Source organism: Bactrocera tryoni, chromosome 5, assembly GCF_016617805.1.
Source record: "Bactrocera tryoni isolate S06 chromosome 5, CSIRO_BtryS06_freeze2, whole genome shotgun sequence".
Classification (NCBI taxonomy): Eukaryota; Metazoa; Arthropoda; class Insecta; order Diptera; family Tephritidae; genus Bactrocera; species Bactrocera tryoni.
In genome coordinates, this window is record NC_052503.1 from 68,712,611 (window position 1) to 68,784,699 (window position 72,089).

The 72,089-nt window shown below is 36.0% G+C and overlaps 5 protein-coding genes across 6 annotated transcripts in view; all 5 read right to left on the reverse strand.

The window, feature by feature from the left end:
* Positions 1–368, reverse strand: part of LOC120778080 (arylsulfatase B) — a 14,758-nt gene extending 14,390 nt beyond the window's left edge. Inside the window, exon 1 of the mRNA XM_040109777.1 lies at positions 257–368. The gene's annotated coding sequence lies outside the window, so the exon portion shown is untranslated. The remainder of the gene's footprint in view (positions 1–256) is intronic.
* A 2,825-nt stretch (positions 369–3,193) lies between these two features.
* On the reverse strand, positions 3,194–10,356 carry LOC120778724 (arylsulfatase B). Its single transcript, XM_040110689.1, has 7 exons — positions 10,020–10,356; positions 6,867–7,026; positions 6,531–6,757; positions 6,201–6,459; positions 4,220–4,377; positions 3,408–4,161; positions 3,194–3,341 (listed from the first exon to the last, which is right to left on the reverse strand). The coding sequence occupies exons 1-7, from the start codon at positions 10,161–10,163 to the stop codon at positions 3,262–3,264; spliced, it is 1,782 nt and encodes a 593-aa protein (XP_039966623.1). The 5' UTR covers positions 10,164–10,356; the 3' UTR covers positions 3,194–3,261.
* A 5,934-nt stretch (positions 10,357–16,290) lies between these two features.
* LOC120778402 (battenin-like) lies at positions 16,291–17,776 on the reverse strand. The gene is made up of 5 exons (XM_040110186.1): positions 17,630–17,776; positions 17,406–17,551; positions 17,181–17,339; positions 16,798–17,122; positions 16,291–16,722 (listed from the first exon to the last, which is right to left on the reverse strand). The coding sequence occupies exons 1-5, from the start codon at positions 17,774–17,776 to the stop codon at positions 16,291–16,293; spliced, it is 1,209 nt and encodes a 402-aa protein (XP_039966120.1).
* A 2,950-nt stretch (positions 17,777–20,726) lies between these two features.
* On the reverse strand, positions 20,727–48,144 carry LOC120778446 (battenin-like). Of its 2 annotated transcripts, none has more exons than XM_040110237.1 (5): positions 48,077–48,144; positions 23,177–23,536; positions 22,953–23,111; positions 21,690–22,029; positions 20,727–21,615 (listed from the first exon to the last, which is right to left on the reverse strand). In XM_040110237.1, the coding sequence occupies exons 2-5, from the start codon at positions 23,494–23,496 to the stop codon at positions 21,181–21,183; spliced, it is 1,254 nt and encodes a 417-aa protein (XP_039966171.1). In that variant the 5' UTR covers positions 23,497–23,536; positions 48,077–48,144; the 3' UTR covers positions 20,727–21,180. The 2 variants fall into 2 exon arrangements, with proteins under 2 accessions (XP_039966171.1, XP_039966170.1); XM_040110236.1 differs by lacking the exon at positions 48,077–48,144 and adding an exon at positions 37,183–37,577.
* Positions 48,145–55,948: 7,804 nt separating this feature from the next.
* Positions 55,949–69,917, reverse strand: LOC120778403. The gene is made up of 14 exons (XM_040110187.1): positions 69,796–69,917; positions 68,313–68,485; positions 67,243–67,608; positions 67,052–67,188; positions 65,810–66,419; positions 65,472–65,749; positions 65,150–65,404; positions 60,565–60,686; positions 60,264–60,439; positions 57,769–58,137; positions 57,573–57,709; positions 56,733–57,339; positions 56,398–56,678; positions 55,949–56,331 (listed from the first exon to the last, which is right to left on the reverse strand). The coding sequence occupies exons 1-14, from the start codon at positions 69,884–69,886 to the stop codon at positions 56,133–56,135; spliced, it is 3,801 nt and encodes a 1,266-aa protein (XP_039966121.1). The 5' UTR covers positions 69,887–69,917; the 3' UTR covers positions 55,949–56,132.
* Positions 69,918–72,089: the final 2,172 nt, after the last annotated feature.

The following is a 72,089-nucleotide window of genomic DNA, read 5'->3' on the forward strand; positions in this document are numbered from 1 at the left end:
AAAATGTGTTGACTAAGCAATTGAAAATGTTTATTTTGCAGCAGCTAACTATTTTAGTAATTAATTTTAAACATGTCAAAGAAGAAAAAGCAAAGTTTTGGCAGTGATATTGAAAGAAATGCATATATAAAATAATATATACATACATATATAAATTCATAGAAAATATTTAATTTTTTAACAGCCAAATCATTAAACAAAACTAAATTTTTGAAAGCACGTTAATTCTAGCGCCCACAATTCAATTGAAAAATACCTCAAACACCCGTCTGAGTTTCTGTTTTCTGCCGCTTACGAACACACTTTAAAGCCTGTTGCGGTATAGCACAATCCAACCCGTTTCGTTACGCTGAGCGCGGTTAACTAACTCAATTGCTTGTCCAGCATTTTTATTTAATCATCAGTGAACACAAACAAAATATAGAGAAATAAACTACATGCCATTATCATATTATATTGTTTATTTTGAATAGAGTTGCTTCGCGGAGATTTAGTTAGGCTCGCTCGCACACTACGATCCCCAAACGTTTTTAGTCGGTAAGAGCAACTTTAACTACCGTAAACAGAGAGCGGGAGTTTCGGATGGAGAGATGATGGGAGATATAATGCTTGTGCGTTGGAGAGAGACAGGTGTAGATAAAGCCTATCGTGCTTATTTACCGTTTGGGGGAGTAATTGTGTATGCGTTTTCTTTATCAATTTATTTATGCAACCGTTCATGTTGGTGGAATTGATTTGATGATTTGTATTACATATATTTAATGATTATTAGATGTAAGTGACTTCGAAGACAAATTGAAATTATTATATGTTTACATACATATCTTATCAATAGTTTACTTAACGAATATTCTCCAAAAATTTGTTAACTGTGTTTGCCATATTGTTTCAAAAATGATTTCCAAAAAATAAGCGCTGCGGGGGGCTCGAATAAATGCCCACTTTTGGACTACTTAAGCCGCATTTGGGGCCGTAAGTCAACAAAAACGCGAGTTATATTCTCTTTTAAGACGTCAATCGTCAATTCAATAAATTTAGGGGTTAGATGGGCTTACGGATTTCAAAAAAAACGATATTTTCAATGTCTTATTATATTCTATAACTCCTCTAGAATATTGTCCTAAATTTTTAAGTTCATCCCAGTTATAGTTTCCGAGATACAGCCTAGAGAACTTGTGCGCTCTTTAAACGCGTTTTTGAAGTCGGTACGAAAGATTTCTCGAGAATTCCTCAACTGATCTTCCAGAAATATTACACAGGTCGTGGCGATAAAATTCTTAAAGACTTGGACGAAGAATTTTTTTTGCGATTACAACTTTTTGAAAAAATAGTCGCGAAATTTTCACTTAAATTTTAATTATTTTGTAAAACTGTCTGCCAAAAATCCATTTTCCTTCGTTCAAGTTCTAAGTTAAGGTTTTAACTAAATCACGTATTTTTTCTCTTTAGATGATCCTGTAAGGAGTTATCTTGCCAACTCGAGCGCATCTTTTTTCGGAAGGCCGACTTCATTTTTGAAGAAATATGGATTGTCTCTGCCCTTAAAGCACACTAGACAGTGACTTTTTGAGGATGTAACGGCGTCTCAACAATGGTTTGTGGATTATCATCTCTCGAAATGCGACAATTTTGTTTATTAGCTTACACCTTGCACCAAAAGTCAGCTTCATCGCTGCACCTAAAGTTTTTTTGAAAATCGGGATCTGTGGTCATCTCGTTTTTGGCTTAACCACTGAATGTATACGCGCTTGATTCTCGTTCAGCTTGTAGAATGAGTTGTATTTATTAAGTCCGCAAACCAAGATCCTTCAGTAAAATTTTCCATAAAGTAGATGAAAAATTGAACACAGCGTCTGAAGCGTCACGCGACCCAACTTTTTTTTTTTGTTAACAAATTTGCACGATTTGCAAACATTGTTCCGGAGTAAGTCTTTTCGTCATAAAATGGCAAACCAAACTGTTGTTGTTGTTGTTTACTGGCGTAGAGACCGCTTACGCGATTATAGCCGAGTTCCAAACCAAACTGAGTGTAAATAAAATAACAGTTTTTAGAGAGACCAACTTCGAATAAGGAGCAAACCTTTTATATGATCAAACCACGATCCACCGTTACTAGATCCGCGATCAATTCCATCAGTTAAGACAGAAACCAGATATTACTTAAAACTTTTCGAAGTGTACTACTATTACTAGATTACACTCTTTTAAATATTACTTTTTGCTGAGAGAGATATTTTAAGGAGCTTCTGGCTGAACATTTCGCTAAAAATTAGTAGAAAGAGCTGACTAAAAATATTCATTGTGATCCTATATGAGTCCTATATAGCGAAAATGGCTTAACAAGTGAAAGCCATACAAATGTGAGGTGTTATAGGCAATAATGAAGTCCAGACACCGCACCGGCTTTCTGACAACTTTGAAAGTTTCAGACAAAACTTATAATCGCACCACTTGATTGCCAAGATCGAGATTCTTAATTGAAAGTGTACAAAATACAGCTTGCGCAAGAAGCCACTTGCCATTCCCACGCTGCATCGGTACGCTCTAAGGGCTTTTGAAAAGTTCCAAGAAGATTCGACGTTTTCGAGTAAAATTTTGTTCAGCATCTGGGACCAAAAGCAACCTGAAGAGATTCAACAGCTACCATTTCATCCAGAACAAACAACGATTTGGTGTGGTTTGTGGGGCGGTGGAATGATCGGTTTGATCTTCCGTTAGGAATGAACCATGGCAAATTGGACTCAACGAATGGACCATCTCAGACGAAGCCGCGGCAAATATTTGAAAGAGATAATCTTCAAAAAATATTAGGTTCCTTCGAATGATAGTAAATATGCCTCAATAAATTTAAAGTTTCTGTGTTTTTTCTTTAAAAAAGAAGGGAATCTCGAAATGGATCACGCTTTAGTTGACGAAAGTTTAGTCGTCGATTTCAAAATGCCGCCTTAAATCTCTGCTTAAACTGTAAGCTTCGTTTTCCTGTGGAAATTTTTGATATTTGTTGAGCAAATAATGCCATATCCAACCCAGTTTCTGCTTTTAATGACGTTGCGTTTTCTAATCTTGACAAAGTATTTAGTAAACTGCTGAGCGAAAAATCCCAAATAAGACGAGATGCACCATTTTCACTGCAGTTATTGCTACGTAATCGGATTGAACCAAAATTTATAACCGGTCAAGGATTTTTCACAGTTGCTGTAGTAGCTTTGACATTAATATTTATTGCATCGAATTTTTTTTTAACATAACCTATTTCTTTTTTTAAGTATGTACCATCTTTATGCCCTCGACTGAAGTAGCCGCTTCGCAGGGCATACCGTAGAGACCGCAAACGAAAAACTCTGCAAGCAAATTAATATTATTTTCACAAATATCCAACACAGTAACTGCAAGTATTCGCAACTTACCTTCACTGGGTGAATCTTCCAAAAAGTTCGACCACAGGCAACGATGACGTGAAGGACTATACTCAAAGCTACCTCTGCGGTTAGCCAACGGCATAGCGGTATCTCTATACTGTTGCACACGTCTACGCATGCGTTTCATTATTTTTTTATACTCGTTTAATGAAGCTAAATTATTACGTTCACATGGATCAACGGCCACATTGTAGAGACATTCTTCCCATAACGGATTGCAACCACGTTGTACGCCATTGCCACAATCTACCGTGGCTTCGTTACGCAGCTGATTGACATGTCCGCGCTGCAATTCGTTGTCATCATATCTTTGCAAAATCTGCGAGGTGTTTGAGTTCTTCACTGTCGCAAAGTAATCGACGCTACGCGGATCCGTATCGTATAGTTCACGATAGGTGAGCACATTACTGAAACGTCCAGCAGCTGTTGTGCCATTCACATACTTCCAATCGCCTTGCTGTAACGCCGCAACATGCCACACATCGTCAAGGTAATGTACTATTTCACGGGTGAAATTTTCAGAGTTGACTTTATTTGCTGCACCGCTTAATGCTGGCCACAAATTCAAACTATCCAATTGCAACGCAGTTTGATCAAGCGGTATATTGGCGGCAGCGGCTAAAGTTGGTAGCCAATCACCTATATACATGGTTGAACGAAAGAGTGCGCGACGCTGCGCAATTAGTGGACTCCAAATGGCGCCAGCAACGCGTACGCCACCCTCCCACGCGGTATTCTTTTGCTGTGAAGAAAGTATGAATGAAGAGACTTTAAGAAGACCAGTATCATCATATCCATACCCCTTTGAAAGGCCAATTCGACGCCGAGTTTGCGAATAGACCAACTGAAGGTCCACCATTGTCCGATTGAAATATTACTATGGAATTCTTAAGCATATTGGCTGCTTCAAGTGCGCTTATTACACGACCAACACTCTGATCCAGTCGTGAGACCATTGCTGTTGAGGAGACAAGGCACATATTAAGTGTTACAATGTAAGAAAGGATGGATGGAACTATGTGTAGAAGTTCACGCAAGTGAGGAAAGTTCTCTAAGCGCCATTCACTTGGGAGTAGCCAGAAATTATTCTTTTAAACATGGTTCGACCGGTTTACGACTTCCAGTCCTAGACCAAGTATGCTCTGGGTAACCAAAAAGCATCCGGTTGAAGGCGAACTAAAGTAAGAAGACGAAACATCCCTCCCCAGGGTTGTATGCTGGGTTTCGGACCCGCCACGGAAAAACAACCCGAATGAAAAGAAGAAAACAGCCTCGGATGAAAGAAATTAAAGCGAGCTTCCAAAAATATTATATCATTGGCGCAAATATACTATTGTTTAGTTAATAAATTTTAATTTTATAAACTTCATTTCAATTTAGAAAAAAATGTGCTTTAGATTTGACATTCTCATACTCAAACTTCAGTTGACGAACAGAAACGATCTCAGTTGTCGAACAAATTTGACATCCAGTAAGTCTAACCTCAATTTTCGTTTAGAAACAATCTCTAGTACATATTAGAACTCAACAGGTTAAAATTCATTGTACTACAAAGTACTTTTGTTGGAGTATCTAGTCTAAGCACCCAGTAAAAACGCCTATGATAAGATTAAAGCCCTAGGATTATTTTAGTTAGGAATCGTCCAAACAGTCATCGCACTCACTGCCATTGTTGACACTCATAACTCATCCTCGATATCCAACGCAGAGGAGCTCTTGCCAAGAGGTGCTACTGAGTAGGCAATTGAAAAGTAAAGTCCTCTCTCGACGAACAAAGGCCAAACTCTGCAAGTCACTCATCATCTCCGTTCTGCTATATAATTCATAGGCATGTACGATAACAACATCTGGTAAGTCGACGTTACGAGTTTTCGAAAGAAAGGTTCTGCGAAAGATTTATGATCCTTTGCTCATTGACAACGGCAAACATCGCATTCCATGGAACGATGAGCTGTACGAGATATACATATACGAAAGCATTGACATAGTTCAGCGAATTTAAAGACAGCGGCTACGCTGGCTAGGTCATGTCATATGAATGGATAAAAACACTCCAGATCTGAGAGTAGCGACGCAGTACCCGCCGGGGGAAGTAGAAGAGGTAGAGGACGACCCCCAGTCCGTTTGAAAGACCTGGTGGAGAAGGTCCTGGCTACACTTGGAATTTCCAAATTGCGTCAAACAGCGCAAGGAAAGAAAGACTGGCGCGCTCTTCTAAACTCGGCTATAACCGCGTAAGCGTTGTCTAAGTGAACTAAGAAGAAGAAGAAGGAATCCTCCATCCAAAATCCTTAGCGAATATTAGCGATGTGAATAAAGTGCTGGAACATGGAGGAAACTTTGAGCTGTTTCGTTCGGATAATCGTTGGAATACAACTTCAGGAACGACTGGAAATTCTGGTCAATTGGAATCTATAGTAATACTGACCATCGCAAGATCAATTTCCCGTAAAGAAAGCAAGGTACATCAGCAGCTCAGATAATATTTTTATATAGCGGAACTCTCTGTACCTTCTCCGGCTTGTGATCTCGTCCCATAGGGTTTCTTCTTTATCTTAAAAGCAACTACATAGTTTACAGTTCGGAGGAGCACGCACATTTCTACAAGTGGCCGCAACTCCTCAACATATTTTTCTTAAATCAAACCTATTTCGTATTTAAAATAAATAATTTTGTGTGATTTTTCTGTTTTTTTTGTACCCTAAAACATAGGTGCAACTATTTTTCCAAAAAAAAAATCATTCGAACGACTGCGAAGTAATTACGATAAACTGCGCTCACCTGCATATTTGCGTCTATTCGGGTCTTTGATGTAGTTGAATTTTTCAATATCTTCCTTTGGCGCCTGTAAGGGCTCATTAACGTTACCAGTATGCACTGCCAAGTGACTCAGCAAGAGTAAAAGCGGCTTCGTGTTATTATTCCCAAGTATTATACGCTCAGCTTCGCTGGTGAGAAGATCTGTCATATAAACACCGCGGTCGGCGCATTCAAGCTCCAAATTGCGGTAGAAGTCATAGCCCATGGAGTAGTGCGGTAGCTTGGAAAATATAATAAGCAGAAAGCGAAAATTAAAAACATTTTTAAGAATCTTATGACAACTAGACCTACCGGCATTTGGCTGCGTCGCTGATAGTAATCAATAAAGCCACCCCAATAGCCATAGTGATTGTCGAAACCTCTGTATGTGGGCGTGAATTCACGTTTTGCAAATCCCAAATGCCATTTACCCACCAGATTGGTGGAGTATCCAGCTTTTTGGAAAATTTCTGGCATAAGCGTTAAATTCGTTGGCAAACCCCATGGTTCCTCGTTGCTTATAACAAAGTGTTGTGTGCCTAAGAGCTCAAAGTAGGCATGACAAATTTAAATGGCAATAAAAAATTACGCCAATAAAGAAGAACAAGAATAAAAAAATTAATTCATTGTTCGAAAGCATTTACCAACCTGTGTGTATCGGATAACGTCCGGTCATAAGTGCACCACGTGATGGCGTACATATTGCCGGCGTATATAAGCGTTCCAGTATCTTACCATGATAGGCAAGCGCATCGATATTTGGCGTCAGAAATTCGTTCGAGCCGTGGAAGCTGACGTCATCGAAACCCTGCGGAAAGTAAAACAAGAGTTTCAGTTAAAAAAGAGGAAGTTTTCTGAGATGTTAATAATGCAGTTCAACTTTCTACAAGGAAATTCTGTATTTCTTCTTTTTCTTTACTGGCGTAGACACCGCTTACGCGTTTATAGCCGAAAAAGTGTCTCATCCGAGGCTGTTTTGATATTTTCTTTCGTCCGGTCCCAAAACCAGCGCACAACGCTTTGGGGGGTGATTTCGCCTTCTCACTTTAGCACGCCTTCAAAGGAATGTTCTTTGGCTATCCAGAGGATACTTGGTCTAACATCACAGTCGTAAAATTATTGTTGTATAGAGATTAAAGGTTAGCTCTGCTACACAAGAGGCGCTGAACTCGTCCAAATTTCCGTCTTACGTAAAAAAGTGCTTTCGAATAGCTGTCGTTATTCAAATGGAAATAAATTTAGACTTATACCGTAAGCTAAGGCCACAACGAATTACAAGTTATAGCACTCTGATAAATTCCAGTATCCTCATGGGTGCTATTGAGTCGATGTGATCCCTATTCAAATACATGGAGTCCGATTCCGATAAAGCACAACTAAAAATGTCAAAAGAGTCTTTTCACAGTATTCATTAGTCGTTTGGAGTCGTCCTGAACTTCTTGGTACCTTCATTAATACTTCATATTTCATCGATATATTTATGGATAAAAGCGAAAACTTCAACTTCAAGTTAACAAAAACTGAGTAGTAAAATAATATAGGTGTTCTACAGCATAGTAGTATTCTTCTCCTTGGTAAAGTTAATAAAAAAATGATGTTATCGCAAAGAGTAGTTTTTGAGCTGACTTGGTCCTGGTGCCATTCGTTCTCAGGAACACTGCAAGTAGTTATAAGAACTCCAGAATCTTCTCAACTTGGTAATATTACATATTGCAAGTGTCACCAATTTGCTGCTTCCAATAGACATACATATATAAGTATGTATGTTAGAATGATTCAAAAACAAATATTTTTTTTTTCGTTTGGTACTCGGAAAATAGCTTCCTAGACAACTCTAAGAAAGCCTCTCTAAACATGAGTTTTTAATTGTAATGGGAAGGTCCTCCTACATACAGTTTTCTATTTTTTCTTATTATCAGATAGAAAAATTTATATCTCGCTTCCAACTACTTGAAAAAATGTCTTGTTCCTTAGATTTTGTAGGAAATTGAATGCTCTACAAAAAAGGTCTCTGTGATTTTTTCGTAAACATCTTTTCGTTTAAAAGATATTAACAGTTAAAGTTTGATTATTTTTGGGAAAATTTTTTATTTCTTATGAATTTTATAACTCAATGAAAAAAAAATTATTATGAATGATGAAACCCATAGTTTTGTAGGAAATTTGCTGCTCTATAAAAATGGTCCGATATGATTTTTCGATTAAGTTAAGCGTTTACGAGATATTCGTCGTCACACATCAATGCGTATTAAGGTGGATCAAAAAAAAATTTTTTTTTTTTTCGTTTGGTACTCTGAAATTAAAAAAAAAAATTATTATGAATGATGAAACTTATAGACTTTCTTAGAGGTGTCTAGGAACCTATTTTTCCAAGTACCAAACGAAAAAAAAATTTTTTTTTGAATCACTCTAATGTATATAACTGCTTATACATATGTATATTATACTACTAAATTTCAGATGCAAATGTATTTAAGCTTCGACCGAATGACTGATAGTTTACTGAGCCATATCTCGTACCAATGGGTAACTAAAGGGTGACGATACAGCTGTACTACTGTGGATAAAAAATATTACTGGCGATGAGTCTTGGATCTATGCTAACGACACGGAAACGGACGATCAACCGAAAGAAGCACGTCAAAGCAAGTCAAAAATCGAGGTTGTTGACAGTTTTCTTCGATTGTCGAGGTGTGGTGCACTCCGAATGCCTTTCGACCGGACAAACTGTCAACAAGGAATACTATTTGAGTGTTATGCGTCGTTTGCGCGAGGCTATACGTAAAAAGTGACCGGAATTATGAGCCGACAACTCTTGGTTTTCGAACTACGATAATGCAACGTCGCTTACTGCATTGCTGCTTCGTGAGTTTTCGCAAAATTTTCAACGAATAACGTGCTGCAACCACCGTATTCGCCTGATTTTGCTCCGTGTGCTTTCTGGCTTTTTAGCAAACTCAAGCGACCACTTCGGGGAAACCGTTTTAAATAAATTGAAGTTACTAAACCAAAAACGATACGCACATTGAAGGTTATTCCGGAAATTGACTTTGACAACTGTTTCGAGGATTGAAAAAAACGTTGATAGAAGTGCATTGTGGCCAAGAGGGTCTACTTTGAGGTGGACGACATAGATTTTGAAGAATAAATTAGGAATTTTAAAATTATGAGCAAAGTCTTACTATTTTTTGCTCACAGTAGTAATACAGCACAGCTCTAACTATCTACCGGAAAGTTTTTTTGTTTTTTGCCGAAAAAACAGCCCTTGGTCGGATAAAATCCGAGTCAATTCCGGTGCGTAGAACCGGCTGTCGTGAGACCTTTCCGTCTACCGGAAAGTCATAGCATTCTATGAACGGTTGATTACTTTTACAACGGTCTTTTTACTTATCTTCACTTTACTTCACATGTATCTTTATATGAAGGATCTTTCAACACGGCTTGATTTCTTAAGAAAGATTTTGTCTTAAATATGGAAAGATACTCGTATATATAGTAATTTATTCTCCGTCATTTGGAGAGTCAATGGATATATTTTTTTCCTCTTTTAGTCATTTTTATTCGCTATGATAAGTTTCTTCGATTTGTGTGTCACTTATTTTTTCAGATGCGAATTTATCACATTACAACTAGTGGATTTCCATGAAAAGGCTATTCTAATGCTACTTTACAAAGACTTTATGGTTATTCCGTTAGTTTATATCCGTTATTGTCTCTTGTTTTATACCCTCACCGCGCACTACTATATTTTCTAAACACAATGTATATGTCGACACAGTTAATCCTAACTCAAATATTTACCAAATCATCGGCCAGTATAAAAATAATATGCGGTTTCTCTGCATTTTGTTCCACATTACTATCAGCGACGACTAGTTGAAAATTGATAACAGCGAAACCGACAAATGCGTAGCTCAGTAAACCACTCAAAGCATAGCACAACATGTCAATTTCACTATCAATCCAGCTTGTATCGATGACGTATGCGTCCAAAGAGTTAATTCAAGTTCAAGTGTTTCAATTTTGATTCACAAATTGGTTAACTTTTGTTTTTGTGTTGCTAGTGCTGTTTAAGTTCATTCACCAGTTTGGCGCGTCGAAGTGACTTGGCGTTGTTGCTTACTCAATTACAACTGAAACGTTGATTTAATCGAATTTTAATGTTAAGTATCTGCGCTGGCTGTGAGCTGTGTTCTGCGGCTTGAAAGCTTAGCACTGAGCGCTATACAAGTATTGTGTCGTGTTTTGATAAGAGCGCAATTTTTAATACGCCTTTATAAGCTTCACTTGTATGTTAGCTTGCTTGTTTTTTTGTAACTTTTTCCAGTGGTACTGAAACTTAGAATATTTGAGCGAAGTAGCTCACCAAAAAGTTGCAGAGCGTTAGAACCTGTTGAGTTCGAATAGCCTTTAAAAAATCTAGGAGAAAAAGACAAATAATTTGAGTGAATTACTTAGTGTTGAGAGAATCTGGTTTAGAGGCTTCAAAAAATCGTTTTTTTAGAATTTTTTGTGGGAGGAAAGGAAATAATTGATTAAAACGAAATTTCTAGGTTAAGCTGAGCTATGTTGTGTGCTGTGTTGAGTTGTGTGCAGTGATGTGTGTTGCTCATTGTACAAGTGATGTGAGTGGCCAGAAACGATTCTTTTACATATGGCTTAAGCAGCTCAACACTTTCGGTCCTAGACCAATTATCCTCTGGGTAGCCGAAGAACATCCGTTTGAAGGCGTGGTAAAGTGAGAATCCCCTACACAGGGTTGTGCGGTGGGTGTGGGGCTCGCCACGTAAACAACGTTCCCAATGGAAGAGAAGAGAAACCCTCCTTTTGATGACTGCCATGGCAAACGAAATAGGGATTATGATTTGAGGGCATGCACCTGGAATGTTCGGTCCCTTAATTGGGAAGGTGCCGCTGCCCAGGTGGTTGATGTCCTTTTTAGAGTGAAATGTGAAGAAATGCAATGGACGGAACAAGTACTGAGGCGAGTCGGTCCTTGTGGCATTTACTACGGTGGCCATATAAAGAAGGAATATTCGGTGTGAGACTCGTGATGGGAGAGAGACTCCGTCGCCGAGTACGGTCGTTCCCCCCGGTGGATGAACGTCTAGCCACAATTCGCATCAAAACGAAGTTTTTCAACATATCGCTGATTTGCGCCCACGCCCCGACCCGTAAATTCAGCATTCACGAAGAAACATCCCCAAATGGTTTGAGGCTGATCGACTTCGCCGGGGCCCGAAATTATCTGTATGTATCTGAAATGGTTATCTGTAGTACTAGATTCCAGCATAGAAAAATTCACCAAGCTATCTGGCTGTCTCCGGTTGGAAAAGCCACCAACCAGTTCGATCATGTTCTGATAGATGAAAGACGCGTCTCCAGTGTTTTAAACGTGCGTACGCTCCAAGGTCCTAAAATTGACTCGGACCACTATCTTTTTGAAGCCAAGATACGCATCCGCCTCTGTGCAGCAAAAAACGCACACACAAGCAATGTATATAGATTTTCGTAAAGGAGAAAAGAAGGTTCCACATGAGAAGTTGTGGAGCGAAATGTAATGACCTATCCTATTGAAGATAATGGATACCTACTGCTGCGAAATATCAACACAGTCAAAAATAATCGGATTTGACAAACGGTTTCAGATCACTTTAGCCGATGAACCAAGCTTTTGCAAGCTTATAGCACGAAAAGTATAACGGAACACACTCGGAGTGACGTACTATGATAACAAATATTACTTCAATAACTCACTGAAACGATTCCTTCTCAACAAGAACTACCTACTCAAATAACTCCACTGAAGACATCATTAATGGAACCAGTTGATGTAATTCAATCCAATGTGGATGATGAACTACAGGTTTCACGAAATCTTAACAAAATTATCCACAAAATGAAAGACAATATCGTTAATATTGGATATGAACTGAAAAAAGATAATTTGCCTGGTACTTCTTGTTTCCTTACGGAAAAACGGGTTTAAAGAGCAAATGCCTGTAAATATTACAGCGGTAGAGTAGTTTCGGTTCAGAGTTTTGGGCGGTGAGACAAGATTTCAACGTAACGACTATCTTTTTTATGCCTTATCCTTCTTTGAATATTATAGAATCAAAAACACTATATCTGCATGCGGCAAAAAAAATTGTTAATCAAGAAGCAGCAATCGAAGTTGTCCATCTTTATGTAAAAAATTTGAGAGGTTCGGCAGCTCAAGGGGATCTGTTTTGATTGAACCATTAGCTCAAATAAGATGTTTAGTCGCTCCAACATACTGTTTAACATTTAGCTCAAATGATCTCAACTCATTGGATCAACGAAAAGCTTTGTTAGTAGCCGATGGTTGGGCTGATGTTGATCATAGTACATTCGATATTTATGAGACCCCAAGACTTATCGAAAAGTATCCAGTAATTTTGAGTCGACATGTCATGGTAAGAGTAAATGCTCTAATAAAGTTTATAAAAAATAATGATGATGTGTTTGGCGGCAAACAGAAGGACCATTGGTGGCGTATTGAATTCCAGAATCGGGGTAGTCCTCATTTTCATATAGTAATTTGGATCGAAAATCATTCAAAATTTATCTCAGAAGATGGAAAACTTATTCTGTATCGTAATTTCTACACCAACAATTTCTCCAGAAGATGAAGATTCAGAGCTTCATTAAGCGTCGAAAGGAAGATGGTAGAGTAAATAATTACCACCCAGAGTTATTAAGACTATGGGCAGGCAACATGGATATTCAGCCATGCGCATCAAACGAAGCGATAGCGTACTCGTACTATAAGCAAAGTACCTATCGAAAGCAGAACGTGAAGAAATAGATTCTGGAATTGCGCAGGCAATACAAGTACAGCAAATTCAAGCGAAGAGACTGATATTTCACGCAAACTGTACAGGTTATGTATGAAGAATCTTCATGAACGAGAAGTATCAGCTGCAGAATATGCATATAGGCTTTGTTGTATCCCATTACGGGACAGTTCTGGAAGCTGCATTTTTCTGAACCCAATAAAGCTACAACAGCGTTACAGAATATTGCAATTCAGAAGCGGGCACGCAACTGGTTATTATAGTAATATATTTGAAAGATATCAAACACGTCCGTTATAATCTCACGGATACGACTTTACCAACATGAGCCTTACAGAGTTTGCAATGTTGTTTGAACCATTCTATACGAAAAAGGTAAGCGAAAGTCAGGAACATGTTGATCATGTTGCCTATGAAGAATATCGAAACACACGTAGTCCGCTCATTACACTATTAAATAAGAGCAAAATGGTTGTGAGAAAGGTTCACGCAGTTGTTAGGGTGCCATACTTCATAGCAACATCAGATCCAGAAAACTTTTTCTACAGTCTACTCCTTCAATATATGTATGCCTTATCGTTCGGAAACTGACGTTATGGAAAATCGGTCGTGAAAATTGGTGTTCTTACTGGAAATGCAACACGGTTCGTTAGTGGGTCTACACTACACAGTCTGCTTCAACCACCAGTGCAAAAAGATGATGTAATAATTAACATTCCACTTCTAACGGGCATCTGTTTGAGAGGGATGCGCCAGTTATGGCCTTATTGGTACCTTATGAGATGCTTTGCATGATCGACTCTCGTTTGCGCCAACTGCAGAGACCGATCCCTTGCTAATGCTGTTACCACCTGTCCGAGGACAACAGCCAGAACATATGAAATCCGCTACAGAGCTGTGGCAACAATTCCGTCTGGTTGAACTCCAACAAAACATGCGTCAACAAGAAGAACACCAGACATTTATAGATGTGCTAAATGCTTTAAGAGTTGGAAAGTTGAGGACTAAGCAACTTGAAGTTCTTCTTGGAAGAGTGTCAACAGGTACCACTGAAGAATTCTCGATTGAGAAAGCTTTAAGAATTTATCCAACTAATGACCAAATTAATACTCATAATGAAAAAGTTCTCCAAAGTTTTCAAGATAAAGGGACTGTTATTTATACGATTAAAGCACAAGACCAACTTATTGATGCCACATGAAATTTAGGTAATAAGGACTTAAATCCTATAATACCTAATGATATCAATGAAACAGGAGCTTTTCCTAATACTCGTGTATTGAAAATATTCGTTGGAATAAAAGTGATGTTAAGGTCGAACCTTGACGTGTCAAAAAGTTTAGTGAATGTTAACAGGGGCTTCGTTACAGAAATTATCTGAAATAATGATTCGATTAAGAAGTAGGAATTCATAAAGTTTTCAATGGAACTTGGTCGGAAATAATATAACAATTAGTCATTAATAATGATTCATTTCTTAACATAGTGAGTTGTCATGTTTGCTTGACAATGGAGTGTTAGTTTTAAAATTAAGTGACAAAGGGAAGAGATCGATTTGTTTGAAGGCAGAAACACTTAATAAAAAAATTGTTTTATATAATTTTTAGTAATTGTTCGTTAACCGTTTTCCATTAATTAGAGCTTGTTAAAGATAGGAACATCAAATATGAAACCAGAAATGTAAAGTGGAATTGTTCACATGCCCATTATAAATTATTTTAATTATTAGAAATTAATTGCTTTAGACCCACATCTGAAGCTGCTTATGATTTGAGGCTCTTAAACTACGTAAGTCACCATGCATGGTCTTAAATTGGGTTCAGATCAGTGGTCGGCATGAGAGGATCTGTCACTGTGTTGGTGAGCACGAAAACAAAGTAGCCCAGTTAGTTTGCAAAATTTTTGCTATGAAATGCCGACCACTGGTTCAGATACTTATTTTTGATGGGGAAAAATAAAACGATCTTATCTCATGTACTCAATTATTCTTCTTCTTTATTGGCGTAGACACTTACTCAGTTATAGCTGAGTTGACAACAACGCGTCGAACTTATTCCTTTTTGCTGTTTGGCGCCAGGTCCTTCTCCACCTGGTCTTTCCAACGGAGTGGAGGTCTTCCTCTTCTTCTGTTTCCCCCGACGGTTATTGCGTTAAATACTCTCAGACCTGGAAAGTTTTCTTTCATTTAAATGACATGACCTAGCCAGCGTAGCCGCTGAGTCTTAATTCGCTGAACTATGATAATGCTTTCGTATATATCGAACATCTCATCTTTCCATCGAATGCGATAAATCTTTCGCAGAACCTTCCTCTCCGAAACTCGTAACGTCGACTCATCAGATGTTCTCATGTTGTTGTTGTTGTTCTAAAGGGTATCTAGTCTCCGTTACGATGGTAAGGGTTAGCCAAGTTGTCGTTGACGTCATTTAACGGAAGGCCCAAGAAACGTGTTGTTTCGACGGGGCGGGAGTGTTGTTTCGAAAGGGAGAGGGGTGTTAGATGAGTGGGGTTGGTGGTGCATGCAAAGAGGTGCCCAGTGTCATGCGGAGACTCGTTGCACGTAGGACATATGTATATTGGTTATGTCGGGGTCTATTCTGAATAAGTAGGAGTTTAACCTGCTATCGTATCCAGAACGAAGCTGCATAAGGGTCACAAGATATTCAAAAGAAGATTTTGTCATTTGCGATGTAACCCACAATATTTGGATGTAATCTTCTTTAAAAGTCTAAAATATGATACAAATTAGACTTCAGTTTATGTTAAAATATTTCTTACTAAACCACATTTCTATGACACTTAATTACAACACTTAGTTGAGATTATTATGTGAGAAACTATTCCTCGGTGATCAGGCTGAATATATAGTGTATTAAAGCATATCAAAAGTATACCCTTACGTATAAAGAAATTGTACCTAAAAAATATCAAAAAGTATACCTGAAAGCATATATAATATACAAGTATATATGAATGTATACCTGAAAGAATATCTAAAAGTATATCAGAAAGTATAAGCTTACTTATCTAAAATATACATACATACATATATTATACTTCTTCAGAGAATAAAATCCTAAAAGTATATTTAAAAGTATATCTAAAAGTATATCTGAAAACATACCCAAAATTATATCAGAAAGTACATATAACGAAAAGTTTGCATATCCAAAAAATATTTATACTTTTTACAGATAATAAAACTATAACACATATTATAGTCAGCATATACTACATATTTGAAGCATCACCTCTTACCAGCTACTTCGCTCACGCACATCAACATCACATATTAGATTATGCACGGGAATAGCGAGCATGCCAGCGGCTATAATGCCATACGAGTCTGCTTGAGCCACCATGCCGATGGCATATTGACGTCGCTCTGGTGGCACCACTTTCGACATGTGATAGAAGGTGTTCACATAAGCGCCACCGCCAAGCAAACCCTCCCACAGCACAAACACCAAGATCAACCAAAAGCTGGGTGTGAAAAAGAAGATCGCTTCCAATGTGAAGATCACCGCATTGACGCATTGTAAAATCGCCATGGGCCAGATAAGCGTGAAGTGTATTATATTGACGGAAGAGCGTGAAATAAATACACCGATTTGATAGTCAGTGCTAATCCAGCGATATTGTGTGGGCGGTGGTATGAAAATATGTTCGAAATACACCAATTCGTACTGAAAGTGAAAGAGTTTGAAATATGGGTTTAGACGGAGTTAGAAGAAATCAAAAAATTATACATTTTTACGCACCAAACCCATATTGATGAAGTACTCCGCAAAATACACCAAAGAGAGTGGCATAAAGAATGGCAGCAGATTCTTGAAGAAGTATATTAGCTTCTCCTTTACTGTGAGCACATCTTGTGGCACCAATTCGGCTGACTCAGTGCGCACAAACGTCTCTTTTGGATTTCGCAGTAATAACCAAAACGCCAAAGCTTGCAAAGTGGGCACATACAGGAACACTAACATTGCCTGCTGTGGTGTCAATTTCAAATCAATGAGCAGCGTATAGCTTAGAGCGCCGATCATGCCTGCGCCACCAGTGCCAGAAGACCAAGTTGAAACCACATCTCTTATCATTACATATGGATATTATACTTAAATATGAGCCGAAAATTCATCTTACTCACTTATTAAAACTGGATGAGTAGGCCAGTAGCGTGCTCTCGCCAACACCGCAACTGGCCGAGGTGAATATTATGCCGAGGAAAGCCAACCACTCGACTTTTGCCAGCGCGACAGTTATGAAACTGAACACCGTTAAGCTGATAGCGAGCCCCATGCGCACACTATTATTTGTTATAATATTAATTAGATTTCAAAATATACTAGTATTTGCCATGCCATGCACTCACTTGACCCAGAAGGGCAGAAATGGTGCCAGAAACTTCACCAGAAATGATGGTATTATATCGGCTAACAATACGGCGCTGGTGGACATCTTATTGCAACGACGTTGTGTGCTGTTCGCTGCCAACTCCAAATATTTACTTGCTTCGGCCTTCAAAACGTGTGTGTGTGTGTGTGTGTGTGAAAAGTTTCAGTTGCAAGTTGACTTTTCAGTCTCAGTAATACACACCTCATTTTCAAAAGCTGATATGATGTCATGTGCCGCGGTCAGCATTACAACATAACCGTAATTGTTGCATAGACCCAATAACCAATAGGCTACGAGATCACGCCAGAGTCCTTTGTCTTTCGTCGGCGTTGCGACTGCGTCGGCCATGCTTGATTGTAGTTACAAGTTGTAGTTCGTTTAATCAATTAATGGGAATTAATCTTAAGAAAATTTAACTTCTTATAGACTTCCTTTGTTATTTATCTCTTTTAAAAGAAATTCGTTGAAAGTTTCGACAAATTTCTTTATTTATTTTTTTTGGAAATTTTTATGTTCGACTTTTTTCATCAAATCTATTTCATTTTATTTTTGCTTTTCTACTGGCAAGGTTGCAAAGTGTACACATCTATTGCATAATCCTTTTCAAGCAATAAAACCTTTAACTTCGGTTACACCGCGGCTAGAATACTATTCACAAATGAAAAGTTGCTGTACATAAACTTGTTCAGCCAATTTGTATGATAATATGTATACTATAAGCTATAGTATCCAACATGAACAATTTATTCGAAAATTGTACCGCTGACTTGGGAAATAATCCTTGCCGTAGTTCATGCAGACATTATGTCAAATAAAAATGTTCGCTTTCTGATATTGGGTTTAATTATTAATTAATTAGTATATTAATTATATAATTGATTGTTGAGGCCAATTATGTCAATATCATCGGCGTGCGCCAGTACCTTCTCTATTTAGTGCTGTAGCTCTAATTAGAGTAGATTGAAGAAGTCGCACGATAGGGAGACGCCTTGTCTGAAACCTTCTTTGATACGGTTGGCGCAGTCTTTGGTCTTGCTCAACGTCAGTTTACACCACCGTATTAAGTTTGCGGGGATATCAAATACAGACATAGCGACATAAAGGCAGCTCATTTTCGTGCTGTCAAAAGCAGCTTTGGAATCGACGAACAGGTGATGTGTGTCAATCCTCTTTTCACGGTTCTATTCCAAGATTTGGTCTATCTGGTCAATTGTTGTGTTCTAGGCCTAAAATGAATCTTTCACACAATCGCTCAATAGAACCTTACATGGCCTATCCTACGGTACTTGGCGCAGAATGTGGGGTCTCCCTTTTTGTATACAGCGCCAGAGCACACTTAAATTCTAATCGCCGGGCATGCGTTCGTCCAACCATATCCTACAAATAAGCTAATGTGTGCTCATCAGCTCTTCGTCGCCGTCGTAAAATTTTCTCGCTTGTCAAGCTCTTCGCACTCACGCATTGCGGACTCTCTCATTTTTTGTCTACACATGTGCCTCGCCTCTCTCTTCAGCTCTCGGTATCTATCACATATCGTACGTGTTGTTACAAAGTTCTCATGAAAGCCAAACATTGAGTTGAAAGTTATACTGATCTAGAGACGCAATGTGGAAGATGTAACTCCTCTAACCAAATTGGTGGCTACAATTAAGGCAGCGGTAGATATACTGCTCCGAAGTGCTGCCTTCGAGTGCCGAACGGCTATACTGGCTTTCAGCTCGCTCAGAGTGCGCTACTTAAGTAGTGCATAACATCCTTAGCAACAACTTGAAGTTTTTTCCTCATTAGCTTGCATTGAGCTTGCTTTGGAGCGCATCCTTACTCCAGTTTCATCCGTGTGGAAGCGGGTCGGTTGTGCCATGTTCTCTTGCTTAGAACTTTGGATCTCCAGAAAGCTGGCAAAGCGCGGGTCAACAACCAGGACTGGTATGACTGTGAGATCATTCTGGCTAAAAGTGAGCCGTAAGATGTGCTCCAAACTTCTTGCACTTTTCAAAGTCAATCTCGCCGCAATTGTAGGGGTTCTCACTGTACACTGTCTAATAGCTACACATGCGGTGTGACTAAATATTTTGGCGCACTGTCTTTGCTGGTAAGAAGAAAGCGAGGTGAAATCACCTTGTTTTTCTCAGTTGTACGACTTTTATCGGACGGAATGTGAAATATCTCGATACACACAGCTTTGGTGAGCATAGCGAACTGCCGGGGATTCATATTGATCGCATTAATAAATTTGTGGCAAGATCAAAACGATTCTTCGATTTATGAAGTTATAAGGAGTCTTTGGGTTACATAAAGGAGATCTAGCCATTTTTAGGCCCAACCTATGACCTAACCTAACCTAATGGTTTTGTTTTGTTAATCTGATCTACACAAGACGTGTTTCCAGCGAACATAAACTTTCAGTTCAAAATTTGCAACTTTATTCTCTATTTAATGAATTAACAGCCGCTGCACATTTGAAAAAAACATACATGAATCAATTATGACAAATATAATGTTGCATATTTTTAGGCTGCTTGTTGGTACTAAAACAGTTACGATGCCCTGTAGGGAATATTTAATTTACTACATATCGTTTCTGAGGTCGGCTTTATTTGTGATTTTTCTCTCTTCCTCTATCTCTGTTACTGTGAATCTTCTACGGCGCGTAGAATAACAAGAAGAACATAGCTGCCAACCGCCACTGTTACACTCTTTATTTCTTGTTGCTATACTTACCAAATAATAATAACTGTTATTTATGAAATTCTGCATACAAAACATATGCCTCTTACCAGTTGACATAGAAGAAAAACTATTATGATGGCCTTACTCATTTGCTGAGATCTCTTCGATATAATAACACATTTAATGCTAAGCGCTTTCGATTTACTTTAGTAGTTGCTGGTCTAGTAGGCGGCAGTTGGCAGTATCACCTATTCGGAATGACATTAGCTACAACTCTTGCTCATACGACCGCCTATTGACTCGACCAAAATCAGGAGACTGAAATATGACACAAAGTATATTACATTTTATGTTAAAATATTTCTTCACTAAACCACATTTCTGTGACCTTAAATATTTACCGCACGAAGTTGAGTACTTTTTTGTAAGACAGCCATTCATGGGTTTTCAGGCTGAATAAATGATGTTCGACGTTATATTCAGCAGGACGGATTTATTATAAAAAGATTGTTTTGAAAATTCTTTGAGCACCACGAAGGCATTAATAACATTGTCTCCTACAGAAATAAATAAAATAAATATTTTCTCGCACATTTTTGTAATTTTTCACTAATTTTAGCTAGTGACTTCTTTATTTTCGTTTCTTTTTCTTTACAAACTATTTTATAAATAATAACTTTTGCAAGCTTTCGCAAAATATAGAGCTTTCACTACAAAGCTCTAGTCTGCAAGCTTTGTAAATCGTTTATATTTTAATTTATTTTAATAACAGTATGTTATGACACATTAAATTCCTGAATTACATTGTCCTTTATTGGCAACTAAAGTCGAATAAAATATCTGCTAAATTATGTACATGAAATGCTGTTGTTTTCTAAGTAAACCTCAGAGCTTTAAGCACAGCATGCTCAATAATTATATGCTTTTGGATTTCATGTGAAACCTTTGACTCTAACAACGAGTTAATGCAATAATACAACAAATGGTGATCAAAAATGATCAATTCTAAGTAATACTAACTTAACACTGACTTAGACTATACTCGAAGCAATCAGCCCACCCTGGTTTGTGACGTTTATAGCTCACCACACCAATTTCCGAGACCCAGCCGGTAACGAGCATATTGCATTATGCAAAGGAATGGCCAAGAAACCGGCCAATGCTATGCCATAAGCATCCGATTGTGTGACCATAGCCATAGCAAAGCGCCTGCGTTCGGGCTTAATCTCTTTAGACATGCGATAGAAGGTGTTCACATAGGCGCCACCGCCCAACAAACCCTCCCACAATACAATGACCAATGTGATCCAAATAGTTGGTGTATAGAAGTATATAACTTCGGTGAGGAAGTAAGCAACATTGACCAACTGAAAGACAGCCATAAGCCAGATTTTGTTGATCTTGTATAGATTGACCGATGAGCGTGAGATGAAGACACCAATTTGATAGTCCACATTGAACCAGCGATATTGTGAGGCCTGCGACAGGGTGCTGTTCTCGAAGTAGACCAATTCAAACTGTTGGAAAAGAAAGTGGGGGAATGATAAGATAAGTGAAAGTAAGTACATTTTATTTCTTTGCAGTCACTTACCAAACCCTGATTGATGAGATACTCAAAGAAGTAGACCAATGCCAGCGGCAACATGTACGGAAATAGAGTTTTAATGTAGATCAACTTCTCTTTGAAACCACGCAATGGTTTTTCGTCATGCACCAATTCCTCTGTTGATTCGAGCGCTGAGTTGGTCAGCGGAATTATTGTTGGTTTGCGCAGTATTATCCAGAAAGAGAATGCTTCTAGCGCAGGGAAAAGCAACATGATCAACATAGTATCACGTGGACTGACATTAAGTGCACGGAGGGAAGCATAAGAGAGTGAACCGATTACACCAGCACCACCAGTACCGGATGACCATGTGGAGACGACATTTCTGCAATGAAAAAATATTTAATTTTGTTAAGAAATTTTGTTAAGATATAAAGTTGGTTCAACATTTTCATGCCACAATAGAGAAGTATAGGCCAATGGTTCTGTGATCGACAGTTCCAACGGTGAAATCGACACACTTACCCAAGAATCAAAGGTTGAAACAGGAAATGAAAATGCAAATGAGCTAGCCCGCTTGGGTGTAGCTGGAGATACAAGCTGCCACAGGTAATTCAAGCCCTTTAAGGCTGGTTTGAAGCAATGTACCTTAGAGGAACACCTCAAGTCTTGATACACAAGCAACACAGTCATACTACAAAGTTACTTTGGGGAGCGTTTATGGTAGATACATAAATCAAAAAGCTCCTGCTTCTAGGTAAAAGTGAGCTTAATAACATTGTAGGGGTCATCACAGGGTACCTAAGATCCAAACTTCAGAAAATGGGAAAAGTGGAGTCGGCGGAATGCAGACCTTGCGCAAAGAACGACGAGACACTCGAACATTATCTATGCGAATGCCTAGACTTCAGACGGGATGCATTCCACTGCTAACTTAAAAGACATTAAGAAGCTGGGGTGAAAAAGAATCAGGCTTTTCACCAAATCTATCGAGTTTTTGGATAAGGCTTGACTTGGTTACTATCTGGAAGCACAGTGGTCCAAATGATGGTCTAACTGCGGCCGACTGCAGTCTTAACGCTTTTTTTAACTAACCAACTTTTAGCTTTGCATATGGTATTTCATCCTTTGGACGAACAGACGATTCAGTCACATTACAACGAATCAAAAATTTTACAGATTACATATTTCTTTCAACTATTCGTATTTCATCCTTTGGACGAACAGACGAATCAAACATATTACACTTTACGTCGAATGGACGAATATACAAATACTACTACAAAATCTATTCTATACAGTACTCACTTATTGAAATGCGACGAATACGACAGGAAAGTCGGTTCACCGATACCACTACTAGCCGATGTAATAACCACACCCAACAAGGCCATCCATTCGGCGTTCGCAAAGCCTACAAGCAGAAAACCCGTCGCTGACAACAACACAGCAACCAATATTTTGAAACTGCAATGAAAAAAGATTAATGTATTCATGTCATTAAAACACCTGCGACAATTCACGGTACTCACTTCACCCAGAGCGGCAGAAATGGTACAATAATTTTCACCATCAACGAGGGTATAATATCAGCCAACAGTATTGCGCCGGTCGATATCAAATGACACTTACGCGTATCGTCGCCTGCATTTTCAACGGTATCATCAGCGGCTGTTTCATCTTGAAATTGTGCAATAATATCGTGTGCCGCACTCAACATCACCACATAACCGTAATTATTGCACAGACCCAGTATCCAATAGGCGGTGAGATCACGCCATAGGCTGCGATCTTTTGGCGGCGGATGCGGCGTAACGGGTGAGGCGACAACAACCTCCTGATCGGCAGACATTTTTGTGAGAGTTTGTTATGTGTAATGTGACGCAGGTGAGCTGTAAAGAGTGAAGTGAAGGAAATTTATTATGATTAAATATCTCACTGATTGTAAATTGAATATTATTACTTAAAAATTATATAAATAGTGTATATTATGAAATACGTTCGTCTTCTACTAAATTGTAATAATATTGTTCTATTTATAAATATTACTGTTTGTTTTCATGTCATTGATTTTTTGCCACTCACGTCCACCTGGTTTAAGGTGATTATAATTCTACGTAGCTCTATTAATGTTAATTGTATTTACTTTATATTTTTCTGTTTAAATATTCGTTTAGTGGTTCACATCACGTTGCTTTGCGGTGAGTTCTCATTTTCGATCTTATTGTATGTCATTGGGGATTTACCACATATGTATAATAATGGTTTTGGGTTAGACGTTTAATTTAACTAATAAATTCAAACAATAATTAAAATTCATATTTATATAGAATTTTCTTCAGATTTTATAATATAAATATAATATTAGACCGCGTTATCAAATCTATCTCAGTTCAACTTGAAATAAAGTTCAACTAGGCTTATATCCTACTGCCTAACCTTATAGCCTTCTATCGTCAGTTTGCTATAGTGACAAATTTATATTCTTCTACTCTTCCTTAATTCTTCCCCTTAATCCGATGCTACCAAATTCCGAAGCTATCACGAACCCACAACCATTTATTAAGTAGCTGTTTTATGGGGTTTTAGGCGTTGCGTTAAATGGAACAGGTACCTGGAGCGCATATTCGTCACCGGTGATCAGAATCGTAGGAGCGCTTTATTCTATTATAGGACCTTATCCTTAATCCCTAAAGTTTTTGTTCTTTATTGTCTATAGAATCTTACTGTAATCCATAATTTATTTTTGTTCTTTACTCTACTCTCTTATCTCTTATGCTTTATCTTTTATCTTTAATTATAAAAAAGTTTTTGCTCTTTATTCTATGGAAACTTACTCTAATTCTTAAATTTTTTTGTTCTTTACTCCACTCTATAGAATCTTATCTCTAATGTTTTGATCTTTTATGCCTAATCCAGAAAAAGTTGTTGTTCTTTATTCTACTCTATATAAACTTATCCTTTAAAACAAATTATCGCACTAATCCGCTTCGATAAGGTTAAGGAAAAGTCCCAATATTTTTAATGTCTCATGCAAATGTGTTCTCAAAACATTTTTTCGTTCAATATTCAGACACTTTCTTGTTACTGTTGTTTTTACGGTGGAACACATTTCTGAAGTACCATATTTTTGAGGAATACTGCCGGGTTCGAGGACCTAAGTCGGATACAAATGTGAGTATATTCTGAGTCTACGTACCAAGTGTATTGGAAACGCACACTTGACCTGAGATTTTTTCGGTTTCTTATGATCGTCGCCGTTTTTTTTCACTTAAGCACAAAGGTGGTACAGTTTGGGTACTTTTGTCTCTAAAACTAGACATCACAAAAAAACAAAACAAGACAGTCAGAAAATGGCGATTAAACAGGGTACTGTTGTCTCTCAAACTAGACATTACAAAAAAAAAAACAACAAGACAGTCAAGAAATTTAAATAAATCTGTAGTGACATTTTAAGAACAAGATAGTCAAGTAATTCACCTAGATAAGTCAGTCAGTTTAATCTGTGGTAATATTTTAAGAACAAGATAAGAAGTCAGAAATTGGCACTAGAGAAGTCTGTCAGATTAATTTGTAATCATATTTTATTGATTGAAAAAACTTAGTTGAACTTCACTACACTCATATAATTACGTCGAATATTCATCGGTTCTTGTGTGTATAGGAATCATACGAGTACATAATGATAGCAGGTAGAAACAAATGCAAAAATCTAAAAAAAAAATACAAAAAATCGGCAAAAAGTTTTATTTGTCAAAATCATTGATTTAGCTTTGCTATTGCATACCTACTTTATCAAAATTTAAATTTTAAGTACTTCATAGTTATATTATGTTTATCTAGGAAAGTATACGAGTATTCAATTACATATCTATATCACATTACTAATCAAATAATTTCAAAATGTAAAGTTTTTGTCTGGAAATAAAGGCAATGAAGTAATCTTAAATTATTGTTATCAAAATGTACTATATAGTGCGGCGTACATAAATAAAAGGTCCATAAATTTAGACGAAAATATTGGTTCGTGATTTATAGGTTTATGTACATATATTGCCAATTAGAAGTTTAATTAAGATTATAATTAGTATAGAAGTGTATTTGTTGATATGGGAACATGATAAGCATGGAATGTCTACATGTAATAAATACTATGATAAAAAGTAATTGAAAAATAGTGTTCTATGTATTCAATATAAAAACTTTGTGTCTAACGTTAGGTCTGGCGAATAGTACGTGGAAACTGCTCAGAAAGAGACTCTACAGTTGAAAGCTGCTGGCAAATGTGGTGAACCTAGCTCGAATAATATTATATACACGCCGAGAAATCAAAGTTGTTTATTATTACAACATCGATTATGTAAGAAAAAAAGTAGCACCTTCGCAACATAAACTCTCGGACCTTAATTTGTATACGCTATTGTTAAAAATATATTTCTGGCACACAAATTTAAATCTGTACTGATACAAGCACTGGCTTTATTCAGTATTCAGACTGGGTGTATTTAAAAAATCCCAAGCAACAAGTCTTATAGGATTTATCATTGTATAGTATTTGAAGTTTACAACTCTGCCAACTTCTACAAGTAATTCCACTTGTGGTTGATGCCTTCTCTTATTCTAGGATTGAAGAGACCTACATCTAACTTTTAAGCCAACTCTAAACAGTACACCCTGTCGATAAGGTGTAGTATTTGGGCCTCATTCTTGATAGAAAGCTATCATTGAAGTCTAATGTTGAGAAGAGGGTGAGGAATGCTTTGGTTGTCGTATATTTTTGTAAAGGAATTATTGTGCGGACCCTCACCAAGCGTAGTGATTTGGCTTTACATAACTGTAATAAAGGCTACACTATGATGCATTTGTGTGGTGGAGGGCGTCCAGTAAAACCACATTTGCTAAACAGCTGAAAGAAAATCCTCCCTCACTTCGATTGCATACTTTATAATCTCTTAGATTTTTAACAGAAGGATCGAAGCTCAAGAGAAAGGTTATAGAAGTCTTCTCTTGGGAGATCTCAATCAACTCTTGTTTATGACTGCCAAACTACTGTAGTGTCTTTCAAGCAGAAGTGGCAGCTATTAAGGTGTTAGCTTATGAACTTCAACGAAGTGCGGCTTCTTTTGCGGAGGTATTCTTTAGAGTGGGTCCAGTTCTTTAAAAACAGTTCATATGCGGAAAATCTTCCGATCATTCTGAGCAACTTAGGCGGCTTTAAAATTCCGAATAATCAGTTGTATGGGAGTTATGTAATATAGTTGTTCCATTTTGCCGATTCCTAAAAAACTTTGCCATAAACATCACTGGCTCATAACCGGTTTTTTAAAGAAAGTTGTTCAGAATGAACCGAAGAATATTTCCAGTTTTTTTTGCTCCCTGTAAATCGGCCTGCTCCAGTATACATCGACTCCCATGGCATGACTGCGTATTGTGCTGAGAAGCTACCCTTTTATAGGTTGTAGTTAAAAAAAAAAATATTTAAAAAATTTATTTCATATTTGTGTATATTATTTTTAAAGGTGTGGACTATCAAAATATGTTAGAAATGAAATAAAATCTAAATTTAACTTGAGCTGCCTTTCAGAGAGAAATTCCACCAGCAAACTAATTTTAATCTTTTTTTAAATGTGACTCAAGTAACCATAAATAATTTAGGGTTTTTTTTACAAAAAAAGTTATTTATAAGATATAATGATTATCTCTTATTTAGTATTACAATATTAATGGTTTGATGAGCTAATTATTGTTATTGAGACATTCCTGCTCTAATTTTTCTACTTTCATTATATAAAAAAAATGGTTTTATATCTTTCAAAATGCACAAATAATACCAAGTGTCAGTTTACTGTCACATATTTTACAAATCCAGACACTCATAGCTTTAAATAAATATTTATATTAATTATTTTATCGACACAATTCACCTGCGGAAGTTTGTTTTATTATTACTATTCGTTTACTTTCGTTTGTTTACCGGCTGAGCTTCACAAATATAATTTAATAACACTAGAAGGTTATTAGATAAGCGCAAATTCATTGCCAAGTACAAGTGTTTACATGTGTAACCGAATAAGCACATAAACGCTTTCTTTGGTCACTGCGACCTCTCTGCTTAAACGATATTTTATAAGCACGAATTTAATATGATAGCAATGGCTGTGGCTAATTGAAGCTTCCGCGCACGTGCCAATGACCATTTGTCAATAATGTCAATCATAAGTTTAATTGATGCATGCTTATTGCTGTTTGCGTAAGCGTGAGAGATGAGTGTTGCACACGGCGTATGATGAACTAGTGAATGGAGTGCAATTTTATGCTTAATTATGTGTATGTTAATATGTGTATATGCTTACAAACAAAAAAAATTATAACTTGGCCAACAACGAAGCTATAACACTTTGCAAAGCTGCATTTTTAATGACATTTAAGAGTATAAAAAGTTATTAATCTTGATTATTATCGTTCAGTTTGTATGACAGCTATAAGCTATAGTGGTCCGATCTGAACAATTTGTTTGTAGATTCAATCACTGTCTTGGATAACAAGTTATGTTGAATTTTATAAAGATATCTTGTCAAATAAAAAAGTTTGCCATACAAGAACTTGCAGCTGATTGACCAGTTTGTATGGCAGCTATATGTAAGGGTGATCCGATCTGAACTATTTCGTCGGATATTGTAGCCCTTCTTCGAATAATAATAAATGTTGAGTTTTGTAAAGATATCTTATCAATTAAAGAAGTTTCCAATACAAGAACTTGATTTTGATCGGTCAGTTTGTATGGCAGCTATATGCTATAATCAACCGATCTAAACAATTTCTTCGCAGGTTATAGCGTTGGCTTAGAGATTAAATATGTCCTAATTTCATAAAGATATCTTGTGAAATAAAATAGTTTTTCGTAGAAGGACACAATTTTGGAATGTCGGTTTGTATGGCAGCTATATGCTGTAGTGAACCGATCTGAATAATTTTCTTTGAGATTCTAGCATTTTTGTGCAGAATAAATTGGTTAAAATTTCGTAAGAATATCTTATCAAATAAAAGAGTTTTCCATATAATAGAAATTGAGTTTGATCAATCGGTTTGTATGACAGCGATATCCTATTGTGAACTGATATCGGCAGTACCGACAAATGATCAGCTATTTGGTGAGAAAATAGCGTGTGCAAAATGTCAGACTGATATCTCAAACACCCAAGTACTAGTTCGGGTTTATTCAGATGAACTGCCGGACTTGGCTGAACATTTATATACTTTCTAGGTTCTCTGGCATTACCTTATGGGTGTTAGAAATTTTGTGGCAAACTTAAAATACCCTGTAGAGTGCACTAACTTTATTTTCTTATAATAAGGAGTATTGATAAGGAGTGATCCAAGTAGAGAAACTTTTTTCAATAGCTTTTTTATGACCGCTCACGCGTGCGTAGTGGCAGGCTATCATGTTAGTAAGTAGGAAACCTCGATCACCCTTTATTTATTTAGAGTGTAAAAAATTGTACATCCAACTTGCGTCAGCTATGCTCTCTATATAGTAGTTACTTAATTATCAGCACAATCAAGCAATTTTTATTACCCTTTTGTTATAGTTTAGCTTAAATGACATCACTCTGTACTTGCAGTCATTTATTTTCGTTCATTTATAAACTTACTGTCACGCTAAGCCAGAATTTAACCGAAATTCTAATGTAATTCGCACAGTTCTAGTGAAAAATAAATCCTCTAAATATGTATAAAGCATTGAAAATCACGCTTTTCTACCTGCATATCCGCTTGGCAGTGAATAATGCAAAATTTGCAATTCACTTTTTTATTTAGCCAATTTTTGGATTCCCTCACCTAAGTTAACTGCCTACTAGTAGCTTTATTACTTAACTGCTGCGCGTATTTACTGCCTCATATACTACATATACATACGTATGTAGCTTTACAACTTAGATTTTGTTTTTGCTTAGCTTGTTTTTAAGCGTTGCTCTTGTGTTATATTCGTTAAGTGTTTTTTTAGTCATGTACAAGTACATATGTACATACAGAAGTATTAAATGTTAAATGACATTTTTTTACCAGCTGAACGGTGAAGGTAAGTCAAGCTTTCATTACCTGTGGCAAGTGCAAAACACAGCTGATTTGAATTTATAATTAGTTATTGCTGCTGTTATTAGGTTTTATATGTACCGTACACATAGCGAATTCGTTTTAAGAATTTAATATATATTTGCACTTTAAAATGTATTTATGTACAGTAGAGCGGATCGATTTTTTTTCTAAAAAAATTCAGTGATTTTTAGGACGAAGCTTAAACAAGCAAGGAATAACTAACTTCGAGTGCAAAACGAGCATGTTATACTCGAATCAAAGCCAGGGAAATAGCCTTATGTGTAAAATGTAAACCACAGGATCGGAATCCAAGCAGTATTATATATATATATATATGGTGATTTTTTGAAATGATTGTATGGGGAACCCCCCAGGGAGTGCCAGGGGGTGTGCCACTGGCATGGGTGGATCGGCCGTCCAAAGTTAGTGGGGGTCGGTCATACATTTGGACTCGATTGAAGCACTCTAAATGGGTCAAAGTGGGATTTTTCAAAATTTTCCCCTACCCAAAGGTTCGACCCAAATTGGGGGACATCAAAATTCGTTTTAGAGGTATGGTTCCTTCAGCAAAGTATCTTATTTTGATCCCTAGAGTATGATTTTCATAGAGCAATGGGCGATTCTTAAATCGACCCGCCCTAATATATATATATAAAATATATGACTCATTTTAGTCCCATAGTGTCTTAAGCAAAATTGTTCGGAATGATGCCTAAAATATTTTCCACATATGCGACTTTTCGCGTTTTGGCTCTTTGTAAATCGACCCGCTCTAATGTACAGTATTAATGAGTGCATTGGCATAAACAATTATATACTACAGTGGTGTTTTCGTAATATCAAAAGGAGATAAATAAACTCTGTGATTATGTGAAATCGTTAAGAAAGAGTCAAACTCTTATGGAATTGTAGTGAAATCGTAGATTTTACAAACATCAAATTTTGTGGTCTCACTATGTGATATAATTCGAGCATATACAAGAAACACCCATACATTCTAAAGATGAAATTTTGAACGAAAGCGCGGTAGTATGTAAATTTTTTTCCGATTTATTTCTTCAACAATGTACTAGAAGCATCCTCGGCTCCCGGGTTTTCCTCTGCGGCCCATATAGAATAAATTCAATGTACATAGTTTGTTCTGTAGAGTTTATGTTTATGAAATACAGTCGTGCCTAATTCCAGACAGTGTAGAGGGTGTGTTTCCTTCTATGGTGACAAAAAAAGCAGCATCTTATCACAACAACGATACAAATACTCTATTACATATATGTATAAAGGGTGATCCACTTCGAGGTTTCCTACTTTTTTAAAGAAAAATACACATAAACTTCCAATTTAATGGGGAATGCCCACCCTAGTGTCATAATCTGGCAACTCACAACTTTATCTTATGGTTTGAAATTTTTGACGTTATATATACTCCGAACGATTTGACAGACGGCGCTATTTGTGTTATTTACAGTAAGTTAAAATATTCATACCAACCAAAAACTTTTGAAGTGGATTAACTCATCAAGAGTGCATGGATGAACTTAATTCAATTGTTGGCGGTGAAGCTTCATCGAGGAACGGTATTTAACGATGGATTATTGAATTCAATCAAAACCGTAGATCACTCCAAAACGAAATACGGGAAGATGAAGAGATTCAAGAGCTTTTATTTCATCCAGAAAAAACAACGGTTTGTTGTGGTTTGTGGCCCGGTGGAATCATTGGTCCATATTTCTACAAAAATGATGCCGGTGTGAACGTTGGCGCTAATAGCGACCTTAACACGCCATGATAACCGACTATTGCCGACTGCATGAAATTGAACCTCGTGATCTCACCAACATTTGGTTTCAACAAGACGGCACCACTTCCCACACATCGCTTCTATCGAACTTCGATAAGCAGATAATTTCACGTTTTGGTTCGGTCGATTAGCCACCAGGATAGTGTGGTATCACATCGTTACATTTTTTCTGTGGGGATATGTAAAGTCTAAAGCCTATGCGGACAATCCCGCTTCGAATCAGGCCTTGTAGCAAAACATCACGCCAGTCGGTCGCCAGTGCTCGAATGAGTCATCGAAAATTGAACTAAACTGATGGACCATCTAAGACGTTACCGTGACCAATATGTAAAAAAGATAATCTTCAAAAAATAAGTGCCAAATAATATTCTTTCGAATGATTAATATTCCCCATAAATTTAAATTTTCTATGTTTTTTCTTTAAAAAAGTAGGGAATCTCGTAATGGATCACCCTTTAGAGAAAAATTCCAAAAATTGTTAAGTGATTAAGACAGCTGCTTCACGTGGGAAATTCCATGCATCGATTTTACCGGTAATCGTGTACCCAACATTCCCCACATGTTTTTCCGACACAAATTGTTTTGTTAACATTTTATTATTGTTATCAAGTAATTAATTAAATTAAGGCAGTAAAGTCAAAACAGCTGAAAAACATGCCAATTAGTTGCGGTACATTGACTTTTAATAGCAAAGGAATTTACGGGCTTTCAGAAAATTAAAAAAAAAAATTAAATTAAATAGATTGATTTAAAAACGAAAACTATTAGTGTGTGTAATTAAAAAAAAAAATTAAATTGCAAAATATACAAAATTAAGGTGCTAGCTTCCGTATAACCTACGTATCTGATGAATAATTTTTTTTTCTTTTTTTTTAACTTTTGGTGCATGCGAGTGCTTTAGTTGCTAAAAAACTCGTGATCTTTGTACTGTTTTTGTTTTCGTATAAATTCTGAGATCACATTTTACACTTATATAAAATGCAACAACTTCCTCTTTGGCAGCAAATGCTGTTGTTATTGTCTAATATTTGTTCAAAAATAGAAAAAATTGCCAAGCATGGCGTTTGATAATGAATTGCAAGAATCATTTGTCAATTAAGGTATTTCATGAATTCTTTTACTTTGTTGTTTACAAATTAAGATAATATGTATACGCCGATCAATGAAATTTATTTTTTTGCGACAATTTTTCGTCATTGGCAAAAGAATTCAACGAGACATAAGAAAGAAGCATAAGAAGAAACTCAAAATAGAATACAAAACTTAATGAAAAGTATAAAAGTTTTAAAAACTTTTTTTACATACTCGCTTTTATATGCGGTTTTCACATTTCGCTTAAATCAACAGTGCTTGATTTAATGTAATCATACTGGCACCAATTTTACCGAAAACCATTACTAAGCTGACTGTTGTTCAACATCCTTTATAGTACTTACAAATACTAGTCTAACTAAAAAATATAAGCTATTATATAGTATAACCGATTATACATGATCTACAAGTATATAAATAAATACTAATAACTAACCACTCTAACTAAAAATATCACCTACCAGCTGACCCGGCAGCCGTTGTCCTGCCTGATATTATGTGCTTTGAAATGAAAAGAAAGTTGAATTTATATTGTGTTGAAAATCATTTATTTTCGATTTTTCCAAATTTTTTCAATGTAACGAAGCTTGATAAACAATATTTTTTGGTTTCTGTTTCGGTGCGTAAATGTACAGAGAAGATGGAATTATGACTGATTAAATATTAATGTAATCATACTGGCACCAATTTTACCGAAAACCGTTACTATGTGGACTGTTTTCAGAAAGCTTGTTGTTGATAAAAATATTCAACACCCTTTATAGTACTTATAAATATAAGTGATTAACCACTATAACTAAAACTACGTAGGTTGCTATATATATTTCTGGCCTAACAATGTAAATAGGCATATTTATCAAGGAAAATGTTTTTTTTTATTTTTTATTTTTTTTTTGTCCATGCTGTTTTGTTTCGGGCTCATACGCATAGATCCATGATTCGTCACCTGTGACGATCTTATAAACGTCTTTTGAAGCACCGCGATCGTATTTTTTCAGCATTTCTTTACACCAATCCACACGAGCCTTTTTTTGAGCGATTGTCAAATTGTGCGGGATCCAACGAGAACAAACCTTTTTTACGGCCAGGTGTTCATGCAATATCGAATGTATGCTGGTGGGAGAAATGCATAGACATGCCTCTATCTGAAGGTATGTTACATGACGGTCTTGCATTATCAGTTCACGTACGGCATCGATGTTTTCTGGCACAACGGCTGTTTTGGACGACTTTACGGAATTCGTCTTTGAGCGAGCGTCGGCCACGATTGAATTCGTTGTACCAGTTTTTCACAGTGCTATAGGATGGTGCTTCATAGCCATACAAAGATTTTAGTTCATCGATGCACTCTTGTCGTGATAATCCACGTCGAAAATTGTGAAAAATGATCGCACGAAAATGTTCACGAGTTAATTCCATTTTTTGGCCGAGATGAATTTTTTAATTCCCTGTAAATAAAACATTTCACGATTAAATGACGTTCTGAGTGATGTTATGCTAAAAAAGGTCAAACTTTCCAATGGAAATGTTAGATTGCACCTGGCAACACTTAGTGTTGCCCTAGGCCAGAATATATATAGCAGCCCTCGTATAACCTAATATATAACCAATTACGCATGATCTATAGCATTTTTTTATAACTTATGGAATATAAAATCACTAAGTAATTAATTTTTTCTTTTATAAAAAGATCTGTCCCTGATGCAATTATATAATATTAAATAATTAAAGTCATGCTAAGTTATTTCCACATTTTTGTTGATTTTAATTTAGTATATATTTTTTAGCTATATATTTTTTATGTAAATGGCACGAAACATTTATGTATAAGTTGAATTGCAATTTTTGTCGATAAATTGAGCAAATGAAAAAAATTAGGTAATCTAATGATATAATTAGTGGAATCACAACTTGTCATAACGCAACGTGAAGTCATAAAATCATAAATGTTTACACTTGTTTAAAAAAATTGTTCTTAGATTACAAACACAAATGAGTTTATGCAATTAAAATTCTCAATGTTTTGTTTTCGGTTCGTTATTACTTAAGACTTTATGAGACTATATGAAATCCCTAAATAAACCATAAATAGACTGAAATCAAATAAGGCCGCCAGTTCCTATGTAGCTAATATACCTTAAGCGACAAATGGAGAATATTACAACACCGTTGAGAGTAAAAAGTTTAAGAAAACTTGTGGATCACTTGAAGAATGCTACAACATTGTTAAGAAGCTTAAACTTTAAGAATTAGTTGGAAAGCGGTCCACGGTTAGGAAGAGACAAAATGTTAAAAATTGTAAATAAAAACTAATATAAATGTTATGAATGAAATTTGAACATTTTCTACAACAAAAAATTAATTACATCACGCTCGAATGTCTAAAAATTATCTAACTTGAGGTTTTTTGCTGAAATCCGCAAAAAAGTTTAAATTTATGATCATGAGACTTTATTGTGCTGTTATAATGCTTTCTTTTACTGATTTTTTAATAAAAATAGAGACTCTGTAGCTGTTTGAAATAGGCCCGTTGTCATTATAGGTCTCCATGGTCAGAAAAGCTAACTTCTGTTTCGAAATTTTTTTATTTTTAAATAAAAGCAGCTCAAGGCAGAAACAAAGATTTTATATACGAATAAAAATATAGCCCATAAGAATAAATTTTTTAATTAAGTGCGTGCATTAAAAGTGCTAAAAAAATTTAAATATGCTATATAAAAAATCGTTTTTGACAATTTAACATTTTGTATGTAACTTTCAAAATAATTTAATTTAAATGCTCAAAACTTCTTTATATTAAATAAAATATTAAAAAATCAATATATTTGTGGCTAAAAAAACTCATGCGCTGTTTAAAATTTTAATTAAGATTACCGAAAATAACAATTTTTTTTTAATAATTTTCCTTTTTAATTGTTATTTTTAAAAATTCTCTAATTTTCAATAATTTTCAATAATTAAACTTTATTTATGTAATACTAATTTTATTTTTTTAATAATTATCCTTTTTAATAGTTATTTTTTAAAATTCTCCAATTTTCAATAATTAAACTTTTTTATAAATTTTTAATTTTTTTTTATTTGAAAACTTATAAGCTTTTTACCATATTTGAAGTTGATCAAACATATTAAATAACACAAATTTTAATTTATGTGCTAAAAGCTTGTTTATATAAAATAAAGCATTGAAAAAAAAAAAAAAATTAATTTTTAATGATGAAATATTTTCTAAAAATTATTTTTTTTTTAATATTTTTTTTTGTAATTCGATTGTTTGACTTTTTTTATATAATAAATTTATGTAATACTAATTTTATTTGCGGATCCATAATTTTTTTTATTAATTTTGAATGTCGTAAATATTTTTTAAATAAATTTGCCTGCGAATGTAATCTTTTTATTTGAAAAAAAAATATTCGCTAATTAAAATTTTCTTTAAGATTACCAGTAAACTATTAAATAAATAATTAATATTTAATATATACAGCATACATATATGTATATTTCAAAAATTTTATTTTTTTTATAAAAAAAATGTATTTTAATATGGAACTTTTATAAGAATTTCACTTTATAAATACTTTTTTTAACATAAAAAAATTTTTAATAATATAGAATAAACTAAATTTTTAAGGGATTCAATTTTTATTATGAAAAAAAATTGCTCGCTGCTGAAATTTGCTATAAACCTATAAAAAAATAAATCTTATTTTGTTAAATATTTAAGTTTTTTATTTTCCATTTGAAATTTTCTTTAGTCATGCCTGAAAATTAATTTTTTTAAATAAATTAATTTTTGTTCTTAATTTGAAATATTTAAATTTTTTTAATAACAGATTTTCAATAATTAAGCGTTTTTATAAAGTTGTTGCTTTTTACATGAAAACTTATAAATTCTTTACTATATTTTAATTAAAAAAAATTTAAGTAACATAATAAACTAAGTTTTTAGGGAATTTAATAATTCTATTAAAAAAAAGCATTCGCTGCTTTTCATTAGTCATGCCATAAAACTAATTTTTTTAAATAATTATTATTATTTATTATTTTTTCATTGGGGTGAGCTTTTTACGTGGCGGGTCCCAAACCCAGCGCACAACCCAATTTTTGTAATTGATTTTAAATATTTAATTTTTTTTACAAAATTTTTCACATTTCTATTTAAAAATATTTTTTTTTGAATTCTTTAATATTCATTAATTAAATATTTTTATAAAGTTTTTTTTTATTTAGAAACTTATGAATTTCCTACCACATTTGAATTTTTTTTAGGGATTTTAATTATTTTATTTAAAAAAAAAATCATCGCTACTTCAAATTTTCATTAGCCAAGGCAGAAAATTATTTTGTTAAAATAGTTAATGGGTTTTTAATTTTAAATATTTAAATTCATTGACTTTATACATATAATTTTAATAACATGAAATAAACGAATTTAATTTTTTAATTGAAAAAAAAATATTTCTATTTTAACTTTTTTTAAAATAAACTAAATTTTCACAATTTTTTTTTATAAAAATATTAACTGTTTGAAAAATTCTTTAGACTTACCAGAAAATTAATACGTCAAGCTGGCTTTTCTGAGCCAAATTCTATTTTAAAGTTTTTTAAATATTTTTTATTAAATATTTTGTTTCAAAATATCTGTTTAATATATTTTAATATGTAAGAATTTTTATTATTTATTTATTATTTATGTATTTATGCACTTGTGTAACTTTGTTTGTTTTCCAAAATACATTTGACATCCCCGCTGCTATTACAACATTTTTTTTATTTATTTATAGCTTTTAATAAATTGCACTTTGCTTCAGTTCAGAATAAATCACTTCATAAACTTGTGCGCGCAAATTACTCAATACTTCAGCAACTTTAAGCGTTTCGCGTTTTGCGCTTTGCGTCTTGAACGAGCTGCTAGCCGCCAGCAACTAAGCTCACCGCCAAAAACGCGCAGCGAAATGGCAACGCAATCGGTGAATGATTGACTACGACAAAAGAAAAAAAACAAAAGCACAAAACAAAAACAAAGCGAAAAAACAATGGGAACCAAAGGAAAAAATTTAAAAAAGCAACAACAATCGGCAATAAAATTTAAGTGATTGCAGTTCAATACCCATAAAAAACGTTTATGTAAAAAACCAACAACAAAATACTACAAATAATTTGTTTTTTTAGTCACTTGCAGGTTCTGTGCGGGCAGTCAGAGTTCAGCACGTTTTAGCGATCGCTGCTCTGACACTTGTATTCATTTGTGCAGGTTGTCGTGCTTGTTGTTGCTCTCGTCACCGACCCACTTTGAAAGTGCAGCCGCAGCACGAGATCTCGCACAGCGCCAACCAAAAACCAAATTGTCGCATATCAGCACACAAAAAATACAAAAAAAAATATTTTCAAAATTTATTTTAAAAACGAACGCAAAAATTCGGAAAAATAAAATTAGAACGAAGCAAAAACGTGAAACAGGCGAACGCTCGGCCGATCTTTACTTCGTAGTCGTTATTTTTCGATTTTATTTTATATTCATATTTTTTATGCTCGTGCGTAACGCTCGTTTCGCGTCTGCCGATTGCAATCAATGCAGTCGCAGCATGTGTTCATTGCTTGTTGTTATTGTTGTTGTATAGTTGGAGCACAAACATATATGTACATACATATGTATGTGTACCCTTTGTTGTGCTCACCGCTGATTGGCTGTTTGTTGCGCGGCTGTTTGGGGGCCAACTTTCTGGTTTTTTGATAAATAAAAATTGCATGGAACAAAGCGAAGAGTAAAGGAGAAAAAACGCCAAAAAATGTTGTTGTTGTTGATAAAAATGCGCTCGCTATTAAATCTCATTAAACGCACGTGCAGATCACTTGACTTCAAAACTGGTTTGCGACTTGTTAGGCGCATGCATTTGCCGGCGATTACTTCATACATATGTATGTAACATCCATAAGAGTATACATATATAAGATGTATGTATGTATATATGACATATGTATGTTTATTAAAATTTATCTCTGTGTTTTTGATGCTTTCCTTTTTATTTTAATTCTTTTTTTTTTACTTTTTCGCTTGCAGCATATTTCAGCTTCACTGCAATTATATGTTATTGTTTTTGTGCTTGTGTTTGCATCAAGTCTGATAAATAATTCAGCTCATCTCTGTAAGAGAAATTTACAATGAGGAATTGCTTCAACAAAATGACAGGATCGTCATGTTGCTGAGCTTTAATGGAACCCAAGGGTTCAATGAACTTGAAATTATTTTATTTTTTAATTTTTATGTGCAAAGTCAATGAATGCGGGCTTATGCAACTTTTCAATAGCTTTTTTATAAAGCGTGATCCATTTCGAAGTTACCAACTTTTTTAAAGAAAAAAACACAGAAACTTCAAATTTAATGAAGAATGAATATCATTCGAAAGAACATTGTTTGGCATTTATTTTTTGAAGATTATCGCTTTCAAATGTTGGCTGCGGCTACGACTCAGATGATCCATCCGTTGAGTCCAATTTTCGATGACTCGTTTGAGCATTTCGACTGTTACCTAGCGAATGATAAGCGTGATGTTTTGTTCCAAGGCCTCAATTGAAACGGGCTTGTCCGCATAGACTTTAGACTTTACATGTCATCACAAGAAAAGGACTAACGGTGTGATACCACACGATCATGGTGAGCAATCTACCGGTCCAAAACGTAAAACTATCTGCTCACCAAAGTGTTTTTTCGATAAACCCATTCATTGATGCGATGTGTGAAAAATGGCGCCGATTTGTTGAAACCAAATATCACCGAGATCATGGGCTTCAATTTTAGGCATCAAATAGTCGGTTATCATGGCGCGATAACGGTCGCCAATGATAATTACCTTCTTACCGACATTATTTTTGAAGAAATATGGACAGATGATTCCAGCGGCCCACAAACCACACTAAATCGTTGTTTTTTCTGGATGAAATGACAGCTCTTGAAGCTCTTTAGGTTGCTCTTCGTGCCAAATGCGGCAATTTCGCTTGTTTACATACCCATTGAGTCGGAAACACGTCTCATAGCTTAAAACAATTTAACTCCAAAACATCGGATCTTCTTGGAACTTTTCAAGAGAACGTAGCACGATGTCGTTTGGGAAGGTCGAACGGCTTCAGTTCTTGTACAATTTCACAATTAAAGATCTAGACGTGAAAAGCCCGAAGTCGTTCCATACGTCAGTCCGAGTTGCTGTGTCAAATCGACACTCCACGGTCTTCGTGTACACTCTCAGCTAAGGCGGCAATATTTTCTTCACTCCGTGCTGGATGTGGTTTATTCGGTCGAATATTGTCTAATAACGATGACGAATTGACGAATCACGCCCTGGTGCCCTAAACTTTCAACCTCGAAGGATAATTTGTCAAATATTCGCGATCGCGTATTGGCAGATCAAAAAGCTGGGAAAATTGGTGAAAGTGTAAGCTAGGAAATTATGCATCTAAAAAAAGCCGCGTGCAAGTGTAACCTGAAAAGATTTATGCGCCGTTTCGGGACTGCATGCAACCACTGAAATTCAACAGCGATTACGGTTTAAGTGAAACAGTGGACGTACGATCTCGGACGAATGCGAAAAGTGATCTATCTGCTGAAAAGGGAATGACTTCTTGTCCTGGGATTTCCCCCCTGTGGGTAGGGGGGACCCCCTTGGGTTCGGGGGGGAAACCGAATATACCCGTTATAAGGCATGCCTGTCGTAAGAGGTGACTAATATCCTGGCTACCAGTCCAGAGCCGTATGGAAACTCAACTGGTAGTAGCTTCGGCTACGAGGTCTGACCGGAGACTTAATTCTGGTACCACGGGGAGCAGTAGCCCTTGGAGGTAACTCCAACCTGCTCATTGGGTTTGGCCCTTTGTGGAGATTCGTGGTGGTTGTGGTTGAAACCCAAATCGTGGGTAGAACTGACCTTGTCAATTGAATGAGGAGTTGCATTGCAACCGGGTGCCGGACTCAAAGTACGGCAGAGGTTTTAATGGGCCTCGAACCCTACCAAGGTGGTTAGTGTGTCCATGCCACACTGCCAATTGGCACTGAAAATGCTTAGCATTTTCAGGGTGCTGATAAACGCATTGTTTTGATCCGTTGTGTTTTTGAGCTCCGTGGAGTAAGGCTGTCGTCAGCAGGTACCCACCGGACACACTGGATGTTGTTGTCCTGGGATTTACAAGTGTGATCTGCAACAACTACAAGAAGATGAAATGCGATCACAAAGCTCTACTAAGCTGATTTATTATATAAATTTGACGCCATCTTGGGAAAAATGTCCTCATTTGGCAAAGAAAGAGTGCTCTTCAATCACAACAATGCCATCCAACGTCTAAATTGGTCGAATTAGGTAACAAAAAGCAGTCTCGTCCACCAAATGGCAATAAATTTGAGTTCATACAGCCTTTTTGGTTTCCTTTTGTCACATTTCGTAAGAAGTTAAGAATTAGCACTTTTGTTTAAAAATATTACCATTCCTCTTATCTAAGTATGTAGAAAGAAAATATACGTTTGCACACATGAGCTTACATATGTACATATGTATATAGAACATACCTTTATCTCTTCAGACATCTCAATGGCAACGCACTTAACATCTGTACAAAGTTCGCAACAACAATCGCTCATCGAAAGCAATAAAAATCAAAGATTAACAACAACAATTAACGCAACCGAATGATAGCCGCACATAACGAACAGTAGCGCTGTTGGCCGCTTTGCCAAGATCGTTGATTGAGATTCACGTGCCAAGAAGCAGGCGATCGTTCAGCGAAACAACAGCGTAAATATATATATCAAGTGAAAGCTATTTTTATACTTTTTGCACACACACAGATACATATGTATGCATAAAGGCGTAAACACAAATATGTGCGTAACAAATGAAGACATTTCACGCGACTGTAGATGCAATTGAACGCCACTTAAACACAATCAGAAGCAAATAAATAAATAATCGACTGAGTTGGACCTGCAAAACGATCTGTCGCGAGTAAAATTCCGCGCAAAATCGTTTTGAAATATAAAGCAAATGCGTGCAGTTGTGTGTTTGTGGGCGTGTAAGTGCTTGCATAAGCTTTTGTAGCATGTTGTTGTTGTAGTTAATCACGTTTTGCTCGTTAGCGTGTAGCGTGTTGGGCTGTGGCCACAATTGATAGTTTATAATAAGAGCAGATAGTATATAATATTTAATTATATGTACATATATGTATGTGTATTTAAATGAGAAAAATACAAAGGAAGTCAAGAAACGTAAATTAAGGGGTTATGTTCACTTGCAACTGAGAAAAACGCGTATTTCTGTGAACAAGCACTTTACTCAATAAATAAAAAAATGATATTTACATATTTTAATGTTTAATTTCGAAGTCGTAGACAATTTCGTCTATCTTAGAACACCAACAAAAACGTCAGCCTCGAAATCCAACGCAGAATAATTCTTGCCAACAGGTGTCACTTCGAACTGAGTAGGCAATTGAGCAGTTAAGTGCTCTATCGACGAACAAAGACCAAACTCTACAAGTCACTTATCATACGCTCCTGCTATATGGTGCAGAGACATGCACGATGACAACATCTGATGATTTGGCGTTATGAGTTTTCAAGAGAAGATTGCCCGCCGGGGGAAGCAGAGAAAGAGGAAGAACACCACTTCATTGGAAATAACAGGAGGAGAAGGACCTGACTACATTTGTAGTCTTCAATTGCCGCCAAACAGTGAAAAGGAAGTACGACTGGCACGCTGTTGTAAACTCGGCTATAACCGCGTAAGAGGTGTCTGCCCCAATAGAGAAGAAAAATGTAATCGATGACAAATTTTGAAAATTTTTTTATTCTTACGAGCCGATCTCTAGGACAACCTCTAAAAAAATATGTCTGGCTGTGAAGAAGACTCTTCTGCTTAAAATTACGTGAAATCCATAAACGTAAAAGAAAAATGCCTAGCATTACTAATAGTAATGATCGACAGATTAGTCAACATTCTGGTTTTTGAAAAAATGGCAGTTTTCCATAAAAAGCAATTTTATGCGTAAAATGTACACTTCAGTTGAGGCGAAGTAAACCGTATGACGAAACGATTTTTGCAAACTTTAAGAGCGGCTTGATATCTGCATTTGATACTTCGTCGGAGTGCGTTAAACTCCGAAGCGCCTAGATACTTAAGACGAGTTCTAGACTCCAGCAATAGTCTCCTGAGCTCCGAAGCTCTTACATATTTAAGACGAGTTCTAGATATTACTGGGCACAGTTATAGGAGATGTTGCAGCGTCTCAAGAGGCCAACAGCCGTCCGGCAGTCTTTTCAAGATCGTGTAAGTAGGAAGCAAGCAAGTTTTCCTAAGGGACGCTTGCACATGATCTTGGCGATCCTGCATGTACTTAAGGCTTTCCATTCCGCCCTAATCTGCCTGTCAGCCCTTTCGAAAATTTCGTTGTATATTGTTTTTAGTGATCTCGTATTTTCTGTATTTTTTCAGCAGCCTGACGGCTGACACTTTTGACAAACTCATCAGCTGTTTCGTTTCCTGGCACTTCTTTTTGGCCTGGAACCCAGTACATATGCCGGCGCTTTTTGATAGCAGCTACATCTGCTGCTTCTCTCCTTCTAAAAACATTCTCTGACATTATGCGCTGTGAGATTATTGCCTTAATAGCTGCCTGGCTATCGTATGTACATTAGAGTGATTCAAAAAAAATTTTTTTTTTTTTTTGTTTGGTACTCGAAATGGAGAGGCTTTCTTAGAGGTGTCTAGGAACCTATTTTTCAGAGTACCAAACGAAAAAAAAATTTTTTTTTTTATCCACCTTAATATGCATTGATGTTTGAATATCTCGTAAACGCTTAACTTAATCGAAAAATCATATGAGACCATTTTTATAGAGCATTTAATTTCCTACAATTTCTATCTGATAATAAGAAAAAATAGAAAACTATGTAGGAGGACCTTCCCGTTACAATTAAAAGCTCACGTTTGGAGAGGCTTTCTTAGAGGTGTCTAGGAACCTATGTTTCCGAGTACCAAACGAAAAAAAAAATTTTTTTTTTTTTAATCACTCTAATGTACATATATACATATATTTAACCTTCTTATGCAATTTTTTGCATTGTTAGCTATCTTTGGCCGCTTTTCCAACTGCAAAGACTTCCGCCTGGAAGATACTGAAGTACTCAGTAAGCTTGAATGGTTGCCTGATGTCCAGCTCCGAGCAATAGACTCTAGCTCCCATCGCATTAGCCATTTTGGATCTCTCTGTATAGCTATTGTACGTTCCGCTGGTGTGTCACAGGCTTCTGCGCCACTCACCAAATACTAGCTTACTCACTAAATATTAGCTTATTGCTCTCAGATCAGCTAATACTATTCATTTTATAAAAATCAATTTAAACCTCTGTTTAAGCTACCAAACCAGTGAACTATTGAAAATATCGCAACATCATTGCTATGCATCATTTTTCGATTCCAACTCTGTGCTGACATAAGTATGTATTATAAAACAATAAAATACAAAGCACTTAAACAATTTCATAATTTTTATCAGCAAATTTAAATATAACAGCATACTTAAAAATCTTCCCAAATCATCAGTCATCCACTGCTTTCCTGAAAACTTTTTGTCCCATGCTGATTTGCTGAATCAGCAATCAATATTTTTTGGAAGAAAACAATTCATGAGCTTATCTCCCGCAGTGAGTTCGAGCGGAACTCATATTCATCTGTCACCTCATTAAAATCGCGTGAGTTTAAAATTGTTTTTATTTCCTATGGAAAAAATCCACAAATTTTTTTTATAAGTAGAGAACCAATAAGAACGCCACATAAATGCTATAAAAAATTTTATAATCTATCAATTGTTGATTTTGGATAGGCGGAAATGTTTTTATTCGAAAATCTGTTTACTGTATATATAAATTTATTGAAATCATTGCCTAGTGACAAGCTGTTTGTCTCATTACATATACTGAAAATTGGGCTCAATGTCCCAAATATGCTTTAATGCAGCTGCAAGATGCTTGGAAGCTGAAGATATGTGAAATGGGTAGCTTAGAGTGAAAATTTGTAATACGGAGATATATTCTGAGTGAAAATTTGTAATACTGAGAAATATTCTGAGACGCACAGACTACATTTCAAAAATAATAATATATGTATGTATATACATATGTATGAAAAGTACGAGGTGTTAGAACAGTCTAAGCTCCAAACCGGATGAACGTTATCCTATAAAAAATTGCTTGAATTTTTATGCTCCAACAAAGAATGCTGTGGAGCCTGTAACATGAAGTGCGATAAGATGCAAACGTGATTGACTCAAAGTAATTTGATGGAAACCTCAACACTTGTATTTTTACTATTTAACTAAGTATTAGTAAATATTTTACCATTTAACTAAAAGTCTTCATATGGTATGAATGTATATATAAACATAGTAAGTATGTACTTTCCTAGCTAAGTACACCTTATCAGAAGCCAATCGAATATTTTTTCCTACAATCTTAGTACTACTGATAAAAAAGTATACAAGCCTATAAGGAACACGTGCTTGGTCCATAAATTGGGAGCAAAGATTTTCTTTGATTACATTTGTACTTATCTAAAACAGCAATTTGTCGAGTGTATTTCTTAAACGACAAACAGATAAGAAAATCACTTGAAATGGACATTTTGTATTATCGTCAATAACTTCCGCGAATTATAGCACGATGTCGATAATGAATTAATTTAGTAAAGATTTCGTCGAATATGAGGATTTCTAAAAATATATTCCTCTAAAATATAGACTTAAAGTACTTATACTCGTATTTAGGTATGCACAAGCAATAAAATATTAAGCTACGTTCAAGAAATATGACTTTCATTTAGGATTTTGTTACAGTTACACTTGGTCTCGAACGATTTTGAAACCATTCAGACACTTCATTTGAATTTTTCTATTTGAAATTGTCTGAAAATATAGTCAGTCTTATATAAATTTAGAATAGGCTATGCCCATAGCCTACTGTGCGTACTATTCGCAACATGATCACCCGTTTTGAGACCCGGCATTTATTATTGCATAATATTCGACCGAATAGACCACGTCCAGCACGCAGAAAGAAAAATATAGCAGCCGTAGCTAAGAGTGTACGCGAAGCCCGTGGAGGGCCGTTTCGACGCCGTTCGCAGCAACTTGGACTTACGTTAGTCCGACGACTTTACGTCAAGATCTTAAATTAAAAGCGTACAAAAACAGTGTGTGCAAGAACTGAAACCGCTCGAACTTCCCAAGCGACATCGCTTTGCTCTATGGGCTCAAGCTGCAAGAAGATTCGACGTTTTCGAGCCAAATTTTGGTCAGCAATGAGGCACATTTCTGACGCAATGGGTATGTAAACAAGAAAAATTTTCACATTTGGAACGAAAAGCAACCTAAAGAGATTAAGAGCTGCCATTTGATCTAGAAAAAAAAAAACGGTTTAGTGTGGTTTGTTGGTCGGTAGAATAATCGGCTCATATTTTATCAAAAAAGTTGCCGGTGAGTATGTAACCGTCAATGGCGACCGTTTTTGCGCCATGATAACTATCTATTGGATGCCTGAAATTGAAGCTCGTGATCTCGGCGACATTTGGTTCCAACAAGACGGCGCCACTTTCCACACAGCGAATCAATCAATGCATTTATTGAGAGCACACTACGGTGAACAGATAATTTCGCGTTTAGGGCCGATCGTTTGACCACCAAGGTACCACACGTTAGACTTTTTCATGTGGGGATATGTAAAATCTGAAGTCTCTACGGACAATGCCACTTCGATTCAAGTTTTACGCGTGTCATTCGCCAATTACCAGTCAAAATACTCGAACGAGTCATCGAAAATTGGATTCAACTGTTGGGCCAACTGATATGTAGCCGTGGTCAATGTTTGAAATATATAATTTTCAAAAAATAAATGCCAAAAAAGTAGAGAATCTCGATAAGGGTCACCCTTTATGTATGCAGACGCCTTTATCGGAATGCTCATCCTTAGTTACTATTGACGAAATTTTAAACAATATGGGTTGATTTAATGTATTTCACATAAGTTTCTCATTATATACATCGTAGAAGTCCTTTCCGCCAATTCACACTCATAAAGGGTGTTTTGTTTAGAGATGTGGTTTTAAAGAAGAAATAAAAAGGATATAATTTAATGTTATGGTCAAGAATTAAGTTTCATTTTATAGATAACGGTCATGTTTTCAAAATGATTTCTGCCAAGTGAACGCCTTAGCTGAATTGAATAAATTCCAGGCGAGAGACCCAATTTTCAAATACTTTTAGCAGCAATTGGTGCGATATGTCAGCAATAACGTGCTGACGTTTGTCCCAAGGCATCAATCGTTTCTGGCTTATCTGCGTAGACAAGTGACTTCACATAATCGTACAAAATATAGTATAAAATACACGATCTTGGACGCCCACGATGCGAGATAATGCGTTACTTCAATAAATTGAATGTTTGTGTTCTCTTATAGGAACCAAAGGTTGTCCACATTTAAATTCTCCAACTCAGGCACGAAGAAGTAATTAAATATGACTCTATACCGTTCCCCGTAGCCTGTATCAATATGCCGGCTTCATTTGTGAATACATATGAATCAAGGATTCCCACTGCTCATAGAGCACACCAATTTTTTGAGGATGTGACGCGTTAACTCTTTGATCAAAATTCAGCTGCTTAGCTAAACAGAATTTTCTTGAGCAAATCGGGAGCTGTGACTATCTCGTTTTGAGCTCATTCATTTGGTTGATCGATGCTCGGCTTCAATTCTAGTACGAGTTAGATTGTAAGCCTGCAAACTAAGATCCTAACGAAAAATCTTTCATAAAGTGAATGGACATAGCTCCAATTGCGCGCGATGGCTGATGTACTCATTCGTGTCTTCTTCGACACACAGCAGCACACAGCAACAATAGCGTCTTCGGTACGCACTGCACGGTGTCTTTGAGGATATTCATTATCCACTAGTGTTAAAATGGTATAAAAGCGATGCATGGTTGCCCGAATTACCGACTCTACCTGGCACCTATGTCGACCAAATGTTGAATGCAGAGTCCGATGCATCGCGCGTACTAAATTGTTAATAAATTTGCAAAAATTGCAGGCGTTGTTGGAGTAAGTATATTCATTATGAAATAACAAATCAAACTGATAAAGTGACAGCTGTCAAAAAGCCAGCTTTAAAAGAGGTATTGCCGCGTTAAAACCCACACATCTAAAAAACATCACTCTTAGAAACGTACTATCACATTAAAACAAGTTAAACTCCAACCATTTTGAATCTTATTTCCGCTGTAACCACATTTGACTTCAAGTACATGATTTGTCTTAGTACTGACTATAATTGTTTGTATTACTTTGTATTGTTTAAAAATCGAATGTAAAAATTTCTACTACTAGTATTTACCATATAGCAACACTCACAGATTTTTATAATATTTCGCTGCTCAACTCACTCCACCGATTAAACAAAAGCAACTAACTGTATTTTAAATAAAATTTGCTACACGATTTCAAAGAAAATAAAACAGGTCGTACATATAAAGATACGAGTATATAGCATAAGAGTTGGAAAATGAGTACGTGCCCTGCAGAGAAAATAAATCAAATCAAAACAATAACAGGCACTTAAATGGGGATCATTTAATCATAAATAAACACTATATAGTATGATCATTTAATCATAAATAAATATAAATAAACACTATATAGTACTTATGTTAACACTTTAACAAATGTAAATGTTAGAAAAGGTGAATGGGATAGTCAATTCTCGTTTTAGCAGTTGACGGCTTTGCAAACTACTCACGGAGCTGTATTCGGTTCGCTAAATTAGACATATTGGTGAATCGAACAAGTAACTGGTATAATTACAAACTATTTGTTTAAACGAAAGAAAATGCCATGAAGAACTGTTTTATCATTTAAATGGCATTCATACATATTCTATTATATTGGATTCATATAACTAGATCACCTTGTTCCTGTTGCTGCACCAAACATGATTTCTTAAAAAAGTAAAATTCTAACATGGAGAGAAGATAAGTGTTTAAATGAAAGAATACTTAAAAATAAAATCTATTATTGACACATAGTTGGCTGGTGGGTTGATTGAGCATAAATTTGTTAACTAATTCACAGCCTGGTAACCAACTTTTTATACATTATGACAAAAAAGTAGTAAATTGTAAATAGAAGACAAAATAATTTAATAATTCATATTTATTTCGTTTTCTTCAAAGTAATTCTTACCAGATAACACTTTTCATAAGCACTTTTTCGGCTGGCCTTCAGCTCCTTCAGCAAATTTGGTTTTATCTCTTTGCGCAACTGAAAACGGTTTCCATACCGGTGATTTTTGGCTTGTTTGCATTTCAAACTCAAAAACCCATGTCCGCTCAGCATTTATAATGCTCTCCGTGAATGTGGGATCTGAACTTGCGCGTTCAAGCATGTCTACAGAGACTTGTTTACGGCCGTTCCAACGACAGTCGGGTATACGTAACTGGAAGGCACCCGGATTTTTATCCGACCAAGAACTGTCAACTCGGCAGAATTCTGCCACTACAACAACACCAACAGACCTGTTATAGTACGCTTTTTGAAAATAAAAATCGGCTTTATCGGTACGAGTCGCGCAGAAACGACAAAATATACACCAAATTCAATCGAACGGACTCGTGAGAGATGTCGAACTTGTCGCTTGCCTTCTCTCTGACACTTGCCTGACGATTTTCGAGCACCACTTTTCCTTCACTTTTTTAATATTTTCATCAATTGAAGATGTCGAAGTTCATCCAGAACGAGTCATGTCTTCAACGAGTTCTCGATCGTCTTTGAAGGCTTTGTATCACACGTAGGCTTGTGTTTTTGATAACATTGAAACACTGTAAGCATTTTCCAATATTCATAATGATTCCGCACACGAAATGTGGTTAGAAATACAAAATCTGAGACAAATTCTTTGTTCGATATTTTTATCCATTTAGAAATCGCAACGCACTACTGAGGTGTTCTGACTTAAACAGCTGCTGTAAACAAACTGGTTGACAGATCGCGCTCATATTTGGCATAGCAATTAAGGACAGTGTTACCAACTTAGCAAAATATATATTTGTTTAATGTCATTTACCCGGGGAATTTAATTTCGATTTCCTACAGTGCAGTTATTGGCAATATAATGACAACAGGTATGTGGGATATATATAGTAGATATGTACATATATCACAAGAGCAAACGCTTACTGCACTTGACATGAAATTTTCTAATAACTAAGCAATCTCCTACTATAAAGATTATACGAGTTATAAAAGATTCAGTAGAAACTCATATACAACTTTTATACTATACAGGCATGAACATACATATGTATACTGATAAAAGTTCTTGCGCTGGCATTTCATTACCTGCTATTTTAACTTGCCTAATTTGCAAGTTAGTACTATATGTAGCGTGCTCGTAATTTAAGCATTAAACTCGATAAGTTGTCTATCAGCGTAATCTTTATATTATCGCGTGCGATAAGTGCAAGTAAATATACAATCTGCACATAAGATTAGTAAGATCCCCCGGCTTGAAGAAATATAAGCATATAGTATGTGTATGGTGGAATTTAGTATATAGTTATAGTATAGAAGGTAGTATATATTATGGAAGTTAGTATATAGCTATAGTATAGAGATTTGTGAATAAAACGAAAAATAGTATATACTAAGCACAACTACCACATTTGTCTACAAAACGTTTTCGCTGCTCGAAAATTAGTTGTACTTGACAACCTAACAGTCAACGTAATTTACATACTATATAGCAGAACAAAACGGCATGCATATTTCCATTACTGGTCAATAGTAATCTATTATAAATTACAGTGGCAAACATATGTGATTTTTTTCAAGAAACTTTAAATAGTCTATTTGTTGAAGTAAATAAGTAATGAATGTTAATAAGGTATAGGTACATGGAATAATACCGGGAAAAAAGTGGGTAGTCGAAAAAGTCTTTTCGTATTTCTAATCAAATGTCAACTTATTTTTTTATATTTATAATGAACCTTAATGAACCACAAATGTATCATTTTTGTTGAACACTTTTTGCCATTTTTCCGCTAGAGACATTATTTCATCAGTGTAAAACTCTTCTGATTTCTCGACGAAAATCTATGACAAGTAATTTTCACAGGTTTCTCTTAAAGCCAACTTTACTCCATTAAGGTAGTTCTGCATTGGCCGAAACAAATCGTAGTCCGATGGTGCAAGGTCAGGGCCACATGGTGAATGCATCAAAACTTCCCAGCCGAGCGCTCTCAGTTTTTGCCGAGTCATCAAAGATGTGTGTGGTCTAGCGTTGTCCTGATGGAAGACGAAACCCTTTCTGTTGATCAGTTCTGGCCGTTTTCTTTCGTTTGCTTGCTTCAATCTTATCAATTATTGACAGTAAAATGTAGAATCAATCATTTGACCAGGCTGGTGCAGCTCATAGTGGATGATGCCTTAAGAATCCCACCAAACACTCAGCATAACCTTTCGAGACGTCAATCCTGGCTTTGCGACCATTTGTTGAGCTTCATCACACTTGGACGATGATCTTCTTCGCACTTTATTGTCGTATTTGATCCACTTTTCGTCTCCTGTTACCATTCGCTTCAAGAATAGTTCGATTTCATTTCGTTTCAGCAAAGAAACGCAGATGTTAATTCGTTCCATTAAATGTTTCACATACAACTCAAACATCGAGCTTTTTTTTGTAGCCAGCCTTTTTTAAATGGTTCAAAACCGTTTGATGAGTGTTAAGTTCCTTAGCGATGTCATGGCTGCTTATGTGAGAGTCCCGGTTAATCTTTTTCATAATTTCATCCACTTTTTCAATGAAAGGTCAACCAGAGCAAGGTGGTTCTTTCACACCGAAATTTCCAGAACAGTAGCGAGCGAACCATTGTTGTGTTACACGAACGGATACAGCATCGTCTTCTTAAGCTTCACAACTTTCATTGGTGGCTTGCGTGGCATTCTTCCCTTTTTTATACAAAAATTTCAAAATATAGCGAATTTCATCATTATTCTCACTAATTTTTGAACAGCAAAAAAAGAAACAAAGTTGAACCCCATTTGGAAACGGAATATAAAATAACAAAGATGAAAGAAAAATAATTTACGGGCGATCTGCGGTACAGAAGTGGAAAATGTTTGAATTTCGGAAGGTTAGAAACGGTTTATCTCGATTTCCAGCAAAACTATGAGTTGTTTAGAAAAAAGTTGTGAAGCAAAGTTATAGGTAATGAAAGGATCTAGAACTTTTATATTAATACCACTTTCCTATAATCTCAAAATTTATGTGAAAAATTTAAATATCAATTTTAAGGATTTTTTTTTACTTCAATTTTGTATAAAAGAAGCACTGTTTCTTTCTTAAATTTGGTGTAAACTTATTTTTTTATGTCTCAAACATATTATAACTTTTTTTTGATATTGAAGAGGAAACCTTATATCGACTTGAAATTTAAAAACAACTCTAATTTTCAATAAAAAATTTTACGTCAATATTTCAGATTTTTTTGAAAACTCAAGAGGCTATAAGTTTTTTGAAATCCATACTTTCTGAAGGTATAAAAATTTACAATGCTATTATATATACATTATAATACTAAATTAAATTATCTTAAAAAAAGCAGAAAAGTATTCACAAATGCTTGTCGTTGATGATCTTCAATTATTTCTAGGCCATGTTCGGTAAAACCCAACATGAAATATTTAGAGATATAAAATATAAATTTACCAAAAATATAGTCAAATACAAAATTTTATGCCAAAAACGTCAACAATTAAATTCCTTCCATACTTACTTCACACCTTTACCCTAACTTCACATCCAACCCTAACGCACATCTAACGCCAATTCTCCAGCGGCTGTTTGTCGCATACCTGCAGCGATTCTGATACAATGTTTCCCCTCCCAAAAGCACTTGACATAAAAAAATCTGCATTTTTTGCTTTTATCTCTCATATACATTCAACTTTTGTCGCTTGTGCTTGTCGGGATAACATTTTCCACACCTTTTTAATCCTAACCTGCTTGGAAAACTGCAGGTACAAATGCAAATTCAAGTTCAAATGTATTCCTTACCGCTGCTCAGTAAGTACATACAAGTGTATTTACAATTCAAAACTACATTACAACATCAAACAGCTGGGAAAGTGAGAGTAAATATAACCCTTGTAGGAGAGGTACAAATATACGACTTTTAAAAAGGAAAATCAAAAAGTTTTAAATTAAATAAATTAAACATATTTTTAACAATTTTAAACTGTTATGCTGTTATTAAAAATTTGTATAAGCTGAATTCAAAATTGAGTATTATTTGATAAAAAACTTTAGCACAAAAGCTAACCTGCACGCCACCTAACCGTTAATACACCGGTTACATAACTGAATAAATCACTGTTAAATCACTGGTTAAATCACCGGTTAGTTATCCAGTAGTGCTACAAAAAATTTCTGTTAAAGTTTGTATGAGTTTCTTAAGACTATGTTGATAATTCTAGCCGAAACTCTTGTGTACGTCTGATTGCTTATGTTTTTCTTACTCAAAAATCTTATGAGTTGCAAGTTAGGTAAGTGTTACTTTTAGCGCTAGTTCTTTCAATATTTGAAGTTTCGGTAGTCGTGAATTGTCTTAGTAGTAGTCTTCAAATATTTATAACTCAAATTATCAACTCTACTTATATTCACGTTTTTCTCTATACCCATTACTAAAATTATTAATATATTTCGCATAATTGTTAACTTCCACTTTTTAAGTAAATTGCAATATTAAATAAAAGGGGATTAAAGCCCAAAATTTAATGGTAATTTGAATGACATACTTGCAGCTGAAAACTAAACTGGTTCAGCGGTTTTGCGGAATATTTTTACATGCATTCTGCATTAAAAGCTTCACCATTATACCTGAGCATAAAGTTCATGGTGTAATTTAGTGGTTACTTTAATGTTGTTAAATTCGAATTACTTATGTGTGACTGTTAAATGAATAATTACTTTAAGAGCAAATAAATTAAATTCAATGTACTGCTATGAGCAAAATATAGTAAGATTTTATCCATTATTTTAAAATGCTTAATTTATGCTTCAAAATCCATGTCGTTCCCCTCAAAGTAATCTACTTTGACCCCAATACTCTCGTAACAACGTATTTTCCAATTCTCGAAACAGCTTTTTAACTTTTACATTAATTTCCGCAATAGCCATCAATACGCGTAGCGAATCACGTTTAGTGTCTTCAAATTGACTCAAAATGGTTTCTCGGAGCGGTGCTTTGAGTTTGCTTAATAGCCAGAAGTCACAAGGAGCTAAATCAGGCGAATACGGTGGTGGCAACACGACTTTGTTTAAAAATTTGGTGAAAAAATTCCAAGAGCACAAACACCAAGAGTTTTGGGCCCATAAATCTGACCTCTTTTATGCATAGCTTCACGTAAACGTTGCATAACACTCAAAAAGTTAACAGTTTCGCCGGTCGGAAGGAATTCGGAGTGCACCACAACTCAATAATCGAAGACAACTGCCAATATAACCTTGATTTGTTACCTGCTTTCAAGTGTTTTTTTCGACTTCGGCTCGACTTTGGCACGATATTCGGCCGATTGATCGGGTATTTCCGGGTCGTAAGCATCGACTCGCCGCCACAAATAATATGTTTTACTCGTATAGGATCCTATAGTCGGAAAATATTGTATCACAGACATTAATGTGAAGCTGTTTTTTTTTATAAAATTGAGTGATTTTGGAACCAATTTTGATTTTCACCGATCTTTGCCAGCCATCGATTTCAGTTAGATCTTTGACTTATAATCGTTGATTCTTCAGCACCAATTCTTTTACTTTATTGACGTGTTGATCATCAGCTGATGTTGATGGCCATCCTAGACGTGGTTCGTAGTCAACGTGTTCTCGACACTATTTAAATAATTTGTAGAAATCAAAAACACTCGTGACAAACAATTGTCACCGAAGACTTTTTCCAACATTCTGAACGTTGAATAACTCCACTCATCGTAGAAATCACACTTCAGAAAGACAAGCGTATACTAAACACGAATGAGTATTTTGATCTGACATTTGGCTCAGATGTTACTGACGGTCATACCAACCTTAAAAAGTTTTATTATTTCCTTCCCAGAGTATTATCTTTAAATTTAATTTTAGTGATGCCTTGAGAGCCCGTTTTCTAACTACTGTGTATTTGCCCAAAAATCTACGATTATTACCAGGACGTCAACCTTTTTTTTGCAAAATTTAATTACTTTATCTCTAATTCTGATCTAGAAATCTACTAAATATCTTAGCCAAATTCTAAATAGGGCCGGATATAAGCAGTAGGTGTTCCAACGACTCTCTCATGCCTACTTCCTTGCACTTTCTACATGTATGTGACTAGGCCAAAAACCGTTCTGCCGTCTTTTTAAGATTGTTTGGATATAAAATTTGCATGTTTAACCAACGCTCCCTTGAATGTGTTCTTGGTGATCTTGTGTGCTCCTATGTCATTCCATCTCATCTCATCCATCTCACCTTGATGCGTGTATCAGCGCTTTTGTTTAGTATTTTTAGCCACTTGTGTGATGCCTGAACAGGTTCGGTTGTCATGCGGCCTGAAATTCAATATATATGCTGCCGCTTTCAGTCAGTCACTGCCTGCCTGCTTCTCAGGAAAATCTTTGACGCAATGCGATGTGAGCATATTGCTTTAACCGCCGCTTAGCCATCGAAGTACATATTGATGACTTTTGCATTATTTCCTGCGCTATTAGCATTTTCAGTGACTTGCTTGACCACAGAGGCTAAGCGCTATTCCAGCAGCTTGAAAGGCCGCCTAAGGCCTGACTGCGCGCATTATATCTCAGCTCTTACTCAAGCAGCCATTTTCGATCCGTCCATGTAGAAGTTGAAAGTACCGCCCTGAGTCGCATGCGTCTACGCCATCCACCCTCTATTAGCGTGACCTGAAACCTACTACCCCAGAAAAGGAGGTGCATATGTGCGGGAGGTAAGCTGCTATAGAAAAATTAGTAGAACAAAATTCTTGGAAAAATAACATTAAGGATCCGATTTTTCCGAGTTTTTTTAAGTTCAAAACACCAATAATGCTAGATCACGTCGCAGTTAATGAAAATAAGAACTTTCAACAGTGACATTTGAAGTTCACAAATATGTAAATGTGTGTTTGATCAAACTGCAGAGTTGCTTCCGTTTTCACTCGAGCTATTGTGTGCTAAAAAGGCTGAAACAATTTATTTCTGCTACCTTTATTGAACTTTGATATTAAACCAATTTTATAATAACACTGTAGATCAATTACCAAGAACTTTCATGGCTCCTACTCATTTCCTCAAGTTAGAATTCTTCTAGTTAGATAAATCCCACAATAACCGTAGCTTTACCCAAAAATCCAAAAACTCAACTCATAGAGAGAGAGTGCCACGCTTACAAGTGTTTAATGAGTAACTCCACTCCCAGTATTAAGAGGCATATGAGATATGAGAAAACCAGCATTAGAAAGAGCGGTGCCGCATATTCCATGCCCACTGCGAAGAGATAGTTAGTCGGTACGCAATTCAATTTATTTCTAACCCAGTAGCGTCGATGCTTATGGAAAACGCCCGTCTCCAACATGCGTATGGCGCTTAGAAAAAAATTTGAATTTTTATAATAGTTCTAAAAATGTTATATAATACAAAAATTAATATACCGTAAGCGCGTTAGTTCTTTATATGAAGAGTTCTTGTGCAGCTGCGTGAAGAGACTTTTATCTGGACGCAAATTGACCTGGTTCAGATCACAAATCTGATGAGGTAGGAAATTTCGCTCCAAAAACGGGTAAGCATATGAAGTCTCAAGCACAAAAACAAAACCAGGTTCATCACGTACGCGTAAAACACCCTCTTCTAACGGAATCCAGACTTTTTGCGGATTTTTACTCAACTCAATTTTGCGATACACAAATCGACGCACATCGGGCAGCTGGGAGCCCTAAAACAGGAATGTGTAAAATTTTATAAACAATTTACAAAAGATACCACTTACATTCAAATAGACATATGTGTAGGGCAAGGGCTCCAAGCCAACCGGCAAAGCACTATCAGCCAACTGACCCAATGTTTTAATATCGGATTTCGGCGGTGTTCCAAGCAGTGTTGAAAGCAAAATCGAGGTGTAGTAGTTATATACTATGAAAGTGGCAAAGTAGAGTGAAAAATAGGCCATACGTCCACCCGCCGAAGAGGGTACAATACTACTGCCCTGATAACAAGCCGAGCCGAATGCCAATAGCACTGTCGCCAGCAACGAGGGCTTATAAGGTAAATGGGTGCGCAGGTTACATAACTCCAAAGCAAAAATGCGCCACAAAAGCACTGCTACCAATAACAACAGTATGATGAATACGAGCCAAACCGTGCCATCGAAAGGTTGCAAAAATGCTTCACCTTTTATGCTGGAACTGTGCGGCGTACGAAAGAGGCAAACCGAACTAAAGCCACCGGTTTCGATAAGTGGTGAGACGTGTTTAATACGCTCTGCTGTGCTGAGAAAAGGTGTTGATAAAAAGTCGGCTTCACCTGTTACCAAGTCGCCAACACCACCGCCGTAAGTTTCATTGATGCCCCAGTGAGAGCGAAAGGTATAACGCATTCTAAGGTTAATGAGAGTGAAAGAGTAAGATAAAAATACAAATTGAGAGAGAAATTTAAAGAGAGAGTGACGAAGAAAGGGTGAAATGTAAATTGAGAGAGTTACATCAAAATAAAAATAAATTAAGTGAGACTTATTTAAGGAGAGAGTTATAAATCAAGAGCGAAAGCAAAAAATAAATGTATATTGAACGGCTCTATAACTATTGTTTCCAGCACATTATCTAATACTTACTTGCAACCGAATAAATCTTTATAGATCAACAAAATTCGAAATCCAAAACGAGCTATCGGATCTACATTCGAATTATTCTCAGACGTGAGGAAATCAATAAGCATCGGCACCGGTGTACTCAATGGTAATTTAGTGACCTGTAATGAGATTAGAAATAACATAGGATTCTTGCTGAATGATCAGTTCTGTCGCATACCACCACAGACACACGCATTGTTATGTCAGGCATTTTGTCTCGATTGCCATACTTGGAGCGCTTATGTAGTCCAGAAAGATAACGTTTTACATAACATGTTTTCATATTGCATTTAACTTCACAATCAACCGTCATATTCAGTTTACCACCTAAAAAGTACCCGTTATTGTAGACATCGTATTTTACAAATGAGGTCAGGTTCACGTGGGTAAACGCGCCGAGTAGTGTTGGCTTCAAGATGGCATAAGTAAGCTCTGCATCCACGCCAATATTGGCATCATCGAAGAGTCGTTTGAAATTAAGTAGATCTGCTGTATGATCGTAGAGCAGCCATTTGTAGTGTCCATTGTAGAGACGGCTATGATTAAGCTGTAGAATAGAGAGGAATATTGTTATGTTTTGCTGAAAGATTTGTTTGAAAAGGAAAAAACTTGCTGTCAGAAGATCAGAACAAGAACTGTTTGACTTCTTAGCTTCTACTTATACAAAAAGCGGTACCATAACCCAAATCTAATTTACAAAATACAGAAGCATGGCTGAAATTTCAAAAATTGTATGTTTTGCCGCCGAAATCCATTTTATGATACTCTGAACTGGAAACGTTGAATTCGCGGAAAACGTAGTAGACTGTATAAAATATACACATATACTATGATCTAATGATCAGCGTGACGAGTTGAGATGATTTTGCCATGTCCGACTGTCTACATATACGTGAACAAACCTCTCAGTTTCAGGGATATCACATTAAATTTTTGCACAATTCTTTTTGTCCTCAAGAAGTTGCTTATTTGTCGTCGGAAACAGCTACCGGACCTCTATAGTATATAACTACCATATAAACTGAGAGATGCAAATTAAGTTCTTGTAAGGAAAAAACGAATTTAGGTGATGAGGTATCTTCACGATATTTGGCATGGATTATTTTTAAGAAATTGTTCAGATCGGTTCACTATAGATAGCTGCCATACAAACTGAACGATCAAAATTAAGATCTTATATGAAAACTTTCTTATATGTCACTAAGTGTCTCCCGAAAACATAGTTCAATAGTACTTTTCAGTTTTGGCTGACGCGAAAATATTCTTTCCTGCGGGTGTAATCGGGTATGGTCATGCTTCTCGGTAAGCAATTACAGTCGTAGAGCTTCACCCAATTCCTACATTCACCGCGCACCCTGGAACCGCCTAGCGAGGTTGTGCGATGGGTTTGGGACCCATCACGTAGAAGTCACTTCCACTGAAAATGAAACAACAGCTTCGGATGAAAGACCCCACTTTTGATGACGACCACAGCAAACGTAATAAAGACTACGATATAAGGGCACGCACCTGGAATGACCGGTCTCGTAATTAAATCGCAAATGAAAAGGCTGACATCACCGCCATCCAAGAAATGCGTCGGGCGAGACAAGGACAGAGGCAAGTAGGTCCTTGCAACATTTACTACAGTGGCCATATAAAGAAACGCAAAATTCGTTGTAGGATTTATGGTAGGAGAAAGCCTGAGTCGCCGAGTCCTGGGATACACTCCAAGCGTGTAGCTGCAACCCGCATCAGAGCAAAAACGGCTTTTTACTCGACTTGCACTCCTGCTCTCTGAGAGCATTCATTTGCAACTTGGTATAAGCGAACTGTGAGGCGGCATTTCAAGCTCATTGCGAACAGCTACAAGTGAAACCATTAGTTTTCGATAAATCAGCTGGAGCGATGAGGATTATCGCCTCGCAGTAGAAAGAAAGTGGACAACCTACCTCGCAATAGATACCGAGAGTTGAAGAGGGAAGCCATACGCATTTGCAGACAAAAAAAGAAGGAGCCCGAAATGTGTAAGTATGAAGTGCTTGAGAAGGACAAATACCCGCCTGATGATCAACAATGCGACAAGGGCGGTATCAGTTTCTTTCCAAGGTATAATCAAATGCAAGCATGCGCGACATACGTATGCACTGTCCAATCCACAAAAGGGGACCCCACAATCTGTGCCAATTACCTTGGGAAAAGTCTCCTTAATAACGCTTATGTGGTTTTATCGAGTGTAGTATTTGAAAGACTGAAACTCATCCTCAATAAACTGATTAGACCTTATTAAAGAAGCTTTAGATCTGAAAAATCTATTACCGACCAGATTTTAACCATGCGGTAAATCCTGGAAAAGACCCGTGAAAAGAAGATCGATACACACCACCTCTTCGTCGATTTTAAGACCCCCCGCAAAACTAATACGGTACGTTGAGCTCCGTAAGGATCGGGAAGAAGTCTTTCGATACCAAGCGAGGTTTCAGATAGCTGTCGTGCGACTTCTTCAATCTATTGCTTGAGAAAATAATACGAGCTGCAGAGTTAAATAGAGAAGGTACAATCTTTTATAAGAGTGTATAAGTTCTCTATATATACTATAATACTTGGGTACCTTTCTTAAAACAATATTATATCCATTTATATAGTCTATATACATAATTACTCTTTTATAAAGAGTATAACTCGCTTACTTACGATACTCAATACTTGCTCCGCTCTTTTGCAATTCATATCAAAATATACACCCAATCCTGGCCGCTTATGTAGTAAGTAACGGTATTCAAAGTCGCTTGATATATCGATCGTTTCGACATTCACAAATCTAGAATACAATGAGTGCTCGTTCACCATTTTTGAAAAGTCACATTGAGCTGGAACGGAAATTAAAATAATGCGCAAGAAAAAAGGTAATCTAAGAGCGAATCAATAATTAATATGAACTTCACAAACTTGAAACGTAAAAGAATTTACTAATTAGACTACTAATTAGACTTACTTTGCAAACTCCAACAGTTCAGCACAACAATGGAATTAATATTCGCATTTAGAAAATGATGAAGAATAAAATTCAAGAGTAGTTGCTCCATTTTGATGATCAAACTTATGGTGCGTGGGTTTTATAGCTACTATTGGCGTTACAAGCAGGCGAGCCTATTTATTTGAGACCAAAGGCCTGCGTTAATAGCGAAAATTATTTTAATTTAATTATAATTCTGCTATTTATTTTTTATTTACAAAAAAGGTCAGATTTTTAACTAAATTGCAGTGTAGACAAATCAAATTGTTTAAGCAAATAAATAGGATAATCACTCAATTAGTGCTAACAATTGCGCTCAATAGGCTTAAAAGTTATTAGTTGTTAAACAATGGTAAATTAACCCTTCGAGGAAGCTGATGCTTTTCTAAAAAATAGCTATAAAGTTATGTATTAGCAATATCATATGTCAATTATTATAAGCTAATTTGAAAACAGGAGAATATTAATCGATACTAATGAAGACCCCAAGAGCTAATGTATTTCCAATGGCTTACCGCTAAGCTCGGTTCTAGACCCCCCTTCTACGGAACTTAATGTAGCAGTGGCTAAACACCAAGTGACCTCCAGAGCAAATGCAATGAGTGCATAAACGGTCTGCGCATGGGTTCTCCTCAAAGAGTTTAGAATAGGCTGAACAAAAGACAAGTGTTTCTCATAGAAAAGCGGAGGAAAAGAGGGAAACTATATCTCTCAGCATAGAGGATTGTGAAATTCATTCACAGCCACAACTAAAATATCTGGAGTAATAATAGACTTAAAGCTCAAGTTTAGGGATCACCTAGAATACACTGCAGGAAAAGCGAATAAAATCCTAAACGCTTTACCAAAAATGATGGCAAATAAAGACTGTGTGCATTCCAGCCGCAAGTAGTGCCGCTGAAGTAATAGATAGGGTGTTAACCATTGACATCCAGAGTGACGAATACGAGCGGGTATTCAAGTTTTGAGACGGCTCTAATAGAAGTCAAAAGAAAAGAGTAAGTCAAAAGCTTAACAATATGGCAACAGCGCTGGTAAACCTCACTCAAAGGACCGTAGACCGACAGAAAGATAACGGACATTCATTCGTGGATAGACAGACAACATGGGGACCTGAATTTTTACCTAACCCAGTTCATAAGTGGACATGGGTGCTTTTAAAGCTACCTGTACAGATTCCAACACGACATTAGTCCGAATAGTTTGAGTTTTTCAGAGTGCTTTGAAGACTCTCTTCTACTTTTCATCTTTTTCTTGCCCTCGCTTTTTAACTACAAGGGAAAAACATAAAACTACACTCGACGGTAGTTTTAGGGTGAAAATTTTGAGGAGATTTATGTGTCAGTCCATTGAGAACTGGAAATTCGTCAGCGAAGCAGCAGCCCCAATCATGACAAAACTGAGACATATAGAGCAGATTAGGTGTCCGCCAGTAAGTGCCACAGAGAAGGCTTAAATGTCTTATCACTCCCAAGAAGTAATACTTAATCAGGTGGTTGCGTGGGAGAGATATAAGATAGGTGCAAGTTAGGTTTAGCCGATTTTTGAAGTTCCGCATTCCAGCTTTTGATGCTTCCCTATGGCTTGATATCACAAAAGACTGGCAAAGCACTCAGATTTGTTTCAACCAAAACACTTGACATTAAAAACAACGCGTTGTGAAACCCTGATAGTTAATGGAAGGCTGATACTCTACTAGATTTAAGTTAAAAAGTCCTGATTTTGAAAGCTAATACTTTCACAAGGTTAAAGTCCCTAACTAACTGCTTAATGCAACATATTTACTGGATCGACGTTTATTATATTTATAATAACTAAAATGTCGAAATAATCAGCATTACTTGGTAAATTAGAATCCATATTAATTTAGTTCCTTTAATAATTTAGGGAATAAGTAAAGCTAGTTTACCTAATTTTAAATAAAAATTATTTAAAGATTCATTTCAGCAATAAAATATACTCCTCAGCAAATCCATCAGCCGACTATTATATTCGATTTCACTACTATCTTTTAAAAGCACAAAAGTATGTAAAGGGTTAAGTTTGCTCAACACTGATTAGTAATGAAAATGTCAATATGGATATTGCACTAATTTCTTCAACTTTGATTGATGGGTTATAACGCACGCACAATGATTTAAGTGCAGTCGATAACTGTAAGGGAACTTTATGTATTTATACCGAAAATTATAGTTGAAACGTACTAGCTCGTTTAAACCAATATCTATTCAAAAAAAATATTTGCTATTTTTTCTTTTGTCACTGATCTGTCATTGATCATTGTCATTGATTGGTTACTAATTTCTCAATGAATGAATGTAGAAAGTTTCACAAGATACACATGTAGCATTCTCATTTAAATAAATTTAAATATATGTATTATGGGAGGTTGTTGATAAGAATAAGCATAAAGGTATAATAGTATTTGAACGCTGTTAGAAAGCGCAGTATACTCAACGCACTATTTAAAGTCTCTTGTAAGAATGAAACTTGAATTGAAACAATTCGTTCAACTTTACTGTTTTTACCGATGAGAGACATTTCCAGCTTAATTGATATGCAAACAAGCAGCTGAAGAAGAGTGAGATTCAAGAGCTGGCATTTCATCAAGAAAAAAACAATAGTTTGGTGTGGTTTTAAGGCCGGTGGCGACCGCTTAGCTTAATATTTGTAGGAATGTCAATTTGGCAAATAGCATTAAGGCACACACACTAGGAAGGATATTGTTGATGACAGATATATTATTTTTTAAACTCGTATTCATATACACTTTCGAACATAAAAACAGCAAGGTTTTTTAAATTTTCGTTAGATTCAAATAGTTATACTTAAAATAAACAACGAAAAGTATTTTTTGAAGTGTAATTAATTATAATTTCTTTTTTTTTTAATATAATATGTATTCAATTCATTAAAATCCTTGGAAACAATGCGTTCCAATCACATCCATAGCATTTCCAGATTGACTGCATCTGAAACCAATAATTAAATTAAATTATTATTTCTTCTTTTTTATTAAATTTATAAATTTTAATTCTTGTCTTACCATTTTCTTTTAAGTTACTTTAAAAGTGCAATCGAAAATTTAATAAAAAATACACACAGCCATAAAAAGTATGTTTCCTAAAAGTTGTATATAGATACTATTTTCTACAAAAATATAGAATAAATGCAAATTTAAAATAATATTGTTAACTAGCTTACGTATCTATAAAGTAATTCATTTAAATTTCACTTACAACTGAAGTTTTAGAAAAACTTAACTCGATTGCCATGCTATGAAGGCATATTATGGCTCTCATATCAAAGTTGGTCATGGCGTATACGTAATTTCAAATATGTTTGCTGTCATTCAGCTTATTTATATTTCATATGCATGTGTTGAAAAGAGTTTGTTATATGAACTGATACAATAATTTGACATGTTAATTTGGAAAAATACTATATTGTCACCTAAAATGCAAAATAAGGTAACATCAATTTTCATAAGTTTACAGGCGAAGGAAAAACGATATAATAGAAACCACTCATATTCAAACATAATTGAGTTTTGATTATAAAATGGTTATATACTGGTTAAGTATTAGTTATATATTGGTTATATCTGAGAACGTAAGCTGAAAAGTTTTCCATACAAGCCCCTGATTCCGATCGTTCGGTTTGTATGGCAGTTATATGCTATAGTAAGCCGATCTGAACAATTTCTTCGAAGATTACACTGTTGCTTTAGAAAATAATCTATACCAAATTTCGTGAATATATCTTGTCAAATGCAAAAGTTTTCCATACAAGAACTTTTTTCCGATCGTTCAGTTTGTATGGCAGCTATATGCTATAGTGAGTGGATCTGAACAATTTCTTCGGATATTACATTGTTGGCTTAAAAAATAACCTGTGCCAACTTTTGTGAAGATACATTGTCAAATGTGAAAGCTTTCCATACAAGAACTTGATTCCGATCGTTCAGTTTGTATGGCAGCTATATGTTATAGTGGTCCGATATCGGTAGTTCCGACAAATGATCAACTTCTTGAAGAGAAAATGACGTTTGCAAAATTTCAAAACGATATCTTAAAAACTGAGGGACTAGTTCGTATGTATACAGACGGACGGGCAGACGGACATGGCTAAATCGACTCAGCTCAACAACTAATCATTTATATATATCCTTTACCAACTTCGTGACAAACTTAATATACCCTGTTCGGGGTATAAAAAGGAAGCATAAATGTAGGCGTTAATTGTATTTGAGATTGCAATTATGCACAAAAAAAGCAAAAATATATAAAAATTATAAACAAAGTAGTAATTAAAAATCCAGTAGCGCCAATTGTATACTTGTCTGTTTGTATGAATAAATCATACTCAAGTTTTCATTCTTGAACCACTAAATACAAAATCTTAAATGCAATCGTAAGATTTTATTTCGAAATTTCACAAAGAACAAACTATGAGGCGTGAAATGCACTTTATCTTTTCTAATACTTTTAATAATATTTCAAATATTTCAAACCAAGCATTTCCTAATTTAAACAGATATGTAAGCTTTTTAGACAGTTTCTACTCATTGTGCCAATTTTCACCAAACAATATATTCTCCAATCTCACTTTCCGTTCTGCCCAATATTTTTTATGCAAAATTTCCAACAATAATATAATAAGCACCAAAATATATGTACAAGCCAGCAACATAAATAATGGCGCCATGTACTCCATGCCAACTTCAACAATGAAATTGCTATCGAAACACTCCAAAGTGGTCTGCACCCAGTAACGGTGTAACTTCAAATTGACGCCTGTCTCCAGAATGCGTATAACTCTACAAATTATTAAAATAAATAAAAATAATTAAGTTTGGAATTGAGCTATATTATTTTTTTGTTTACTTTTGCCTGGCAATCTCTTTGAAGCTGGAGTTCTTATGCACTGCGCTGTATAGACTCTTCTCGGGACGAAAGAGAATTTCGTTCAGGTCACAAATTTCATAGGGTTTATAATAACGTTTGACGAGCAGAAAACCAGTAGAGGCTTCAAAGCCAAAAACGAAACCCGGTTGATCACGCACACGCAGTATGCCTTTCTCCAAAGGCATCCAAATGGCTTTCGGATTGGGTACAGAGTCTATTTTGTGTTTGAAGCGGCGTACTTCCGGTAGCAGAGAATTCTATGCGATTGAAAGTGCATCATTTATTTATACAAATATTTAGAATTGTTAGCTACTAACATTCAAATAGGTCAGCGTGAATGGCAATGGCTCCAAGCCGATTTCTAAGGAGCTATCAGCGAGCTGACCCATTGTCTTGATGTCGGACTTGACCGGCGAGCCAAGCAGCGATGAAACCACAATAGACGTGTAATAGTTGTACATGAGAAAAGTTAATAAATACAATGTATAGAATACCATACGCCCACCCATGGAACCCGGTACCATATCACTACCCTGACTGCAAGCGGAACCAAAGGAAATGAGAAAAGTAGCCAGGAGCGAAGGCATATAATCGATATAACGTTTGTACATGCGATAACGCTCCAATCTGAAGATGCTCCATAAAACTATAGCCGTTAGTAGTAGCAGTAAAGCAAAGAGCAGCCAGACGGTGGTGTTGAAAGGTTTCAAGAAAACGTCACCCTGTATGCCGGAATTACGTGGCGTACGAAATAGACAGATCGAACGAAAGGACGAGGTCTCAGCAGTTATTGTGAAGAATTCCATGCGTGGTAGTGTCGGTATAAACGGTGTAGATATGAAATCAGCGCTTTGCACGGCCAAGGCACCAATAAGGCCGCCATGTGTTTCATTGATCGTCCAGCGATTGACAAATGTGTGGTTTACTCTGAGTTGAAAAAGAGGGGAGAGAGAGTTGGAGAGTGGGAAATAGATGTAGATATTGATATTGAAATTGATATTGATTTTGATATTGATGTTGATATTGATATTGATATTGATATTGATATTGATATTGATATTGATATTGATATTGATATTGATATTGATGTTGATATTGATATTGATATTGATATTGATATTGATATTGATATTGATATTGATATTGATATTGATATTGATATTGATATTGATATTGATATTGATATTGATATTGATATTGATATTGATATTGATATTGATATTGATATTGATATTGATATTGATATTGATATTGATATTGATATTGATATTGATATTGATATTGATATTGATATTGATATTGATATTGATATTGATATTGATATTGATATTGATATTGATATTGATATTGATATTGATATGGATATTGATATTGATATTGATATTGATATTGATATTGATATTGTTATTGATATTGATATTGATATGGATATTGATATTCATATTGGATAAATAATAATAGACATCAAGATAATAAGAGCGAGATTGTGAAAGAGAGCGTTTAAAAAGAGAAGAGATAACTTGTTTCCAAGTTTTAAGCTAAGTCCGTTTCTGACTTACTTGCAACCTAACACATCTACCAAAATCGATAGCGCCTGAAAACCGAAACGTGCTATAGCATCATAGTTGGTGCCATTAACCGAACGCAGAAAAGCAAATATCTCCTCGGGTGTACTAGTTAAAGGCACTTTTGTGACCTGCAATTAAATATTGCTTAAAAACTCATTAAATTTTGTACTCATCGTACTTACCACCACAGTTAAACGCAGTGTGGCATCATGCAATCTATTCCTGTTACCATATTTGTTGCGCAAATGTAATTTCGAGAGATATTTATTGACAAAGCACTCTTCGTCATCGCAATATATTTCACGATCCAGAGTCATATTCAATTTGGCACCATAATAAAAGCCATTGTTGTAAACATCATAGAGCGTGTAGCTAGAGAAGGCTGTGCTATTCCAGTCAGCTTCTAGATTATTCAAAAATGCGTAGGTGATTTCGGCATCAACAGCAAGATTCAGACGCTTGAAGAGCGCGCGAAAGTATGTTACATTAGCGAAGTGATCGTAAATCAACCAGAAGAAATGGTCACTGAAAAGGCGCTCCTGGCTGGCCTGCAGGAATAGAAAATATTAAGAGAGGAAGAGAAAAAGGCAGCTAACGTTAACTATATTGTTATATTAAAAGTAACAAAATTAGATAAGTTAAATTAGTGTCCAGCCTAAAGGTAGGCAACAAGTAATAAGTAAGTTACGTCTCTGAAATGTTTATTATTCACTTTTTAAACAAAATCTGGACATCTCTAAGATCTCAGAGTCAGTTATAACTGTGTGAGAGACCTAAGACCTTTTTTTTTGAATGTGTGGATAGAAAACATCTGCCAGTTAAGTTCTGGTTAACTTAACCAAGACTACTTCTTTCGGTAAAGAACCTTTATAATTGTGTGAGAGACTTAAGACCTTGTCTGGTTAGCAACTATCTGTCAGTTCAGTTTTGGTTAACTTAACCAAGACTACTTCTTTCGGTAAAGAACCTTTATACCTGTGTTAGAGACTTAGTGTCATTTTTCAATGCCTGGTTAGCAAACATCTGACTGTTGAATTCTGGTTCACTTAACCAAGACTACTTCTTGCTGTGAAGCGCCTTGTTTTTTAACCAGAACTTAACTGATAGTTGGCTGCTAACCTGACATTGAAAAAAAAAACAGTCTTTAAAAGTTAAAAAAGGTAAGGAAAATGAAGCGTAATGCAAACTAAAAGGGATGATTCTTTAAAACTAGTTATCAGAGGCAGTGAACCAAAATTAAAATCACACTTACAATATTCAGAAGTTCCTCGGCGCTGTCACAATTCAAATCCATAAAGATGCCCATAGTTGGCTTTTTACCAATTAATCGGTACTCTATGCCTCGTATAGCCTTAGAATCATTCAGATTAATGTAGTCGATATAAAACGAGTTCTCAGCGGCTAATTTGTAAAAAGCTAGTTGGGCTAAAATATCAGAAAAACAAATAAATTAAGTTAGTTTGAGAAAATATTCGAAATCAAATGGTTATACGAGTATACACGATAAAATGATTCAAGTGATTAATTTATCAATGCATATTGATTTCATTTGGCGTCTGAAGCACATCGGCAGCTCCAAAAACCTGCCGAGGACCTTCCCCAAGTGAAACAATACAATATATCGTGATCGATTTAGTCTCTCCTTCAAAGCTGGTTATTTCGATATTAAGCTCCGTACGAGTGAAGGAAGACTAAAAACCTTCGAAGACGCTCTTTAATGAGGATGCGTGTCAAACGCAAGAAAGCTACAGCATTGGGAGTCACCCTTCAAGCCATTTCAAAGCAACTGCATGCGCTGGGAATAATTCTATAACAAGAAACCTTATGATTTGAAGCCAAAGTGCCTTGACCGTCGCCTTTTCACCTGCGAACAATTGGTCCTACAGTAACAGAAAAATGCTTTTCTTCATCGAATCGTAACTGGTGATGAAAAGGGGATAAATTACAACAATTTAAAGAAAAGGAAGTTTCGTAGCCTCAGTTCACGCTGAGAAAGTTATACTGTGTATTATATGGTACAAGGCTGGCTTTATTTACTATAAGCTGCTGAAGCCAGCAATGAAAAATGGTGTCACCTTCAATTGTTGCGATTAAGCCGAACCCTTAGCGAAAAGCGGCCTCAATACTAGCAAAGGCACGAAAAAGTGTGTTAAAACTTAGCTGGAAACGTTTAAATAGGAAGTTCTGCCCTACGCGTTATATTCCACAGATATTGCCCAATCCGAATATTATTTATCCCGTTCGATGACATATAGTCTAGCTCAGAAGCAGTTCCATTCCCTAAACGATCGTAAAATGGCTTGATTCTTGGATAGCATCACAAGAGGGACATTTTTACCGTTATGGTATTCGAACTATGCCAGAAATATGGAAAAAAGATATGACCATCGACATACAATATTTCGAGTAATTTATTTGTAACAATTTCTTTACAATAAAATTGAATTGTTATTATAAAACAAAAAACAGTGGGAACTTAATTACGCACCAAATAAATATTTTTTTTTTTAAATCTTAGAACACTTCAAGATACATATGTATATTCGCTAATATTGAAAATGATAAATTAGAAAATTATTTCACCGCTTAATGCCATTTTTTACGAAACGTTCAAGATTTCCTACCATGTTTCACAAACAGGCATTCATATTTTTCTAAATGTTGAGATCACTTTTGAAATTAGTTATTAATGTTTTTAATCGCTTAAACTTCAAGTTATACATATTTCGACTTACTTTGCATATCCCAACAGTTGAAGGACACCAACGTCTTCATATTGAGTTTTAAAAAATAATATATAATTAAATTGAAGAGCTTCAAGTCCATTGCAAATCGCCAGTATATGTAATCAAATGAGAATTTTTGAAAAATTTGTAAAGGATTAGTTTGCTAGCAGTTCGGTTTGGCTATTTATATAGAATATTTTTTTTTTAGTTAACGGTATAAAAAATTCTTTCGTTGTATAATTGTCATATCCAGCTGTCACTGTGACACGGAAACTGGCATAATTGTCAACTGAATTTTTAACGAGCTGACATATGTTGACACCGTAATTGGCCATTGAAGGAGATGTGAGCATAAAATTTTAAGTGTGTAACCAACAGGTGAAATATAGCCATATATAGAGTGGGAGGTTATGATATGGTAAATACAATATTGGATCTACAACTTTATTTGTGTGGTCTGCACGGCATAGAAGACATTTTGGGTTACAATGTCCTTCCCTTCCCTCGGTGTGAGGGCACAAATCAGCGAAATATTGAATAGCTTCGCTCTCTCCAATCACGTATCCCACACCGAATTTGCGCTCCTTTATATGACCACTGTAGTAAATGTCACAAGGGCTTACTCGAATTTCTTGGACGGCGGTGATGTCGGCCTTTATTTTCACGAGGACATCAACCAGCTGGGCAGCTGCAGCTTGCCAATTAAGTGAACGTACATTTCAGGTGCATGCCTTTAATTAGTAATCCTTAACACATTTGCTGCGATCGTCATCAAAAGTGGGGTTTCTCATTCGTGGCTGTTGTTTCCTTTTCATTTGCGGGGCGTGTTTTACGTTTTTTCCCAAGCCTAGCGCACAACCCTGGGGAGGAATGTTTTGCCTTCTCACTTTAGCTCGCTCCCAAACATTCAAATATTCTTTGGCTACCGAGGGTATACTTGGTCTAAGACCGGAAGTCGTGAGCTGCTTGAGCCATATGTAAAAGAATCGTTTCTGGCCACTCCCAAGTGAATGGCGCTTAGAGAACTTTCGTCACTTGCGAGAACTTCTACACTGGACTTCATTCAGCAGCATTACTCAATGAAAAGCTTTGTCAAGCGCAAGAAGAGCTGGCAGTCATGTAAAGATGTTGAAAACTAACTGGAGCAAGCAAATTGTTTGCTATATGAATCAAAGAGACTGTGAAAGACGATTTAGCAAGCCAGAAGTACAGCATTGAACACATACTCACGAGGAATATGCGGATGTGTCAAAGCTAGGAGGGAAGGTTGAAGGAGAAATTTTCTTCTTAGGATTCCGGACCACTGTAGTGTTTTTCAAGTAGAATGTGGCTGTAGACATACTGCTATGAAGTGCTGTTTCTTTCAAAGGCTTTTGCAACTTCGAGATCATTTCAGCCTAGAGAATAACACAGCAGATCTACTGAACTACTTGCAAAGTTCAAGTCCCGCAATCGTAATGGTTCTTACTGGACACCACTGATCTTTCTTCCAAGACATGGCATTACGAGTGAGTAAACTTCACAAAGAAGTTTAAAGTTACTCTCGGCAGTAAGGCGGAGTGTAATGATTCCCCATTCGACTTAATACTATGTATCAGCAATATCCAGGAGTACACTGACGGCTCAAAGCATTGCGGTACCGAATAACAATGGGACGTTTCCGAGCATCGAGCAGAAATCAATCTCCAACGCAACTATCGCAACCAGCGTATCGCTATATCCAGCGTTAAACAGGCCGCAGCTTATGAAGTTAAATCGCTATTAGGGGAGGAGTGTATAGAAAGGCTGAAACGCCTATCAGTTTGTAACCGTGTAAATCTGATCTGGGTACCGGGGCATATAGTGGTAGCCGGCAATGGGCTGGCCGACGAACTGGCCCGCCCTGCGGCGGCTTCCAGGATGATAGCATCAGAACCATGCATGCGGTGCTGTCCCACGCCATAAAAGAGCTGCTCTTCACGGGGTGCCCACTTTTTCACAGAACTGGCGGCAGGCAACAATAATGCGCCACAAAGTTACTATAATGAAGTTACAACCTAGCAAGGTTTAGAGATATGATCAACCTCTCCTGAAACAAACTCCGCCTTCTTGTCGTGCTCTATAATAGGCACTGCAAGCTACAGAAACACTTGTCCAACATTTGCTTAACCTTTTGTGCAAACTGCCAGTTTTGCGACATGGAACCGGAAACTCCAGAACACCTGATTGTAGATTGTCCAGCAATTTGTAGAAGCAGACTCAAGGCCTTTCGATTCATCTATATGCACACGGATCAGGGGTCAGGAAAGGGCATAATAGACCAT

Coding starts and splice junctions, on each gene's coding strand:
- LOC120778724 (XM_040110689.1), bottom strand. CDS start 10,163: ATGTTGTGCTATGCTTTGAGTGGTTTACTGAGCTACGCATTTGTCGGT. Junction 6,758..6,866: donor ACGTTATCCGATACACACAG/GTTGGTAAATGC, acceptor TTGAGCTCTTAG/GCACACAACACTTTGTTATA. Junction 4,378..6,200: donor GAATAGACGCAAATATGCAG/GTGAGCGCAGTT, acceptor TCTCCTCAACAG/CAATGGTCTCACGACTGGAT.
- LOC120778402 (XM_040110186.1), bottom strand. CDS start 17,776: ATGGCCGACGCAGTCGCAACGCCGACGAAAGACAAAGGACTCTGGCGT. Junction 17,552..17,629: donor TATCAGCTTTTGAAAATGAG/GTGTGTATTACT, acceptor CACGTTTTGAAG/GCCGAAGCAAGTAAATATTT. Junction 17,123..17,180: donor TACTCATCCAGTTTTAATAA/GTGAGTAAGATG, acceptor TGTAATGATAAG/AGATGTGGTTTCAACTTGGT.
- LOC120778446 (XM_040110237.1), bottom strand. CDS start 23,496: ATGTCTGCCGATCAGGAGGTTGTTGTCGCCTCACCCGTTACGCCGCAT. Junction 23,112..23,176: donor TTTCTGCCGCTCTGGGTGAA/GTGAGTACCGTG, acceptor TTTTCATTGCAG/TTTCAAAATATTGGTTGCTG. Junction 21,616..21,689: donor ATCTCATCAATCAGGGTTTG/GTAAGTGACTGC, acceptor CTTTTCCAACAG/TTTGAATTGGTCTACTTCGA.
- LOC120778403 (XM_040110187.1), bottom strand. CDS start 69,886: ATGGACTTGAAGCTCTTCAATTTAATTATATATTATTTTTTAAAACTC. Junction 68,486..69,795: donor CAACTGTTGGGATATGCAAA/GTAAGTCGAAAT, acceptor CTGATATTTTAG/CCCAACTAGCTTTTTACAAA. Junction 67,609..68,312: donor CCGAGGAACTTCTGAATATT/GTAAGTGTGATT, acceptor CTATTCCTGCAG/GCCAGCCAGGAGCGCCTTTT.